The following is a 72,089-nucleotide window of genomic DNA, read 5'->3' on the forward strand; positions in this document are numbered from 1 at the left end:
GATTTCTTTTTTATGTATTTTTAAATTTTTATTAATTTCAATTTATTCACTTTGTATCTCCCCAGTAGCTTCCTCCTCCTTCTCCTCTCAATCCCACCCTCCCTCCCCTTCTCTAACCTTATCCCTTCCCCAGTCCAATGATAGGGGAGATATTCCTCCCCTTCATTCTGATCCTAGTCTACCAGGTCTCATCTGGAGTGGCTGCGTTGTCTCCTCTGTGTCTTAGTAGGGCTGCTCTCCCCTCAGGAGGAGGTGATCAAAGAGCAGGCCAATCAGTTCTTGTCAGAGACAGCCCCTGTACCCATTACTATGGAATCCACTTGGACATTGAACTGCCATGGGCAGGGGTTCTAGGTTATCTCCATGAATGGTCGTTGTTCGGAGTATCAGTCTCAGAAAAGATCCCTGTGGTCAGGTTTCTTGGTTCTGTTGCTCTCCTTGTGGAGCTCTGTTCTCTTCAGGTCTTACTTTTGCCTACTTCTTTCATAAGATTCCCTGCTCTCTGTCCAAATGTTGGCCATAAGTCTCAGCATCTCCTTTGATACCCTGCAGAGCAGAGCCTATCAGAGGCCCTCTGTGGGAGGGTCCTTTCCTGTTCCCTGTTTTCTTCCTTTTCTGATGTCTCTCCTCTGATGAGGAATATAGAATGGCAGAGATACACTTAAAGAAATGTTCAACATCCTTAGTCATAAGGGAAATGTAAATCAAAAGGACCCTGAGATTTCACCTTATAGCCATCAGAATAGCTCAGATCAAAAACTCCAGTGACAGCATATGCTGGAGAGGATGTGAACAAAGGGGAACCCTCCTCCATTGCTGGTGGGAATGTAAACTTGTACATCCATTTTGGAAATCAATCTGGCACTTTCTCAGACAATTAAGAACAGTGCTTCCTCAAGATCCAGCTATACCACTACCTGGCATATATCTAAAAGATGCTCAAGTATACCACTAGGACATCTGCTCAACTATGTTTGTAGTAGCTTTGTATGTAATAGCCAGAAGCTAGAAACAACCCAGATGTCCCTCAACTGAGGAATGGATACAGAAATTTGAATATTACTCAGCAAAAAAAAAAAAATCATGAAATTTGCAGGCAAATGGTGGGTACTCAAAAGTTCATCCTGAGTGAGGTATCCCAGAAGCAGGAAGACACACAGGGTATATACTCACTCATAAGGGGAGATTAGACATATAATATAGGATAAATATACTAAAATCTGTACACTGGAAGAAACTAATCAAGAAAGAAGACTTTGGGTAAGATGCTCAATCCTCATTCAGAAAGGCAGGGTTGTTTGGATTTGTATTTCCCTAATGGCTAATGAGGTTGAGCATTTCTTTAAATGCTTCTCTGCCATTCAATATTTCCCTACAGAGAGTTCTCTGTTTAGCCCTGTTCCCCATTTTTCAAGTGGATTACTTGGTTTGCTGCTTTTCAGCTTCTTTAGTTCTTTATATATACTGGATATGAGTTCTCTGTCAGATAAAGGATTGGTGAAGATTCTTTCCCAATCTGTAGGTAGTCGCTTTGTTTTGATGACGGTGTCCTTTGCTTTACAGAAGCTCTTCAGTTTCATGAGGTCCCATTTATTGATTTTTGCTCTTAGAGCCTGTGCTGTAGGTGTTCTGTTCATGAAGTTGTCCTGTGCCAATGAGTTCTAGGGTATTCCCCATTTTTTTTTCTAGCTGATTTAATGTGTCTGGTTTTATGTTGAGGTCTTTGATCCACTTGGACTTCAGTTTTGTGCAGGATGATAAATATGGATCTATTTTCATTTTTCTACATGTAGACATCCAGTTAGACCAGCACCATTTGTTGTAGATGCTATCTTTTTTCCATTGTATGGTTTTGGCATCTTTGTCAAAAATCAGGTGTCCATAATGTGTGGGTTTATTTCTGGGTCCTCTGTTCAGTTCCATTGATCCACCATTCTGTTTTTATGCCAGTACCATGCAGTTTTGATAACTGTTGCTCTATAGTACAGCTTGAGATCAGGGATGGAGTTACCTCCAGAAGTTCTTCTATTGTAGAGGATTGTTTTAGCAATTCTGGATTTCTTGTTATTCCATATAAAGGTGAGAATTTTTCTTTGCAGGTCTGTAAAGAATGGTGTTGGCAATTTGATGGGAATTGCATTAAATCTGTAGATTGCTTTTGGTAAGATGACCATTTATACTATGCTAATCCTGCCAAGCCATGAGCATGGGAGATCTTTCCATCTTCTGATATCTTCTAATAACTCTTTCTTCAGAGACTTGAAATTTTTTTCATACGTGTCTTTGACTTACTTGGTTAGGGTTACACCAAGGTACTTTATGTCATTTGTGGCTATTGTAAAGGGGGGTGTTTCCCTAATTTATTTCTCAGTCCTTTTGCCTTTTGTATACAGGAGGGGTACTGATTTTTTTGAGTTAATTTTGTATCTGGCCACTTTGCTGAAGGTGTTATTAATTACAGTTTATTCACTTTGTATTCCACCTGTAGCTCTCTCCTTCTTCCCCTCCCAGTCCACCCTCTCTGTCTTTCCTCCACCCATGCCCCTCCCTCAGTCCACTGTTAGGGGTGGTTCTCCTGTCCATCCATCCGATCCTAGACTATCAGGTCACATAAGAAGTGATTGCATTGTCTTCCTCTGTGGCCTGGCGAGGCTGAAAGCCCGGAGGTGATCAAAGATCAGGCCAGTAAGTTATATCAGAGACAGTCCCTGTTCCCATTTCTAGGGCACCCACTTGGACACTGAGTCCTAGGTTATATCCATGCATGGTCCTTGGTCGAAATATCAGTCCCAGAAAACACCCCTTTATCCAGGACAGTTGGTTCTGTTGCTCTCCTTGTGGAGCTCCTGTGCCCTCCAAGTAATTCTATATCCCCCTACTTTCATAAGCTTCCCTGCACTCTGCCCAAAGTTCAGTTATGAGTCTCAGCATCTGCTTTGATACACTGTTGTGTAAAGTCTTTTAGAGTCCCTCTGTGGTAGGCTCCTGTCCTGTTTTCTGTTTTCTCCCTTTTCTGATGTCCATCCTCTTTGCTTTTCTGAATGAGGATTGAGCATCTTACCCAAAGTCTTCTTTCTTGATTAGTTTCTTCCAGTGTACAGATTTTAGTATGTTTATCCTATATTATTTGTCTAATCTCCACTTATGAGTGAATATATACTCTGTGTGTCTTCCTGCTTCTGAGATACCTCACTCAGGATGACCTTTCCTAGTTCCCACTAATTGCCTACAAATTTCATGATTTCCTTGTTTTTAATTTCTGAGTCCTCTACTATTGTGTAATTGCACCACAAGTTTTGTATCCATCCCTCAACTGAGGATCATCTGGGTTGTTTCTAGTTTCTGGCTATTACACATAAAGCTGCTACAAACATGGTTGAGCAAATGTCCTTGTTGTATACTTGAGTAACTTGGATATATGACTAGTAGTGGTATAGCTGGATCTTGAGGAAGCACTATTCCTAATGTCTGAGAAGCACCAGATTGATTTCCAGAGTGGTTTAAAAGTTCACATTCCCACCAGCAATGGAGGAGGGTTCTCCTTTGTCTAATCCTCTCCTACATGTGTTGTCACTTGAGTTTTCAATCTTGGCCATTCTGATGGGTGTAAGGTGAAATCTCAGGATTGTTTTGATTTGCATCTCCCTGATGACTAAGGACGTCGTTGCACATTTCTTTAAGCGTATCTCTGCCAATTGATAATCCTCTATGGAAAATTCTCTGTTTAGCTCTGTACCCCATTTGCAAATTTGGTTTACTTGGTTTTTTGCTGTCTGCATATTAGCCCTCTGTCAGGTATAGGGTTGGTGAAGATCCTTTCCAAATCTGTAGGCAGTCGTTTTGCTCTGATGACAGTGTCCTCTGCTTGACAGAAGCTTTTTTCTTTTCATGAGGTCCCATTTATTGATTGTTGATCTTAGAGCCTGTATTGTTGGAGTTCTGTTCAGGAAGTTGTCCCCTGTTCCAGTGAGTTCAAAGCTCTTCCCTGCTTTTTCTTCTAACAGCTTTGGTGTGTCTGGTTTTATATTGAAGTCTTTGATCCTCTTGGATTTTAGTTCTCTGCAGGGTGATAAGCATCGATCTATTTGCATTTTTCTACATGTCTACATCCAGTTAGACCAGCACCATTGGTTGAAGATGCTATCATTTTTCCATTGTAAGGTTTTGGCATCTTTTAAAAAATGAGCTATCCATAAGTATGTGGGTTTATTTCAGGGTCTTTGACTGGCTTGGTTAGGGCCACACCAAGGTACTTTATGTCATTTGTGGCTCTTTTGAAGGAGACTGTTTCCCTAATTTCTTTCTCAGCCCTTTTATCTTTTTTATACAGAAGTGCTACTGATCTTTTTTTGAGTTAATTTTGTATTTAGTCATTTGCTGAAGGTGTTTATCAGCTGTAGAAGTTTCCTGGTAGAAATTTTGGGGTCACTCATGTATAGTATCCTATCATCTGCAAATAGTGATACTTTGACTTCTTCCTTTCCAGTTTAGATTCCCTTGATCTCCTTTAATTTTCTTATTGATATAGCTAGGGCTTCAAGACCTATGTTGAAGAGCTATGGAGAGAGTGGGCAGCCTTGCCCTGATTTCAGTGTGATTGATATAGGTTCCTCTCCACTTAGTTTGATGTTGACTATAGGCTTGCTGTATATTGCCTTTACTTTAGGTAAGTGCCTTTTATTCCCTGATCTCTCCAAGACTTTAAACATGTATAGATGTTAGAATTTATCAAATGCTTTTTCAGCATCTAAGGAGATTACTGTGTGTGTGTGTGTGTTTTTCCTTCTTTCAGTTTGTTTATGTGCTGGGTTACATTGATGGATTTCCATATATTGAACCACCCCTGTATACCTGGGATGAAGTCTACTTGGTCATAGTGGATGATATCTTTGATATGTTCTTGTATTCGGTTAGCAAGTATTTTGTTGTGTGTTTTTGCATCAATGTTCATTAGGGAGTTTGGCCTGAAATTCTCTTTCTTTGATGGATCTTTGTGAGGTTTAGGTTACAAGGTGATTGTGGCTTCATAGAATGACTTTGGTAGTGTTTCTTCAGTTTTTATTTTGTGGAGTACTTTGAAGAGTAATGGAGTTAGCTCTTCTTTGAAGGTCTGGTAGAATTCTGGGCTGAAACCATCTGGCCCTGGGCAGTTTTTGGATGGGAGAATTTTGTTGACAGCTTCTATTTACTTAGGGGATATTGAGCTATTTGATTTACCTGGTCTTGATTCAGCTTTAGTAAGTGGAACCAATCAAGAAAATTGTCTATTTCATTTAGATTTTCAAATTTTGTGGCATATAGGCTTTTGAAGTAAGACCTAATCATTGTTTAGATTTCCTCACTGTCTGTCGTTATGTAACCTCTTTTGATTTCTGATTTTGTTGATTTGGATAGTGTCTGCCTTTTAGTTAGTTTGTTTAAGGGCTTGACTATCTTCTGTATTTTCTCAAAGAACCAGCTCTTGGTTTCATTGGTTCTTTGAATTGTTTTATTTGATTGATTGCAGCCATGAGTTTGATTATTTCCAGCCATCCCTTCCTCTTGGGTATGTCTACTTCTTTTTTTTTTTTCTAGGGATTTTAGGTGAGCCATTAAGTTGTTTGAATGAGATGTTTCGAATTGCTTCTTGAAGGCACTTAGCGCTATGAAATTTCCTCTTAGTACTGCTTTCATTGTGTCCAATAAGTTTGGGTATGTTTTGTTTTCATTTTCATTGGAACTAGAAAGACTTTAATTTCTTTCGGCCACAGACCAGCCCAGTCAGCTATGTTGATTCCCTGGGAATGAGGCTTTGAATATCAGGAAGGCACAGTTTGGGCGAATTGACAGACAGAGACCAGTGAGGCTTTAAAATCTGCTGCACTTTACTGAATTCAAGTTAATATTTTTATGATGATTTTACAAACAGGCACCTTAAATTTGGCACACTTCCCAGAACATTTAGACTTTTACCAAGAATACAAAGTTTACAGTTTAACAGAGGGGAGTGCCCACAAAAAAATCTTGGCCTGAAAACTTTTGATCAAAGCAGACAAAGGGAAAGAAACTTCAAATGCAGTTTTATTATTGCTAACCAATGAAGAGGAAAGTCAGGAGCTAAGTCAGATGTCTGCCAAAATCTTTCTCTGTATCAAAATCTAATTACACCTTTGTTAACCATCCTCCCGTATGTCCTGCTAAAGATTTACGATCTTCCCTAGGAACAAGGTGCTAAAGGGAGGGGAAACTCCCACCAGCTGTACTTCTTATGCTATTTTTTTCTTAAGAAGGAGCCCATTATTTTTTTTCACTATTCTTATAATGCTTATTGATACTGAATCTGTTTTATTACTTTTTTAAAGCTTATTCTTTTTACATTTTATTCTTGTTAAAGCCTTTAATAATTTACTAATGATAAATTTCTTTGTAAAATTAGGTGTGCTATATCAGGAGTCACAGAGAAAAACCAAAACGCTCAAAGTTCCAATACCAAAACCGTGACCGAAAAGCACAGAAATCTCAGAACATGTCTTTTTGCCAGGCGGGGGTGGGGCATCTGCTAGGGACCTCCAGCGAGCATAATCTGAAAGACACATATCTCTTAGTCTGAGTAGCACTATCTACTGATATGCTACACCAGACACTGGAGTGGGTGTAGCATCTTTTTTTATTTCGTCGCTAATCCAGTCATTATTGAGTAGTGAGTTGTTCAGTTTCCATGAGTTTGTAGGCTTTTTTTTTTTTTTCTATTTCTGTTGTTGTTGAGGTCCAGCTTCAGGGCATGGTGGTCAGATATGATACGAGAAATTATTTCATTATTTTTGTATCTGTTATCTGTTGAGGCTTGCTTTGCCACCAACTATATGGTGTATTTTGGAGAATACAAAAGTTCCATGAGGTGCTGAAAAGCAGGTAAATTCTCTCTCTTTTGTGTGGAACTTTCTGTCAATATCTTTTAGGTCCATTTGATTCATGACCTCTGTTAGAGTCATTGTTTCTATGTTTAATTTCTGTTTTGTTGACCTGTCCTTTGTTGAGAGATGGGTGTTGAAGTCTCCCACTATTAATGTGTAGGGATCTATGTGTGATTTAAGTTTTATTAATGTTTCTTTTACAAATGTGTTTGCCCTTGTACTTGGGGCATAGATATTCAGGATTGTGATGTCATCCTGCTTGAATTTTTCTTCTATGAGTATGATGTGTCCTTCCTCATCTCTTTTGATTAATTTTTGTTAAAAGTCTATTTTTTAAAAAAAATATTAGAATGGATATTCCTGCTTGCTTCTTGGTTCCATTTGCTCGGGAAACTGTCTTCCAGCCCTTTACTCTCAGGTAATGTCTATCTTTGTGACTTAGGTGTGTTTCTTGTATACAATAGATTGTTGGGTCTTGTTTATGCATTCATTCTGTTAGTCTTTGTCTTTTTATTATTATTTAAATACATTGATTTTGACAGAGATTAATGACCAGTGGCAGTTAGATCCTTTGATTTTGATGTTGGCTATGGTTGTGTGTTTGTGTGCTTGAATACTTTTAGTTTTGCTGTATTGTTTTTTTTTTCCTGTGTTTTCCTGTTAAGAGTTTCTTGGGTTGTATTTTTCCTTCTAGTATCTTCTGTCACACTGCATTTGTGTGTAGGTATTTTGGAATTTTGTTGTTCTTGTTATTGAATATCTTGTTTTCTTTTCTATGAGGACTGGGAGTTTTGCTGTGTATAGTAGCCTGGTCTGACATCTGTGTTCTCTTAGGGTCTGCATTGTATCTGTCCAGACTCTTCTTACTTTATAGTCTCTGTTGAGTAGTCAGGAATGATTCTGATGGGTTTGCCATTATATATTACTTGTCCATTATACCTTGCAGCTTTCAGTATTTTTTCTTCTGTATACTTACTGTTTTGATCATTATGAGGAAGGAGGATATATTTTTTTTCTGGTCTAATTTATTAGGTGTTCTGTACGCCTCTCCTATGCTTAAAGGCCTCTCCTTTAAGCTTGGGAAATTTTCTTCAATGATTTTGTTGAAAATATTTTCTGGGCCTTGGAGGAGGGAATCTTCTTTTTCTTCTATTCCTATTATTCTTAGGTGTTGTCTTGGATTTGTTGGATGTTTTGTGTCAGATTTTTTTTGGATTTATTATTTTCTTTGATGGATACATCTATTTCTTCTATTCTGTCTTCCACAGCTGAGATTCTTTCTTCCATCTCTTGTAGTATGATGATTAAGCTTACCTCTGTAGTTTCTGTGTTCTTTCCTAAGTTCTTTCTCTCCATGGTTTCCTCCGTTTGTGATTTGTTTAATTTTTTCCAATTTTATCTTTAGATCCTGAACCATTCTTTTTATTTCCTTCACTTGTCTGACTGTATTTTCCTGTTTTTCCTTCAATTCGTTCACCTTTTGTTTAAACATTCCTCTGTTTCATTTATTTCTTTCAGTGATCATTTCCTGTCTGAAAGCCACAAACTGTTTAGCTGCATCCTTCTGTATTTCTTTGACCATGGCCATAATTTGACTATCTCCTTCCATTTCTTTACACATTTTATTTGTTTCGTCCATCATCCTCTTCACAACATAGATGTAAGGTCATCTTCCTAAATTTCACTTATGTTAGGATGCCCAGAGTAACTGGATAACTGGGTTATGGGGATGCCATATTGCTTTGCCTTTTGTTGGTTGTGCTTTAATACTGGCCTCTACCCATGTTGGTGTCTCAGGTGTGGGCTGTTAATTTGTGGTACCTGCTGGAATCCTGAGGTAGAGAGAATCTCCTTGGCAGGATTCTGAAGAAGGCATCCTCAGCTCTTTCAGTATAGTCAACTTAATGGTGGTGCTTCTCAGAAATTGCTAGAGCTCACTTCAGGCGTAAGGACCTGTGTGGTAACTATGGTCCTTGGTAGTCAGGAAGGCTCTCCTCTCCCCAGGAGAAGTTCTGGAGAGAGCTACCCTACCTTTGTCTTTCTTGCTCAGAACTTATTGAGCTGTTGCTGTTGCTCCTTTATTGTGTTTTCTAACTATAGCCCACTTGAAGAACCAGGGAGCCCAGTGGTTTCTTCAGTTTAGCTAGAGATAACTGGTTGCAACTTGTAGCAGTCTCTAGGGGCTGATACAATGACTCTCAGGTTTATGTAGGTCTGAGGTTGGAGCTGTGTGCCACAGTACCCTAGTGGTAATACGTGGCAGTTGAACCCAGTGCTCATGTGTGCAACCAGAGACCAGATCCTGGAGCCTGCAGGAACCCAGTGGGAACTCAGCAGGACCCCAGAAACTCTTCTGGAGCTAGGTGTCCTGAGGTCAGTCCTGATATATCCCCCACTGTGGGGTTTCCTCCCAACAGGAAGATCTAGTCTATGGTGTTTTTGGCATCCACAGTTCCATCTGGGATGGACAGTAGAGCATGCAGGCAGTTTGACTCTGCCTTGCTATTGACTGGACTTCTGCAGGAACCTTGCTGGCTTGGGGGTGGGAGGGTTGGAGTTGTGGTTCTCTGAGTTAGGACCTACTGTTTCCCACACTGTGGATTTTCCTCCTTACAGACGAAGACAGTCTCTGGTGTCCTGGGGCACACAATTCTGTCTGGGTAGGTGAGTCAGGTACACAGCATGTCTCTGGGCTGGCAACTGAGTGTCTGCAGGACCCTGGTACCTCTTGCAGGGGTTGTCTGCATGTCCTGGGGTTGGTTCCCAATCACTTTCTTCACCGTGGGGTTTTCTCCAGACTTGAAATCCCGGTCTCAGGTGTTGTGGGGCCCACAGTTCAGTCTAGGGTGGTGATCAGAGCATGCAGGTGTGTGGCTCTGGGCTGGCAACCAAGTGCCAGCTGGGACTAACTGCACTTCCAGGAGTTTAGCTGGGTGACCTGAACCCAACTGATTCCCACAACATGGGCTTTCCTCTCACCTGGGACGCACAATCATTGGTGTTTTAGGGCCAAGAGTTCTGTGTGTTGGTCACTCTCTGTCCCTGCTGTGCTGGTGGTCAGGAACAGTGTCCTCCAGGCGCTGCCATCTTAGATCCGCATTATGTATATTTTAATAATTCTCATTAAAATCTTTGCCAATATTAATTTTACTGTGTTTATTAAAATATTTTAAGCTAATTTCCTACTGCTCTACATGTATTCTTTCCTCCTATTCTTGTAACTAAATAATGAAAATACTTTTATAATAATGGGCTAATCAATCCTAAGAATGAATGTGTAGAAAGGAAATTTGCGTATGTCAGGTTCTTTGTCATGGTTACCAAACCATTTAGTAAATAATTAAGCTTTTAAAGCTCAAGATTTATTCATCTAGTGGTATGGATTAGAATCATGGTCAACCTTGCAACACTGAGTTACATACTCAACCTCAATAAAATACTTTTTAGTATGATTAATACTACATAGTTTCTGTCTTCATGTTTTTTTATATTCGTATACATGTTTACTGAAGGAAATCTACTGTTGGTACAGTAATAGAGTCCTTGTCTTGGAGCTTATCATACAGCTTGCCAACAGGAACAAGATGGCTGAGGAGGAGAAGGGAAAATGGACAAATAGAAATTGAAAATTTGTTTGTATGACTTGCTTTATAACAACGTCCTTGGATACACTATTAGTTCCTTGTTTCACTGATGTGAAAAAATAACTGACAAGAGAAACTTCATGTGAGGACAGTTAATTCTGATTGACAGTTTGAAGGGAGCTAATGCATCATGGCCAAGAGAAGGTTGTGTGAAAAGCATGCTCAGCTTGTTTTTGACTTTTAATATATCTAGAACCTCACCCATATAATGGAGCCAACCATCGCTACAGCGCTACACTATTTTAGAAGTTTTTCCACCTCAGTTGATCTAATCAGGGCTTATCCCACAGGCATCTGACCAGGTTTATCTTTTGGTGATTCTAGATCATGTCAAGTGGGCAGACAATATAAACCATCTCACAGGGTAAGCACTGCAACCTCATGAATGCAGTCACTCATTCTCAAGAGAAGATAGTGAGTTTCTCCTAAGAACACAAATACTTGTTTAAGTGTTGCTTACAAGTTGTCACGATTTCACTCTTCAAAGTGAGTTAGAAGAGGACAAACCATAATCTACCAGTGCAATTTATATCTGTTTAAATTATCTTATCAGAACCTTCTCTAAGTCTCAATGTCTTTGTGTCTTTTTACAATTTAAAAAAAATGTTCATCAACAATCTAAGTGACAAATGGATTTCTCTGTTTTCTTTTTATTCTTAGACTAGATTTTTCTTCTAGTCTTTAATCTCTAGATGTTAGAATAATGTATTGCTTTTTAACAATTTTATTTGACGGTACTCATTTATTTTTATCTATTCCTTATGTTTCTTTTTATACAATAACAATTATATGTATAGTCTACTTTGTATTCTGTCTCTCTAAATTTACCCTGATTCCTTGAACATATTTTATTTAATGCAATTTTTAAACTTGCATATGTGTTTTACATAAATTAGAAATATCTATATAATCATTCTCCTGTCAGAAATTTATTTTCTCTGCCTGGTAGAGTCTTTTAGAGGCCCTGTATGGTAGGCTCCTGCCTGTTTCTTGTTTTCTCCTACTTCCAAAGTCTATCCCATTTGTCTAAGTGAGGCTTGATCATCTTACCCCGGATCCTGCTTCTTGTTTAGCTTCTTTAGGTGTACAGGTTTTAGTATGTTTATCCTATCTTTTAGGTCTAGTATCCAAGTATAAGTGAGTACATACCGTGTGTCTCTTTCTGCTTCTGGGATACCTCACTCAGGATGATCTTTTCTAGATCCCACTATTTGCCTGCAGCTTTCATGATTTCCTTGTTTTTAATTGCTGAGTAGTATTCCATTGTGTATATGTACCACAATTTTTGTATCCATTTAGGGACATCTGGGTTGTTTCCAGGTTCTGGCTATTACAAGTATCAAAGCAGATGGTGAGAGTCATACCCAAACCTTGGGCAGAGTGCAGGGAATCTTATGAAAGAAGGTAGTTAGTAAGACCTGGAGAGAACAGGAGCTCCACAAGGACCAAATATATCTGGGCACAGGAGTCTTTTCTGAAAAGGATTCTCTAACCAGGGACCATGCATGGATCTAACCTAGAATCCCTGCTCAGACATAGCCCATGGCAGCTTAGTATCCAAGTGGGGTACCCCAGTAAGGTGAACAAGGACTGACTCTGATATGAACTCAGTGGCTTTCCCTTTGACCCCCTCCCTTGAGGGAGGAGCAGCCTTGCTAGGCCACAGAGGAGGCCATTGCAGCCAGTCCTGATGAGACCTGATAAGCTAGGGTCAGAGGAAGGGAAGAAGGACCTCCTATCAGTTGACTTAGAGAAGGGCAGAGAGGAGATGAGGGAGAGAGGGTAGGATAGGGAGGTCATGAGGGAGGGGGCTACAGTTGGGATACAAGTAAATAAACTGTAATTAATATAAAAAACAAAAAATAAAAACTTTTATTTTCTTTTTTTAACTAATTAGTAAAAATGATCTACTTTAAATTGAGTTCATGTTTCTAATGAACATACTTAATTCCTGTATGAAATCGCATTGAATTTTAAATTGTTGCAAATTATTTATGCTTATTTAGCAATGTGTAACTTTATGATTCTGAATTATTTTTAGATATTTCATATATTTCAGAGAGTTAAATTATATTTATGTGATTTTTATATTATAATTTTCCTGCTGTTTTTGTTTTTGAGAATATTTTTTCTCCCAAAGTGATTCTTAAGTATTTTGCAATTTGCTCCTTTTTTGTTTTGTTTTTACCAAAATATCGAGGAATACACAGGTCAAAATTATCCACTGGAAGAAGCTCCAGGTGTTTTGAAGGGTTCTATGATACCACTGTCACATCCAGACAGCCTCTTGTTGAATAAAAGCTCGCAGAAGTATGTCCTTGGAGAGAATGTGATTTTAACTCCTAACTGGCAACTACTGCTATCTCTTCATGGGCTAAATACTATATGACTGTGCTATGCAGGTCTCCTTCATGTTTATGGTATAACCTAACCATGGTGCCTATGCCCTTTGTCTTGTTTTCCTGAAGGGAAACTGATTGCCATTTTATGATTTCTGAGTATCACTGTAATTTAACTTTTTACTTCTTGAAGGACTCCCTGTTCTAAAAGTCTTCTATCCTCATTTGTCACCTTGGTAGAATTTATTGACTTGTCTCATGCTGTAAACTAAACATTCACTTTGGTTTATGTAAAGTATATTAATCTCAAACCATGTGTTTTATCCTTTCTCATTTACATTTGCAATGAACCAAGTGAACGAAGAAATTACATAAATGAAACACTCAGAATTCTAATTTCTGTTCTGTTTTCACTGCATCACTACAACCATGATCATGCCTTCTATTTCTAACTGGTGTGCATGTATACAGTGTTCCCTTGGAATAACCTCTTATAAAGGTCTATCTTTGTTAAGGGGTTCATGATCTCCAGTATTTCAAGAGGCACACGTGAGAACACAGACAATGAAAAAATCTTCTATGGTATGTGTAGGACACCTCTTATTTCAAATTTGAACTGAGGGGTTTGTGGTTGGGGTCATGATCTCCAGTACTTCAACAAATACATGAGAGAACACAGAGAATAAAATATCTTATAGGTATGTGTAGGACATCCCAATTTCCAATATTTATTCCTGCTATTCACATATAATAATTAAGATACAATATGTCATGCACACTCTTTTTTTCTGAAGCTTTATTTTAAATTAAATTTTTATTTTTTTAAAAACAAATTTTTATTTTTTATATTAATTCAGGTTTATTCACTTTGTATTCCAGCGGTAGCCACCAATTTTTTATTTTATATTAATTACAGTCTTGATCAGGACTCATGTCAGTTACAAAGTTTGTATCTCAGTTGCTTTAAATATTGAACCACCTTTTCAGGCCATTGTGCACTTTCTTACAATTGGAATCTACTTCCAACTTCATGATGTGTGATGCTTAATTTTGATTGTTAATGGTATTTTATCTGGAGCCATCTATGATACAGGACACTAAGCACAATTCTGCAGGATTATTTCAATTACATTACCTTCTTTCCATGCTTCTGAGCAATTATCTAGATTAAGTTATCACAGTGAGAAAACTATAACAACTATTATTGGACTGTGAAATTACAAGCATGATTTCTGGAATGCATAAACAGGAAAAAGCTCAGTGAGTATGAGCCGTCATTTTCCTCTGCTTTTTAACTAAGTCAGCCACTTCACTTGCTGTGACATCCTGACATCAGACCTGCCCTATAGCAATGGCATGAGCCCACAAACACTGAGCCAAATGTATTTCTAACACAAATAATATTCTAAAGCAACTTTTCAAACCAAGATGAAAATAACTTAAAAACAAAAATGTTGCTCTAATGCCCAGAATGAGTCAGGTTTTGTGGAAAACTGGTAGTTGATTCTTTGACTTTGGGACACTTTGGTGGCTAGAGTCTGAAAGAATTCGGTCAGAGAATCCCCTGTCTTCATTTATTAAGCAGAACTTACTATGCCATTCTGATTGGAGTTTGGAATAATAATAAATTGTTTCTTGTGGATCTATCACATGAACGCCACTTCCTGAGTAACTGAGATGGAGGAGAAGACTGCCAAATGGCATTTTCCAAATCTAACATTTATTACCACAATAAAAGTACTGAATACACAGCATAAATGAAATGGAAGTGAAACATTGTAAACAATAATAAAGTGAAATAGAGAACATTACGAATGTATTACAATGAGGGATAAGAGGAAGGGAAGGATGTAGACAAATGAAATTGTGGGGATTCCAAGTATTTAGTTTGGTAAGAAACTGAAGGGAAGTAAGGTTGCTTGGACAATCCAAAAGTTTCTTCAGTTATCATCCTCCACAGGATGATCAATTGTACTGGAGAAGAAAGTTGTTCCAATATCCACTGTCAAATAAAACAAACAAATATCATGATTCAAAACATTCTCAGAAGACAGATTCCCCTCGATTCAGATGAAATGAGTCTTTCAGTCTATTTACACAACTCCACACAGAAAATTTCTTGTGTTTACAACATATCTGATTTTGAGAGGTGCTAATTGATGATTCCGGTATGTTTTAGCCTATTTATTATTCTTCACATATTTGTTGTAGTGGATCCTGTGAATCCAATAGTTACATAATGCTGAGCATTTGATAAGATTTATCTCTCATAAGAAATCAAAATAACGTTAGTGTTTTTGCAAGACGATTGCACAGTTTGGTGACAGTGGCACAAGGCTTTATCTCCCAGAATGTTTGAGGGGTTTTTGAATCAAATCATTGTCTCTAGTGCTCTTTCCAAAAGTAATAATTTCAGTATCCAAGATATCCTACACTGACTCAGGGACCAGGAGAAGGAAAGGTGAGAAACACAGCAGGAATATTCTGGGATCCTTTCAGGGGCTAAATTAGGACGGTATCTGTCATACATACATGCATGCATATATGTGAGTATAAACATGCATGTGGATAAATGTGCTTAACAGTATATGTATGTATGTATGCTTATATTTATATTTTAAAATTACACTGTTGTTTAAAGAGACTTCTCATGCTCTAATATCATGATGTGTGACAATACTGCTGTGATGCTATTTACAGTTTTGTGAAATCAAGAGAGGATGTTGTCTTTCCATTCATCTGATTACTTCTTTAAAGCTTCCTGTTACCTGTAGGAATGTCCTCCTTAGAAGGAACAGATGTAAGCTTTAATTCTTCAGTATTATCATTAGGGAAGTCATACTCACTTTGGTTATCCGCATCAGCCTTATCAGGAGACTTATCACCAGAGGAGTTCTTGATGTCCTCCACACTCCTTTGGACATCTTTATACAATTTACTAGTATCCTCTTTAAAAATCTTGGGGAAATAATCAATTAGAAGTTTTATAAGGGAAACCTGTAAATCAACAGTGTAGAAACAAGATCCTTTCATTTCACATTGCTTATAAATTTGATATTAGATTCTTGAAATGACAAAAAAAAATAGTAGTTACTATACGCAGCTATGAACCCATGAAATGAGTAAGAATAGTATGGGCACCTATTTAATATTTTCTCAGTAAAATAACGAAAAGTTTTAGTATCCTCACAGCAATGACTGTTTCTGTTTAACTTTTGTGTTTCTTCCCATGATGCACCTATTTTTATATTTGACCAGTCTTTTGAAAATTTATTCATTTATTACTATTTATTCAAAATTTTCCCTACTGCAGCCCACTCCCTGGTCTCCTCTTAGAACTACACACCCTCCCTCTTCTCCTTCTGTGCCCCTTCCCTAGTTCCCTGACAGGGGAGAACCCCCTCCAAGCTCAGCAGTTAAAGTCTGGGCTCACAACCAAAAAATTTGACCAGTCTTAAACAGGGTAGCAAAGAAATAATTTTCAGGAATATCATACTTAGATGATTTTCTTATTTCCTACACAAATAGTTCAGAATAGTGATCCTTCTTGGCTTTCATATCTGACCACATACAGGAATATATTTGAATAGAACTGTTTAGAAAAGAGAATCATTAATAATAGTTAAGAGTGAAAAATATATCTCATTGTTCTTTTTGTACTGAACATGAATTTTAATAAAACTTGGATTTTAGGTTGCCAGTAGCTTGATAGATGAATAGAGCCAAGTAGAGTCCTGGATGCGAAAGTTATTCTCTGTGCTGTACTACTCCACTGTACCATGATTTCTGTCCTGTGCAGCTGATTCCTGAAAGGTACTAGTTAAATATACCCCTTGCTTTCTTCTTATTTCTTTTCTTTCTTGGTAAACAAATGACTTTATTGATTCTTTGTGAATTTTCCATCATGTACCCCAAACCCGCAAATTTCCCATTGCTTCCATTACTGCTCTCCACCCTTTAAATCCCACAAAAAGAAATAATAAAAAATATATGTATCTGTATATAAATCACTAAATTATTCCATGTAAGCTGTGTTGTGCCACTGTGTGTCAAACTAATATCCTTTTGCTCAAACAGCTCAATTTGCAAATATTCACTAAAATGAGGCAATGCTCTGGGTCAGGGCCTATGGTTTTGTGCTACAACATCAATAATAGATCCTCTCAGAGACTCTCTCAGATATTCCGGATATTCTCCTGTTGCCCCTGACCATGGATTTCCAGCAGCTTTGGGTGTTCAGGACCAGCCTCTTCACACGTTCCAAAAGTTCATAGATGGAGATGTTGGACTGGGCCAGCTCAAAGTCTTGGATCTCGTTAGTAACATAGCTTGCCAACTCTCCTTGCAAACCATGCCACCAGGGCCAGCTCTCCTGCACCTTCTTAACAAGAAGGCACACCCATACTTTCTTAAAACATTTTGTCTCTCATTTTGACACAAAACACGAAAAGGATCTTATCAGTCTGCATCTGCACATTAGGGCATTACACTTTGAAATTTTATTCAGTTTTAAAATTTAGTCTTAATCCTACTGAACTTTGTACCCTTTCTGTTTTCAAATCTATCATATCCAACTTCTTAGTGACTGCTCTGCTCAGGAGACATATGCGCTAATCATTAAATCTATAAGGCTTTTTTTCCTGGGAATTATGCTTTAAGAAGGAAGCCCCACTGTGAGGCAAATGGTATGCAGTTCTGGCATTAGAGCGAATGCAGGAGTCCTATCTTTCTCTCTGCCTTTCTCTCAGTCAGCTTTCTTCTTAACAGGTGAGCATATATTTTCTTCTCAGGAATTTTCTCCCACCACATGAAATATTCCTCTCAGGCTTGTAATAAAAAATAACCTTATCAATAAAAATTTGAGACAATCAGTAAAGTAATTTAAAGTAAATTCCTTGATGAAACAAGCTTAAGGTAAACTATTATGTGAAGTGATGTGTCAGAAGTTATGTTCATTGGCAGCTATCTCAAAAGACTCAGCATCTGTAATTTCACAAGCATCTGTAATTCAGTTTTATGAGAGCCAATGCCATCCTCTTGTTTCCAAGGGCACCACAATGCAAGCAGTGCACAACTTCCATGCAGACCACATAAAAAAGAAAAAAAAAACATTTCATTCCTGCTTTACATAAATTAAAATAAATATTTTGGTTCCAGAATTATGGCTCACTATTAAGTGCACTATTTGCTATTTGAGAGCATCAGGTTGGGTTCTCAGCACCTCACGGTTGTTTAGAGTATTATGTAATTCTAATTCCATGGATTTCAAAGGTTTCTTTGAGCATGCAGGGCACTAAGAAAAGTTGATACATGCAAAATCACATGAAAGCAGAAGGTTAGCACACAGGGTATTTTACTAAAATAAATGTTTCCTTTTTATAAGTGTAGTTCTACAGGTCTGTTGTTGTAGAAATGAAAAGCTGCCTAACATATCAGCTGCATTGTTTCTTCTGTGCTCTATTCAAACACAAAGGGGGACTAAGTGCAGAGAAGCTGGGGACAAGTGCTACTCCCAGGGATGAGAAAACTACTTTGGAAATTTATGTCCAATTCTATTCATCAGTGTTTATCCATGATGGTCCACAGTCCTCAGTTTTAGTGTGATGAGCCTCCTCATCTCTTTCTATCATCCTCAGTGTCTGTGCTTCAAGTTGATTTGGTTTTCAAAGCCAGTTAAATAAGGATGATTCACAACTTGTAACCACATTAACAAGGTCCCTTTCCCAACCTCCCCGAAATAGATCAATACCTCTTCAACTCCAAAAGAATGCAATCCTAGGGTGTTCTTTAACAGCAATGACTTTTCCAACTCCTAGATCACAAGAAGGACTTTGTTCACAAAGGTAGAAACCAAGAGATCCACTTACCCTTTTTGAGAAATCTGTTTCTGATATTGAGTAGTCAGCAGTATCCTTCCATAGAAGACTATCAGCAATGCGAAATGATAAAATATAAGCGTTCACAAACCAAATGGAAGAATGACTTTTAATCTCGTGTAACAAATGCATCAAGTGCCTCAAAAGAATCAGATTTGGTCGTGGCATCTTCAATAAAAGTCTAAATATAGAAAAATAAGGATTTTATGCTTGTTTGACTTTACAGGGAAAGTTACTTATCAATCTCTAAATTCAGTGAAAATGCAGGGTAAATGTTTCATAGACCAGATCATATGATAATCAAAAATCAAAAATTAAAAAGAGGCTAAAATATTGTCTAGAATAGTTTCTTCCAAACAAGTCTCTGTAAAGAATCATAGGAAATAAAAAAAAAATAGGTAATAATATCTGTGCACCACCTGTTTGACTATTGCCCATGAGCCCCGAGGATGGTGTCAGAAACCCTGGAAATGGAACCTGGGTTGTTGCAAGCCATCGTGTGGGTTCTGACAATGGAAATATCCAGAGTTATTAAGCACTGTGATATCTGTATAAGCACCATGAGGACACATTTAATTTACAATTTAATGTAAACCCAAGTAACACTTTTAGGCATTTTTGATCTGATGACTAGGATGAGCTGAAAACACACTAATGAAACATAGCAATGCAGTATGAAAGATGATGCTTTAGATAAAACAGACATGCTGGGGTTCTGGATTGTCATGGAGCTGAAAAGTCCTCCGTTACCTGAGAAATCGTTCTATAGAGTATTGTACAGGAAAATGTTTCCATGAAGTCTAAGCTGACCTTGATCTAGACTACTCTATATTGCTATAGTTGAGAAAGTTGAACTCACTAGTAGCTTTATGTACCAAGCAGTGTCATCTATTTAGTGTGTGAGGTATCTTTAACTCTTCCATGGTAATACTATTTGGACAGAAATAACACACAGGTATTGCATACACATACTTCTTTTAATTTCTCTCACACAGGAACTGAAACCCACATTTTAGGCTGGACTGAACTCAGCTATGTAACCACGGCTATCCTGCAATCCATAACAATTAAAATGTGGCAGCCTCCCAAGTGGTGGGATTATAAGCACGAGGCAATGCTGTTGCCTGAGCAATGCATCTGTTCATGAAGTGACTACACATGTGCAAGCAAAAGAACCCTCTTGGCATGGGTCGTCATTTCAAGTGGGTAATCTCTTAAAAACAATCTAATAATACCTTCAAGAAATGTATTGCTCCTAGCTTTGTGTTGTTTTCTGAGTGTTTAATGCAACTTTACCTTTGAATTGTAGAAATCTTTTGATCCAAATCACCTTCATCAAGAACATTAAGCCAGTCTTCATATAATTCACAACAAAGGAGGCTTCCTTGTAACTTTCTGATGAAATCCTTATTTATTTATTATTTTTTTATTTTTTAGGAAATAAACAAGAATTGTAAAGGTCAATGTATACTGGAGAAATGATAGATAAGATTCTTATTGAAAAATAGCAGTTTAGACCAGCGATTCTCTACCTGTGGGTTGTGAAGCTTTGAGGATCACATACCAGATAGCCTGTATATCTGATGTTTACATTACAATCCACAACAATAGCAAATTTACAGTGATGAAGCAGCAGTAAATTAATTTTGTGGTTGGGGGTTCACAACGTGAGTAACATTATTATTTTATTTTATTATTTGTATTTTTAATTCTTTACTAATTACACTTTATTCACTTTGTATCCCCCCTGTGATTCTCTCCCTCCTCTTGTCCCAATCCCTCCCTTCACCCTCTGCATGCGTGCTCCTCCCAAAGTCCACTGATAGGGGAGGTCTTCTTTTCCTTCCTTCTGATCCTGGTCAATTAGGTCTCATCAGGAGTGGCTACATTGTCTTCTTCTGTGACCAGGTAATGTTGCTTCCCCCTCAGGGAGAGGTAATTAAACAGCAGGCTAATCAGCTCATGTCAGAGGCAGTCCCTGTTCCTATTACAATGGAACCCACATCTACACAATGGAATATTAACAATAAAAAACAAGAAATCATGAATTTGCAGGGAAATGGTGGGAACTGGAAAAGATCATCCTGAGTGAGCTATTCCAGAAGCATAAAATGAACATGGTATAGACCTATAATATAAAATAAGCCTACTAAAATCTGCACACCTAAAGAAACAAATCAAGAGAGGGGACTCTTACTAAAATGCTCAATTCCTATCCAGAAAGACAAAGAGTGTGGACATCAGAAGAAGGAGAAACGAGGGAACAAGTCAGGGCCTGACACAGAGGACCTCTGAAAGGCTCTGCCCTGCAGACTATCAATGCAGGTGGTGAGACTTATGGGCAACCTTTGGGCAGAGTGCAGGGAATCTTAGGAAAGAAGTGGGAAACAGTAAGATCTGGAGAGGACAGGAACTCCACAAGGAGAGCAACAGAAACAAAAAAATCTGCACACAGGTGTCTTTCTTGAGACTGATACTCCAACCAAGGATTAGGCATGGGGATGACCTAAGACCCCTGCACAGACATAGCCCATGGCAGTGAGTAACATTATTAAAGGGCCACAGGATTAGGAAGGCTGAGAACCCAGGTTTAGAGTCTACTCTCTTAAGAGAGTCCCACCCTGTCACCTACCCAGACTCTTGGCTCAACTGTAAATCCCAGGAGGAGGAGCTTGTGTTTTCTCATCTAAGGTTGTAATCACAGATGCACAGTTCTGGAATAAGTAGCAATGAAATAAACCTATTGTGTGTTCAAAGTGTTCTTCCTCGGAATAAGCAAGCGTCCCAAACAGGCAGAGCAAGAGAATGTCTTGTCCTGATTCAATAACTTGATGAATCAGTGCTTATACTTCATAGAATGAAGGTTCTAATGTGCTTACAGGCACACTTGGAGTAGGGAAGAACATTCTTCTTTCTTGAGCTTCCTGTGTCTCATGAGACAAGCTTTCACACTTTCACATCCATTCCCTTAAATGTATAAAGATTCAAATCTTTAAATAAAGAGTGACTAACAGCTTGTTTGATGGGCAGAAAAGTCTCTTTCTTTAATTCCTTCTAACTCTGGTGCTGGGTCACACATACACTGCAGTTTTAAAAGCCTAGGTATATTGAAATGTGTGAGGCCTAGGCAAGCATTGGTGGTGTACAGTTAGAAACTCAGAACTCGTAATGATGCAGTTGGGCCTTAGGTTAGAGATTAGAGTGAGTGTCAAACACAGACAAGGCTCAAAGTAGATGAATAAATAAACAGATATGTAAACAAACAAGCAAACAGTAAATAGATAAAAAATAAAGAGAGAAAACAAGAAAAATTGGAGAAATCCCTAATTACTGGGGTAAGAAAAAGAAGTATCAAATTACCTTACATAGCTTAAAACTAGCATATCTTCTCTTCTTACTAAATAGCCCAAAACTGTTCAGGACTAACTAGTTCAGTAAATCCACAACCAACTTTCATGTTCATAATTCAGTAAAGGTTGATTCATTTTAAAGATTTCTGAGCTGTGAAGGATCAGCCATATTTTGAGGTTCCAAGGATAGAGAAATGAGAACAATAGGAAAAGTCCAGGTGTTCCTGTACCTTTAAAGTACCCTGAATGAACAGCCCTGACTTGTGATCACTGATCTTCACTTTCTTTCCCAGGATGTGGTCCCAGCTTTCTGGCAATGAGAGCAAACCATACTTGCTAAGCTCCAGAACAAGGAGGGATCCAGTGGTACTTTTGTCTGATGTTACTAATCCTGCCTGCTCTCAGAGCAGTACCTTCTCTCTTTATGTCTGAGGCTACAGCTCCAGAGTAAGCTGAGTGGTGAATTCAGAGCATGGCCCAATTAAAATCAAGCAATGGTGTTTCTCTAGAGCCACTGGTTGCTCCAGTGTAAGTTCAGTGTGTGAAAGAGTATTTTAAGTAGGTTAAGAAAATTGTTGATTATCTGACAAGGGTTAAGGATCTAACAAATATAAAAGTACTTGATTAATTTTTTGGTAGAGAAGGACAACAATTTCATGTATGTACTGGACGGGGCATTATCCACCTCTCTGTGAACTTGTTACAAGTCAGTGATGGACTAGCCATTTTGAACTGTTTTTATTTATGAAGGATATATTTTTGGTATGTATGATTTAAGACTTGAATTTTGTCAATCTCACTTTTACCACTATTATTACTTGTTTTGTTATGACTTCAAATATTGTGTTCAGAGGTGAAATCAGCAGGGTGTTTTGCAATGCAAAACCAAAGCACATCTGACCTATGAGCAAGTTAACTTCCTACAGAAGGTTTTCATTCGTATGTTTCTGATGAATCCCTTAGCTTGTCAGACCTTTATCTACCATCCTCTTGTCCTCAGATCATCAGTTTCCACAGCTGAAATAATCTATCATCAGAAATTTGTCTCAAGGAAAGAAAGTATTTAGGCATGTCTAGAGGGATGCTAAGTATGAAGGAGGCTAAAAACATTACCTTTAAGACCGCTCCTATGACATTCACAGATTCCTGATTTAAATTTACAGCCTGTTGAGTGTCAATCCTTTCACGTAGGTCCCAGAATGCTTTGGTCCCCAAATACCTGAATAAACGGTATTCATCTAGTCCCTTTTCATGAATAATTGAAATCATCTCCTGTATGAGATAAACACATGCTTCTATGATTACACATCTAATAGTTTGAAGAACAAATGTGTCTCTTACTGTGAACTAGAGCAATGGCAATTATAGGTCAGTAACTACAACCGGGAGGAATGAAGAAGATAATGTATTTTGTAATTTTTCTTAACTTCTGAATACATTTTCTCTCCTAATCCTTTTATATCAATTTTAAACATTGGGGTTTGTTGGAATCAGATTCTCCTTGGCATTGAATCGCAATTAGGTTCCCTAAATAACTTTGGTGATGGGTCCTCCCTTATTTTTTCCCTCTTCTATAGGAATATTCTTCCCAAGCATGCCATTCTCAGTTTCTACTGGAATATTTCCCTTTCAGCATGCAAATGTGTCCTGCCTGTGCTGCTTTCTGTTGGAAATCTAAATATCTCTCTTGTCAGGAAAGATTTTTGCCTTTCAGGAAAGTTTCTTTCATAAAGACTTTCATTTCTTTTTCCTGGGACTTTTAGTTTCAGCTATCAATATAGAAAAATGTCCCAGTCAAGAACTCAAGGAGATTTCGATTCCTCTTCCATGGTTTCACCATGTAACATTGACTACCATACACATCTTTACTCAATATTTTCATGGTTGGGTTATGATTATAGTTATGGTTAGCAGAAGAGTTTGCTGTAAAATACTCAAGGTATGTGCAATAATTATGTGTCTGACTTAATCCTATTGACATGCTGCCATGTAGCTTTAAAATGCTTGCTGCACAGTAAATACATTCATTCTCTATGGCAATTTAATAACTTCTTTAAAATAGATCAAGCCATATTAGATGACTTTGAAATATATTTTTCTAGGATGAAAGGATTAATATAAAGCAAAGAAAAATGTTTACACCTAATTCCTTGATAAAGTAAAACAAAGCACTTTAGATATATTGAATTATAAGACTGAATGATCTCAGAGGCAACACTATTACAGGAGACTCCAGAATAATATGGAGGTTAAAAGAAGCTGGAAGATTTGACAGTTTGGGACTCAGAGGAGACTCCCATCCATAGAATTATTTCCTCCAACTAGATGGGGGTTTTGGATTCCTGTGGAAATCAGGGGGAACCTTGGGAATGTTATACATTTGTTTTCAATTTTTTTGAATTACACGACTCCAATTTCACTGGGATTTATTTCTTGGAGGCACTATTTTAAAAGGATCTCACCCTCATGGATAGGTTATGTTTGTAAGATAATGAATTGAGAGAACAGGCTCCCCAGCAAGTATGTTGGACAGGACAGCTACAGAGACCAAAACTTAACTTACAAGTATAACAGCGGGCAAGTTTCCATTGTTACATATACTTTTGAGAGATCTTCCAAATAGGTGTCCTGGTGGAGACACAAATGGCCCTGGTGGAGAGGGCGAAAACACCGTAGTATCTTCCTCTGGGGGAGTGATGTTCAGAGATTCTTCCTTCGTTTCCGGTCTTGATGTTGGTGTTCTACCCTCAGATGTCACAGAATCTAAGAAAAATGATCAATCATTGTACATCGCAATTGAACTCACTTAAGCTTGAATGCTCTTTTCTTTTCATAGCATGTATAGCTTGTGCCTCACCACAAAAACACAGAAAATAATCAATATTTTAACATGTATTAAAAAGAGATTGCATCATGAGGCACTCGATAGCTAGTTGCATATGGCTCATCCTTTTAGGTTTAATCTGTAAATGCTACTTTTTGCTTTGAAAGCAATGCATAAATGCATTAGAATCAAGCTGTGATGTTGTGAAGAACCTGGAGGCCAAGGAAGTTTGGAGGATGCACGGGCCATATAGGAGGCTGTGGAAGAGTAAGAATAGACTTCACCCTGAAATGGATCCCAGGGCTCAAGAGGGAAACCCCCTCTGGAAGAAGATTAGTCCAGCCCAGAGCTGGAGAGTGGCAGTATCTCAGTATGTGCTCTGGAAACCAGAACTTTGCTGGGGAATACAATGCAATCTGTATAAGACCCCTAACACCAAGGACTTCCTTCTGCCACCCTTCCCACCTCCAGATGGTCACTTTGGGACTGCTGCCATGTGAGGTTGAGGAGAAGGACTGATGGACCCTGGTGGACCTGCAGGACTGTTCTTATCTTGAGATAGATGATACTTCTGAGGTTGCCCTTTCTTGGACCGAGGTGGCTTTGGTGGAGAAAGAGGCTCTGATTGTGGGGGATCTCCTGGACCTTCCATCAGAGGAAGATCAGGCAGATATGAAAGCCCTGGGATAGGGACAAAAGGGAACACCCTCAGGAATATAGAGACCCACCTTACTAGAGATCTGTTGTGCTTTACTGATGACCAGATTTATTTTTAAACCAGAAAATGTTTTAAATGTGTAATTCCATATTATAATGTTGGCAGTAACATTTTGATTATTCCTTGTCTCTACTTTAGTATTGTCACCATTTGTGAAGAAACATTAAAACAAATGGTGAAAAAAATAACAATAATGGAACTTCTATACTTACCTAGAATCTCCTTATTTTCAAGAGAAGCCCTTGTACTTCCAGGCACTGTGTCACTTTCTGTGGGGCATGTCATCCCACTGTGGGAGCGGTTTTCTTGCTCTATTTCTTTTTGCAGGACACTTGAAGATTTATTACCGTAAGAATTAAAAAACGATGCTTCATAGAATATGATGTTTTCTCCAAATATATATGGTGAATTTTTAATAAGGAAAGATACTAAAGAAACCTGTGACAAAAACATGGCAAAAACAGAGGGTCTTGAAATCACATTTGATATATAAGTCTTGTAGGCTAAAAATATGCAGTCCAAAATTCTGAGAAAGAGTCAGCTGTTATAAGATAAAGGGGGGATAGTCTGTTACAAATTTGAAAGTTGATTTTTGAGATCAGATTTTAAAATATGATCATCATAGTTCAAGACTACATAACAGGATGGTTTCCAGTTTTCCCATTGTGATGGCTAGTATCTACTGTCAATCTGAGTAATTTTAATTCCACTTGTCACCCGCATGGCTGAGCATGTTGGAAAAGGATGCTCATAGAAACATACTGCTCAGAAGGGAATGTAGCACTTCTGAATGCAGACACCGTCTTATTGAAAGATCCTGTTTGGGGATTTAAAGGAAGACAGAGGCAAAATAAAACTAAGCAGCAGCCTTCATGAGTCTCTGATTGTTCAGTGCAGACTCAATGGTCAAAGCCTCATCCACAGGCTCGTTGTATTGAGAGGCATTTGAAATAAGGCTTTTTTGGAGAGAACTGGATAATCATGTTCCTGTAATGCCAATTCTTAGGTACCCTAACTTTTTCTCCTGTCCTTTCATTTTGCACACTATGAGGAAAATAATTTCTGAGTTATGCTTTCCTCTAATGTACTCCTTACAGGTCCAAAAGCAATAATAACTCAGAAACTCAAATACTGGTAATCAAAATAACCACTTGATGAATATATATATATATATCCTATAAATTTAGTCATTAAATAATAGTATATGAAATGTATGTACCATAAAAATGTGTTCACCAGAATTTCTCCAAACCAACCATAATTAGCATCTTACTAATGACACGCTCTTAGTATAATAACAACCATATCTGTTAAAAGGAACCCATATTGCCTGTTTTATGAGGAAACTAGCTCAGAATCAAATAGAGTTCACTCATTCTTCTGTAAAGATATGATGATTCAGTTTTGATTGCTGGACCCAGCACCCATGAGTTTGCATCATTTTACAACATTTGCTCTCTGTGGGTTAGCTTAAGTATAGGATATTTTATTGCCATTTAATGTCATTTAATTGACAAATGACAGAATGTGTTTAAACAGCCACTTTCAGTCTAATTACTTAAAAGAAACCAATGATTCTTCCTCCCCAGAGGAAAATAATTCAAGGGTACATTTATTTAAAACAAAACCAAACCAAAACAGACTTCCAGGATAATCCTCTGTTCCTTTCTCTTTGTAGATGTGTTAATCTTATAGCTAAATATATGCATCATTACCTTTCTGGAAAATTTCTCCCCGAATCCTGAACCAGGTCTCCAGAGCAGAATTGGGGCTAGGCATAAAGCTAACCGGTCACTGCACATCATATTCTTTTCTGAATTTTTAGAAATTGTGTGAAGTATTCTGAAGAGATGTATGATGAGAAGGGCATTCACAGGTGGCACTTTTTCTAGAAGACTGAACCCAATGACAAGTTACTTTCAACAAGTAAATTTTACTCATTGATTTGCAAAAATAAAGAATGGGCACAAGGTAATTCTATCTTATTAATGGTTTTATGAGAACAAAATGAAAGTAGGAATGTTATTGGAATATTTCTCCAAATTTAAACGTCTACATTAGAAAAATGCAAATGGATCGATATTTATCACCCTGCAAAAAAAAAAAAAAAGTCCAAGTGGATACAAGACTTAAATATGAACCCAGAACCACTCAACCTGTTAGCAGAAAAAGTGGGGAGGAGCCTTGAACTCATTGACACAGGAGGCAACTTCCTGAACAGAACACCAACAAAACAGGCTCTAAGATCAACATTCAATAAATGGGGCTTCATGAAACTGAAAAGCTCTGTAAAGCAAAGGACACTGTCATCAGAACAAAACGACATCCTACAGACTAGGAAAGGATCTTCACCAAACCTATACCTGACAGAGGGCTAATAACCAGAATATATAAAAAAAACTCAAGAAGTTAAAAAGCAACAAATCAAGTAATTCAATTAAAAAAGGGAGTAGAGTGCTAAACAGAGAATTCTCAATAGAGGAATATTGAACAGCAGGGAAACCCTTAAAGAAATGCTCAATATCTTTAGTCATTGGGGAAATGCAAATCAAAAGGACCCTGAGATTTCACCTTATACACATTAGGATAGGAAAGAATAAAAATCACATGACAATACATGCTGGAGAGGATGTGGAGAAAGGGGAAACCCTCTTCCATTACTGGTGGAAATTTAAACTTGTACAACCACTTTGGAAATCAATCTGGTGTTTTCTGAGACTATTAGGAATAGTGCTAACTAAAGATCCAGCTATACCACTCCTAGACATATACCCAAAATATGCTCAAGTATACAACAAGGACTTTTGCTCAACCATGTTTTTATCAGCTTTATTTGTAATAGCCAGAACCTGGAAATAACCAAGATGTCCCTCAATTGAGGCATGGATACAGAAATTGTGGTACATTTACACAATGCAATAGTACTCAACAAAAACATAAGGAAATCATGAAATTTTCAGGCAAATAGTGGTAACTAGAAAAGATCATCCCAAGTGAGGTATCCCAGAAGAATAAAGGCACACATGGTATATACTCACATATAAGTGGATATTAGAGATATAATATAGGATACACATACTAAAATGATGAAAGAAGAGGGAGATAGAAAGACCTGGATGGGACTGGACCTCTACAAGGAGAGCAACAGAAACAAAAAAGCTGGATGGATACAGGGGTCTTTTTCTAAGATTGATTTTCCAACCAAGGTCCATTCAAGGAGCTAAACTTGAACTGTTGCACAGATTTTCCCATGGCAGCTCAGTCTCCAAATGGGCTTCCTAGTAAGGAGAACAGGGGCTGTCTCTGACATGAACTCAATGGCTTGCTCTTTGATCATCTTCTCATGAAGCAGGGCAGTCTTATTGGGCCACAGAGGAAAACAATGCAGACAGTCCTGATGAGATCTGATAAGCTAAGGTCAGGCAGAAGGGTAGGAGGACCTTCCCAATCAGTGGACTGAGGAAGGGGTAATGGAGAAAAAGAGAAAGTATGCACAGCATATTTAGGGGAGTAGGGAGGGGCCTACAACTGGGATACAAAGTGAATAAATTGTACTATACAAATAAAGCAAACTAAAACATCAGTCCTCCATTAACAGCAGGGAAAAAGCTTCCTGCCTGGGCCACAAGTTTATCTAAGAATATCTTTGCACCCAGACAGCCTTTCCAAAGAAGTTGCTATTCACTCTTGCTTCCTCTCTTGGAATGTTTGACAGTGCAGTGTGGCCCCAAGTTTAAGCATGGATTTTGAAAACACTACCTTAAGATTATAAATCTGTCTCCCTGCTTACAACCATGCTCTCAAGTGTTATTCCTTTTGCAAATAAAGATTTTGGAAACACACAAACAATAAAAAAGACAAATTTAACTTCTGTATGAATCCTGAGATTATGAGCATGGGACACTGTGACTCACCATATGACTCTTCTTAACATTTCTTTCTGGTGTGTGAACAATTGTCAATTTTAGTGTCAGTAATTAATTTTACTAAGCAATTCTCTGATATGTACTCTAATGTGTCTAAGCAAACATTATGTCTGCTTTTGTTGATGTTGTTTAAGAAATTAGGAAGGCATTACCTTTTTGCAGCAGCCAATTGCTCCTGTTCTGTGAGGCAGTCTAGCACACTCAGCCACTCCTCATAGAGTCCAGCTGTCATCAGACTATTTTCAAGGTTTTGTAAGAACTCCTTATATACATAGAAAGGAAATATTTTGTGAAAAAAGATATTAATCAAAGAAATTACATAAACTACTTTAAAGTATAAATTAAATCAAAACTTTTGTCATAGCTCTCAACCTGTGCCCAAGGTAGAACCTTCATTGACATGGAAGTCTGCTAAGTTTGGCCCATCAAAACTAGAAATGTAAAAGCAGATCTTTCAGTAGTGCTGCTACTGCAGAGAGATATTCCCTGGGCTCAAAGGGCCTCTATTGGACAGCTGAGCCAACTAGCACACACTGAAGGGACCAATATCCCAGCTCAACTCTTATTTTTAAATGACATCAAGAGACACATTATGGTAAACTCTGCAAGTCAAAGGTTTTTGCTTTTAACCTTAATGGTTTCTCATCAAGAGATCTAACTGCATGTGTCCCCATACTTTAAAGCCAAGGCTGAGTAAGCCTGGACTTACTTGTGTAATTTATACTTTGAGAGGAAATGTTTCTAGTGACATCCTGTAAGTGGTGGAGGAAATGGAATGTGTATTTTTTTTTTTTGTAATGACTGTAAATAAAAATCAGAAACCTGGGAATGTGACACTTTGTGATCCATAGTGGAATGAGTGTGTGAACTCAGAGCTCAGGACAGGAAAACAGCAATCTAAAGTTATAGCTCAACCCTGGAGATACAGCAACAATCTGGATAATTCTTTGTTAGAGAAAACTCAGTGGAACCTTCCTGCTGAGTCATTCAAAAACAGGGAGAAGAATTCAAATCACCTTGATAGTTTCCAGACACATGCCTTTTGTATAGGTCTCACAGATTTAACTTTCAGGAAAAGTACCACTCTATTCTTATGATTTCAGTTCAGAAATTTCTAGAGTAGCCCAACATTTTTAGAGCTGGCCTATATACCAGGCATGGTTTGAAGTACTTGGGATAGACCAGTGAAGAAACTCTCAGTTACCATCTCCTTATATCATAAGTATATAATAGATGCTTCAAACCTTCTTTGGCAATCTGCATTGTTCAACATGGCTAGTTCTATGTGGTGCTGACACCATATTTATTAATAAGGTAAGGTAACTTTTTGAGAATGTGACAAGGTATTATGAGGAAAAATTTGGAAAGTGTAGTGTTTGTTAATATATGCTGTTGCTATATTATCAAATCACTCAGTGTGTACCTCATATAGGCAATACCGGAGTCCTTTATATACCTATAAGATAGATGACTTGATCTGCTGTAAAGTATTTCTGAAATATTGCCATTTATCATGTAACCATATCATAATGGAGGTCATGGAAATACTGAGTAACAGAAACGGTTACTTTCAGAGATATATGGATTTAGAGAGATGGCTCAGCAGTTAAGAGCACTGGCTGCTCTTCTAGAGGACCCATGTTCAATTAGCAAAACCCACATGGCAACTCCTAACTGTATGAGACTCCTGTTCCAGGGATCTGACACCTTCCCATATGCAGGCAAATGTTAATGGACACAAAATATAAAAAATAATTAAATATTAACATAATTAAAACCTCTTAACATACATCAGTATGAATTATTACTCTATTGTAATGTTTTCTCTTCAAGGTATTTATACAATTTATTTTTATTATTCCATAACTCTTTTTTTGCATAAATCAATTTAATTTTCAGAAATCAAAATTCAAATTAGTCTTTCTCAATGAGATTATAAAGCAGACCTATCCAAAATGACTACATGCAGAAAACGTTTCTCATGTGGCATGATAAATAACTAAACTGCATTAATAGCATAACAGTGAAGGGCACACAGATCGAGTCATCCTTTCAGACAAACCCCAAAGTAAACGTGTTTGAAGATGGGAAGGGTTATGGCCAGTAAATGAATAGAGTACTTCATAAGCCCTCCGGTTTGTTTTGATTATAGAATAATTGAAAGAATAATTCTTGCTTATTGTTTAAAAATCTATGTATTATAAACTTGGGTAGGCAGAGTTTTAATTCAGGAGGAAAGAGAAACAAATACAGAAGGAAAGAAAGGGAACAGCAAAAGTCACTCAGGTTGTTTGAAAAATCTATAAAAAAAATCACAGTATTGTTTTATTTAGCAAACTTGCATATAACTCACATAAGTTTATTTGTATTAAGTATACATAAAAATTAAAATTAAGGATAACAATGCTCCACACAATGGACGAAGACTAATAAACATCCCAGAACCAGGCTTGAAAAATCACATTCGACATGGTTCAGAGTCTAAGAGATTCTTCTAAGTATACATGCTATTGTTCCTACCCTTGGGTAGATCACAGAAGTTGACAATAAGTCTCCATTGCTGAACACACCATGCACTTCAGACTTAGGGGATGAAAGATTTAAGCTGGGGCTGACATGTAAAGCTCCTCCTTGAGGACTAGGTTTAACAGTATTCAAAGGTGTTATGCAAGCTACAGTAGAGCCTTGGGGCCAGGAAAAAGTAATCCTACATAACTGCACCTATGAACCACAAAATTGACAAGTGTGTTAAGTAATTGTGTGGTTTCTCAGCTTCAGAAAACCATGCCCGGTACTGGAATCCTTGCAACTAAGGTCATGCCTATTAGAGGAGAAGGACTTGTCTTAAAGGCATTCTAAATATATAAGCTAATACTCTCAGATAATGTAGCTCTTACCCCCTTCATCAAAGGTTCTCTTTGCAATGGAATGAGATTATTACAGAAAACTATAGCTGTTCAAAATACAGAGATCTAATGTTCCCGTGGTTCACAGCCCAGTGGACACATATGCGAGGTAACTCTTGAACAGTGGGCTCAAGGAACTTCAGTTAAAAGACTCAGAAAGACTCTAAAGCAGAGAATCAGATAATCTGTCTTAAATCTGGGTCTCCTAAAAATGAGGGGCAGGCTTCAGTCATGATAGTCCAACAATATGGTTGCTTTAACAATACCTGACGAAAAACATCCTCCAAGTTAGTTGTATGAGGAAATGTCATGAAGCCAAACTCTAGACAAAGAACTATATGCACATAAATACTACTGAGTGTGAGAAAATTAGTCTTTCCCCAATATAAATCCATAATTGGTAATCTAATACTGAATGGTTAGCTCAGAAATAATACATATACCACCAACCATAAGGGGACTCATCAGGATGTTTGAACATATTATGGATTTATATGTATTTATATAATAACAAAGAAATGGGCCATGTATTTGACAGGAAGTGTGAGGGTGTTGGGAAAGAATCTTAGAACAAAGAAATGGAAGAAATGAAATGTTGTAATTGAATTTTAATTTTAATAATAAAATACAAATATCATTTTATGGAGCTGAAGGGATATGTCAGTGATTAAGAACACTTACTTCCCTGTCATGAAGATTTGTATTTGAGTACAGTTGTGTGTGTGTCTGTGTGTGTGTGTGTGAAAGAGAGAGAGAGAGATCCTGAGATCTTAAAGGGATCTGTAATGAAGATATATGTGAAGGAGACACATGCTGTATATTGAAAAAGAAAAACTTGCCTCTCAGAAATAAACTAGTGACACTAATTGAAGAACACTGGTACCAAAGGCATGTGACTAGGCATGCATACCAGGTGACACATGTGTATATGAAATGACCCCCGCCACACACACGCACACACTATTATTATTTTGAAATAATATGTCTCATGGGTCCTCATTTGTCCCATGAGGAGGATGGAATATTCTTCATTACATTACAGTTTATGATGGCTGCTTTATGCTGGATTCCTTATTCCTTCTGTTGTAAAAATCAGGGGAACCTTTGAGGTTACCACATTTCTACCAGTGGTATCTACTGTCCGTCGGGAAATGCATTATGAAGAAACTACTGACATAGCCCTAGAGGAATCTGAGGGTAGATGACACAAGTAATCACCCTACCTTTAGGACTGCAGCAACGACATGAACATCTTCCATGTATAAATTTACATACTGCCCATGGTCAAGTTTTTCCTTCAAAATTTGGCCTGAAGTGACATTAGCTGGTAACATAAAAATACCCTCAGTGTTCGGCCCTTTGTTCTTCATGACTGACAGCATGTCCTGAGAGGAAGAAAGGGAAGTACCTGTCATTTCATCGACAGCACAGGGCACTCTTTGCTTCTTATGAACCAGACCAACCATGCTCACTGGTGCAATGCAAAAGCTGGCATGTATGAAGAGGACCTTGAACTGCTTGGGTGCCTCCATCTCTTTTTGTTCTCATACCACCTTAATGAGAACTCTGAAGCCCCAGGCAACATTTTCTTATCAGGCTGTCCACCATTGTAAAGAGATTAAACCCAACTTTCCCAATACCTGTTTCAGGTGAATAGCCCTCTTTTTCCTCCCTATTCTGAAGCCAACCCTTAGAATCACAATAGTTTCTCAACTTGAGGACAGAATTGAAGGCTAGGGAGGGGTATTTAAGAAGCAGATCTTATCCTTAAGACAGCCAGAAAAGAACCTTATAAGACCCACCAATAATGAATAGCGCAGATTTCTGTCCTTACAAATAGCCACTAGACTATTTCTAAACAATTTTGCTTGCTTTTTCACCAGTTTGTCAGGTTGGGGCACAGAGCCCTTGTGAAAGAGCGAACTCATGTGGGGCCATCTTTTCTTCAGTTTTTTTTCCTCCACATCTAAAGACAGAATGAGATTATTACATGGAGTAGTATAATTTATACAACCTCAAAAATACAAAACAATTACAATTGCATGAAGTGCTGCTGTAATGAACAAACACATTATTTGTAATAGAACATTCCCCACATACTAATATTGCTTAGTCATCTTGTATTGTGTGGATATTCTTTTTCCTTATACTCTATACTGTCTGTAATGTTAGAGACATGAAATGAGTTTGCCTGTTGGAATTCTCACAAGACAATATTGGATAACTCCTACATTGCATCATGAGGCACTTGATACACATTTGAATCAACTTCCTGAGATATATGTACAGTCAGTTGCTTCAGTGGTCATGTCCTTTTCCACAGCTACCTTCACTGGTTTTCATATTAGAAAGTTTTCTATTGTCCTCAATGTCTCAGTTCATCTCTTCCCATTCTTAGTTTTCTTACTGAGTCAAATTTTGTTAATCATCAGCATGTGCCCTTCATGAGGAAATATGCATGATTACTTTTGTCTGCCAGACTCTGGACTCCTGTTCCCATAGTTTCAGCTCAAATCTGAGATCAGTTTCTTTGTGGGGCCTGGAGAGACGGTTCATCAGTAAAGAACACTAGCTCTTCTTCCAGAGGTCCTGAGTTCAATTCTCTGCAACATCAAGGTGGCTAGCAACGATCTATAGTGTGATCTATTTCCTTCTTTTGGCATGTAGGCATACTTTCAGATGGAGCATGCAGGGGGCCAAAGAGGATGGACATCAGAAGAAGAAGTAAACAGGAATCAACCTAGGAACCTGCTACAGAGGGCCTCTGAAAGCCAGAAGAAGAAAACAGGAAACAACCTAGGAACCTGCCTCTGAAAGCCTCTGCCCTTGCAGACTATCAAAGCAGTTGCTGAGCCTGATGGCAAACTGTCAGGCAGAGTGAATGGAATTTTATGTAAGAAGTGGGAAATAGCAATAGCTGGAGAGGACAGGAACTCCACAAGGAGAGCAACAGAACAAGAAAATTTGAACACAGGGAACTTCCCAGAGACTCATACTCCAACCAAGGACTATTCATGGAGATAACCTGGAACCCCTGTACAGATGTAGCCCATGACAGTTCAGTGTCCAAGAGGGTTACATAGTAATGGGAAGAGGGACTGCCTCTGACAGAATCTCACTGGCCTGCTCTTTGATCACCTCCCCCTGAGGAGGGAACAGCCTTAACAGGCCACAGTAGAGGACAATGCAGCCAGTTTTGATGTGAACTGATAGACTAATATCAGAAAAAAGGAGAGGAAGACCTCCCCTATCAGTGGACTTGGGGAGTGGCATGCATGCAGAAAGGGGAGGGAGGATGGGATCGGGAGGGTAGGAGGGAGGGGCTTATAGGGGGATACAAAATGAATAAAGTGTAATTAATAAAAATAAATAAATAAATAAATAAACAGATCATTTAAAATTTTTCTTTGTTCATCTAAGATTTATTTTAGAATAGGAGACCAAATTGAAATCTTAAATAAGTTACTTAGAACAAATGCAATAAGAGTAAAAAAAAAATAGTCATAAAACATAATATAGGTTTCTTCAGAGTAGAAAATACTGGTGACTGTCTAACACAAAATAGTCAGGCCTAAACACACAAGTATTATTGGATAGATGAGTAATATATGTGAGTGTGTTTGCATATTTGTGTGTGTATATGCATGAGTGCTAAAACATACATACTCAACTATCTTTGTAAAGAAGACAAGAAATTGGAAGCCATCAAGGGAAGTGCATGAGAGGATTGGAGAAAGTTCAGCAAAGGAGGTTATAGAACAGAAGCATATTATATTTTGGAAAAACAGGAAAAATAAATTCAAATGTTCCAGTGTATAAATATTAGTACAATTTCTACTCCAGAGCCAGGTTTAAAAGACACATGTAGAACATCCTTGATGTGGGAACTGAAATGAGCTTAAAGCCTGGCCTTGGAGCCTAAGGCCATTTTCACACAAGCCCAGAAATAAATTATCTTCCATTCCATACATTTAACTTTTCTGTATAACATTCCTTATAGGTTTGTCTACCTGCAGTTATTAGGGAATTTTCTGCTCTGTTCATGAAACCCACAGAATAAGGAACATATGAGGATCCAGCTCTTAGAAAGCATATTCTCATGGGACAAAAGATGTGTGCACACAATTTCATGTACACAGTGCCTTGGCATTCTTCCCTGTGTTGACTATCTACCTGAAAGTTGGAAATGAAAAATTATCCCTAAATCTTATGAAAGAAGGGGTAGATGAAAGACTTGGAGGGGACAGGAGCTACACAAGGTAAACAGTAGAAACAAAAAAATCTGGGCACAGGGGTCTTTTCTGAAAGTGATAGTCCAACCATGGACCATGCCAAGAGATAACCTAGAATCCCTGCTCAGATGTAGCCTATGGCAGCTCAGTGTCCAAGCGGGTATCCTAGTAAGGTGAATAGGGACTGTTTCTGACATGAACTCAGTGGCTGGCTCTTTGATCACCTCCCCTGATGTGGGGGGGTACAATGCAGCCAAGTCCTGATAAGACCTGATAGGCTATGGTCACAGAGAAATGGAGGAGGATGGCCCCTCTCAATGGACTGGGGCAGGAGCATGGGAGAAGAAGAGGAAGGAAGGATGGGATTGGGAGTGAAGGAGGGAAGGGGCTACATTTTGGATACAAAATGAATAAATTGTGATTAATATGTAAATTACTTTTAAAAAGTTCTCCCTAAAAACTAGCTGAATCTGGACATTACAATTTAGTGTGCTCATGAACCTGAGCTGAGCTGTAATGCTGTATGTTTTTGTTTTCTATGGTGCCCCTTTTCTCATGCAAGAAAATGACACTGGACGTTGACATATTATGCAGAATAGAAGTGGGAACTGATTAGGGCACTCCAAGGAAGCATCAACTCACTGCTCTGCTCTTGGTTTTTTGCCGGGTCTCTGATCTTTAAGACAAAGCGTCCATAATCCTCCAAGTTGTCATGATTCCCGTACACTCCAGGTAGGGATGGAAATGCTTTGATGTTCCTCTCCCGTTGTTTGAAATTATTTTCTATGTTCTTCAAAAGTATGACCTGTGGGATCTCATGTCCTATGGGAAGACAATGTGAATATAAAACTAATGGTAAAAAGTGTGAGCAAACCTGCCAATAGGATTTAGCATGCACTGCTGTATATTATTTCACTTGTACTTATGGACACAGTACAATGGACACCCTAGAGCATTAGCACTTTCTCTGGGATACTCTGACAAAGTAAGCCTGTATAACTGCGAACTCATAAAAATGGGAAGGAAAATGAAAACTTTTCGCTTTGTTTGGAGAACATAAGGCCCATCATTAAACTGTGTGTTTGTGGATTTGGGCTTTTGCTGTTCTCCCCTTTGACAATTTTAAAGCCTTCCAGCTTCAACCTTGATGTCATTAAGATTCTTACATCATTAGAAGCTTACTTCATTTGTCCTTATTTGTATTAATCAGGTTGAATATTTACCACCCTTTGTATATAATAAAATGAAAGATGTTTATATGGTTTGGGGGCCTGCACTCTTTAAGTAATTCTATTCGCCATGGGAAACACTGCTTTGTACATATTTTTCTCTCTCTTGATGTCTGCCACATTTATAAAGAATCCATTTCCATTCCCTGTATGAGGACAGTGTTCTCAGGAGCAGTATAGTAGAATGGCTTCTCCTTCCTCCAGCTGCTGTTCTTTCTGCCAATGGTCAGGTTGATGCTGTTTGCTGTACAAAACACATTTAGCATCCTGGACACACAGTACTTGTGTAACTTTCTAGTTGGGGGCATGGCTCCTAGAAAGTTCATCCTAAAAATGAGGCAGATGAAAGTTTCATGTGATAGCCAATTTCATTCAGAGAATCGGAGTCACCTGGGTAGAGTCTACAACCACAAGGATAAGCAGCATGTGGCAAAAATTTGTTTTTCCATAGAGGCATGTGAATAACAAAAGTTGAAACAAATCTAGTCCTGTCTGCTTCACCTGGGAGGGACTTGAAAACACATTTAAGAAAAGTTCAGTGCTTTCAAGGAAACTGAGGTTTCAACACCTTAGTCTGTTTTTCCTGATGCTTTTTCAAAATCTTTCAGAATTTCCTTTGAACAACTATGTTCTTGAACTGTGTTCCAACGATAGTGAATGAGGACTGGAACTTGAGTTCCCTGGATGTTTCATATCACTTAGGGTCCCTCCTTTAAGAAAAATGAGAGGGGAGAATACAAAAGAGGAGGAATGAGGGGAGGAACAGGACGAAGGGGGTTGGGGGTCAGGCTGAAATGGGATGTAATAAATAAATTAAAACAAAACAAAAAACAAAGACCAGAATTTTTTTTTTGGCATGTGTTTGCATTTTCAGGACTGATTATAGTGACAGTGAGAATTATACTGACAGTGAGGATTTTAGTGACAGAGATTAAGAGACAGACCCTTACCTTCCTATACATAACTGCAGTACACTTTGCCATTAAAACAAAACAACAAGAAAAGATCCAAAGTGTGGATATATTATACCCCATGTGTATATCCAATACACTAAAACTCTAAAAATAAGTATTGTAGAAAGTCATAGTAGTTTAGTTTTACTTTACACTTTGAATAGTCAAGAATGTTCCACAGATTGTGTTTAGGATACCAGAGGAGCCTGGGTATTGGGGTAAGAGTCTCCCAGTTCCTCAGAAGTGGGGGAGTGTGTCTGAAGGAGGGAGGGTGGGACTGGGAAGAAAGATTGGAGTCGACTACAACATACATGTAAATTGAATAAACTAATGAATTAATTAAAGAGAATGTCCTTGGTTAGACGGTCATTCTCAGAAAAGACCTTTGGGCCCAGAATTGTCAGTTCAGTTGTTCTCCTTGTGGAGTTCTTGTCCTGCCCAGGTCTTTCTATCTCCCCGTTTTTCACCAACGACCATTCATGGAGATAACCTAGGAGCACTGCACAGATTTAGCCCATGGCAGCTCAGTGTCCAGGTGGGTGCCCTAATAAGGGGAGAGGGGGCTGTCTCTGACATGAGCACAGTGTCTGCCACTTTGATCATCTCCCTCTGAGGGAGGTAGACAACCTTACCAGTCCTGAGAGGAAAACAATGCAGCCAGTCCTGGTGAGACATGATAGAATAGGATCAGATGGAAGGGGAGGAGGACCTCCCCTAACAGTGGACTGGGAGAGGGGCATGATTGGAGAAGAGGGAATGAACTTGGGATTGGAAGGGGATGAGGGAGCGTGCCACAGGTGGAATACAAAGTGGAATACTGTAATTAATTTAAAAATTTAGAAAATAAACTAAAATTAGAAAGTCAGGCTTGTTCGATCATTGGCGTTTTCATATTCATAATTCTTACATTAATGCATTCTTTGATTTTATTAATATTACATATTTGCCAATTATCTGGTGAAAAATTCTAGAGAATCACAGCATATGGAATAGGAGGTGATTCAGTCGGGAAGGCTCCAGGAATATGAACATGGTTTCTCATGCAATGGGAGAAAATTAGTGGAAAGACTGTGAACTGAATATTTTTAATTAGATTCACAGAAATGACTATATTTCAGATTTGCTGTCCAAAACGCAATTCACATTTTATGGAGCATGCAGAGTATTTTTAAAAGTGTTACATTTTAATTTTAGACATATTTTTGTATGTGAGTGTTTTGCTAACAAGTATATCTGTGTACAATGTTGTGCCTTGTACCTGAGCTGGTTGAAAGAGAGCATCAAATCCTTGTGAAGCTTTGAATGCCTGTGAGCTACCTACCATGTGGATGCTGGGAGCCACTGACACACCTCCCTAGCTGGTTAGATTTTTATTAATGTTCAACAAATGATTTTTTTTTCACCAGAAACAAGACAACCAATGTTTTGTTTTGTTTGTCTTTTTAGAACACTTGTTTCTCAAATGGAAAAAGCACAGGAAAATTCCAGTTAATTTTTCACCAGACCTCAAAATGTTACATAAAGAGAAATTATCATGTGTCTGTAGGTTATATTAAATTATTGTCAATTATGACTTAAATGAATACAGTGATTTCCAAGTTTCTTTGTTTTTAATGTGTATTTAAATTTAAGAATAAAAATGTAAGCATTGGGAATTCAAGATTAGTACACTGAACTCAAGATATTTCTGCCACTCACCTTGCAGTGGTCTGGGAGTTTTTTTATGGCCACAACAGAACCACAGTTCGTAATCTTGAACATTCTAGGGGGTTAAAAAAAATCACAAATCATCTGACAGTGGACTCTGGAAAAGTCTTGTCATTTCTTTCCTAACCAGTTTCATCTCTTTAGCAGAAATGTTTATAAGAGCAGTATTAATGATTTGTTTTATAACCACAGGTTTGAGTAAATAGGGTTGATTTCAGGAGAAAATCCTGAGTACTTCATCTCTGATGGAGCCCAGATCTACTGATTGTAATTGGATCTGAATTATTATGGGCTAAGAATTTCCATTCAGCCATACACATTAACCAAGAATGTGGTCAACTAAGATTTCTTACATCTGTCTGTCCAGCCTGTAAGTGGAACATTGAACTATAATTTGATGCCTTTACATAATGTATTATCCAGAGTGCCTTACACCCACAGTGGCTATGATGACTTGGGCAAATCCAGCAACAATAAACAATATAGGAAAAAGCAAACAAACAAAGAAACAAAGAGAAAAGGAAATACAGAAGAAGAAAACAAAACAACAACAAATAAACAAAAAATAAAAACAGAGAAGCTTTCAGAGTGCCTAGGAATGAAAAACAAACAAAACAAAACAGTAAACTTTTGGCTTTCATTAGACATGGTCAATCTGTGGAGAAGGAGGATATGTGTCCAACCTGGAATATAGGCCAGATGTTGAAAACAAGTTCCACAACATAGCTACTGCTTACAGTGCCATGAATCCATTTGACATAATCATTTAAATAGAATATGCTCTTGAAATATTTAGCACCTTAAAAACTGGCTAAAGTGAAAATATGCTCTAATTGGACTAATCAATAATTTTACTTATTGTTGATTGCTGATTACAAGCCATTGTCATGCCCTATACGATTCTTAAGTGGTAAAACTAGCAGACATACACACTCAGGTAGAAACCCACATCAAAACCGTCCACAAAAACACACACACATGCAGAAAGAAAGAGGGGCAGAGATAGAAGCAGAGAAACACAGAGAGACAGAGAGACAGCCTGACAAAGATCTACAAACTCATATAAGGTGATGGAGAAGGACATATACACATACGGAGAAGCATACCCAGATAGAGAGACGTAATTACATGTGGCAGCCTTTTTGGAGTTAAGGGCAAATTTGGAGTTATTGGCATCTGAGCAGTGAAATTCGGCCTCTTGGCTTTGGCTATTTTCCAAAGTCCAGTTTCTCATAAACTGACCTTGATGGTCCTAAAGCAGACTGCTCTGACCCCGAGAAACTCTGTGCAACCATAGTAACCAGACAGCAGGCTCTGTGTAACCTTGAGTGAGCTCTCCTATGTTTTGACCAAGTAAAGCTCCTACTTGAGAAACTGCTTGTACTTTTTTGCCTACTTAAGTGTTAACTTGACGTCCATTAAATCGACACCTTGAAAAAAGCATAGACTTGGTGTCCTCTGTGTCACCCTGTCTCTTTCTCTCCCAGCCCTCTCTAAGGTGGTATTCAGGTGTCACTGTTGGCTGGTGACAATTACACAGAGATATACATGCACATTTAAAACAGAAAGAAAAGGTTATACACTTTTTGATATGAATGCAGAAAGAACAGAGACATATTTATTAAAGATTTACTAAAGGTTCAAAGAAAAAAAAAAGAAAAAGAAAAACCATTCAAATCTTATACACCGGTACCTGAACACAGACAAGAATGAAAATAGAAGGAATAGGATAAGAGAAGAAATTATACCAAAGAGGAAGTACGATGTAATTTAAATGAAAAGAAAAACCTACTTTCCTCTAAGATTGGCATCCTTTAAACCAGATATGTGCATATGGCCAACAAATCTCAATTATTTATTACAATCAATGTCCATTAGCTAGTGAAACTAAAAGTGTAGCTCAATGCCATTGGGGTATGAGTTTTATTTCACATGAACCTTAGACAACAGTTCAGAAAACAAAGTCTCTCTCTAAAGACTATTATTATACCTTAGATGATTTAATATACTGAAGCATATTGTAATATAAGATTGGCAAATTAGTCATGATCAAGTATCTTCTGCATCCATTTATATGCACATCTGCACATATGCAGAACTCAAAAACAAAATTGAATATTAACTTGAAGTAGTTTGAAAGTAACTTACAGGCATTCCTATCATTGTCACCACCTTCTCCATAATATCATTCACTGTTTCAGTGTTTGTTGCTGTTAAATATAATGGCTATAAAATACAGAGAAAAAATATTATGACATAACTTAAGTCACGTGATTATACAATTATTTATTATTAATCACTACTTATAATGTACAACCTGTAATAACAAACCTAATGTAGCCTAAATACCTTGATTTTTTATAATTGCTATAACTCAATGCTAGAAGACTGTCAGTTTCACAAATCTAAATTAAGTACTTGGGTAATGGGTCCTCAAACATAACAGGTAACATGTGTGTATGATGAAGGCAGGCTGAGGAGCCATGGGTGTTGGAACTCTTCTTTCAGCATAGCAGCAGGGGTTGGGGGCAGTAGAGAGAGAGCAGAACCATTTGCTGCCTCCCCGACTGTACTTCCACCATTTTACTAATTTATTTTCATGCACTGCATGTGCACAGTTGTAGGACAATCAGGATAAGAAGTGGACATTCAACTATGAACTTTCAGCCAATGTGAATGTGTATGTTCTCTATATCAGTCTTTGTAATGAGTTGATGTACAATGTTGAAAATCTGTCGCAGTGATAGATGTAGGAATACAAAATAAATATTTTAGTTATGAAACCCCATCACTTCATATTCTCGAGAATAAACAAGGGCTTATAATATTAGCTTTCTACTGCCTTCATATTTAAATGTGCTTCCAGAGACCTAAGAAGACAGCTTGAAGAAAATGGAATAAATTCAAATGGTAGGGATTGATCTGAATTGATACCACTGATATACTGGAATTATAAACTGTCGCCATAGAATATAACAATGAGTAGATAGGTACATTTTATGCAGATAGTTGCGATAGTATCAGATTATCTTCACTAAAGTTTCTAAGAATCTAGGAATCTGTCCCTTTAAAAAGAAAATCAGAACAAATGCCTTCTCGGCAGCCACAATTAAAAAATAAAGATAAAATAAACAAGGCCAAAAGACACTAATGGATAACCTGTATCATTCAATGTGTTTATATTCATTATCTTTTAAACACTAGGCATAAAATATTCCCTTGAAAATGGTGTGTGTGTCTGTATGTGTGTGTGTGTATTGTTGTTGTTGCTGACGATTTACCCCAGATCCTACCATAACATACCAGGTTAATTGAATTTTATGAGCAAGGATAAATTACACTTAGTGATTTTACAACTTACTAACTATAGGCTAGGAAGTATGGAAGAGCACCCCTGAAAGAAGAGCTCTACTCTTGTAGTACTAATGCAAGCATGAAGGAACAATGTGTACTTCTGCTCAGAATGTGGATTTAATCATCTCTGGAAACAAAGATAGTTCAGGGCTCACGTGGGAGAAGTAACTAGACAATCTCCAGCAAGTTTCGTTCTTACCTCAAAATTGGCACTTTGACCTACGTGTGCACACTTAAAACTACTCACACACATAAAAACATACACACACAAAATATGGTAAGAGTCATAATTTTAAAGATTAAAGCTTCTGACAATTTGTTGAATATTTAAAAACTCTTCCCTATCATTTTAACCAGTGAAATATTTTATAGAAAAAACACACATGTGATAGGGTAGTAGTCTTTCATTCTCATCACGTAAAGTCGTGTTTTCAGAGAATTTAGAACAGATTACCTACATTTGGACCATATTAAGACCTAAATTAAGATTGCAATGATGTGTATATTTCCTCGTGATAAGATTTTATGTTTTAAAACAAACACAGTTCAAGAGAAAGAGTCTTTTTAAACCAAAAATTTCTAAAAATACTGCTTATTAAAGCATTAAAAGGAAATATAATCTAAAATTTGGTATATATGTTAAAATAAACTTGATATATAATGAACCAGGGACATACAAATAATTATTGAGTGACGATAATTGGAAGCTGGAGAAGAAATGGAACAGGACAGGAGCCTACCAAGATGGCCTCTGAAAGGCTACCCAGCAGAGTGTCCAAGCAGATGTGAAGAGTCCATAACAAAACTTTGGGCAGAGTTCAGGGAATCTTATTGAAGAAGGTGGAGCTAGAAAGACCAGTATGGGACAGGAACTACACAAGGAGATCAATAGAGCAAAAAACCTTGGGATCAGAGTGGCCTGAAGAGACATAATCTCCAACCAAGGACCATTCATGGAGAGGACTTAGACCCCCTGTTCAGATGTATTCCTTCGGCAGCTCAGTTTTCAAGTGAGTTTCCTTAGTAATGGGAGCAGGGGCTGTCTCTGACATGAGCTCAGTGGCCAGCTCTTTGATCACGTTGCCCTAGGAGTGTGCAGGTTTGACAGGCCACAGAGGAGGAAGATACAGCAAGACATAATGTCAGATAGAAGGGGAGGAGCACCTTCCCCATCAGGGGAACAGGGTAGGGGCATAGCCGGAGAAGAGGGAGGAAGGGTGGAACTGGCAGGAGATAAGGGAGGGGTCTAGAGCAGGGATACAAAGTGAATAAACTATAATGAATAATACATAAAAAGAGAGAACTAAAAGAAGAGTAATGAGCAACTTCACAATTGCTCACATGTTCAAAATATGAATAATAATAGCTTTTTGTAATAATGCTCAGTGATGTAAAGGAAATATGTTTAATGCAAAAATTAAGTATATATTCAGATAGAAATAGAAAACCTGTAGTATTGAAATTACACTTTAAAGTAACTTATCACTGTTTCAGTGATAAGTTTAAATATAATTGTTATTACTAAAAAGGCATGAATTTCAAAATACATTAAAGTCATCTACGCATGCAGTAAAATTCTCTCTTCCAGCCATAGCATAACCAATGACTCATACTGAGAGTGCAGATATTTGTTATCTGCAAAATATTGAGTCAGAATTTCAGAATTTCGTATACTTCTAATTGAAGTCAGAAGGAGATCCAGAGAGAAGAGTGCAGGGACACAAGAAGATGTGAAGTGTTGGGGGATATTTTAGGAGTGATGCTGTGAGTTGGCAGTGAATTTGTACACATGTATAAAATTATCAAATGAAGATGATTTTAAAAATCATCTTCATCGATGTGTTCAAAATATAAGCAGTATATGAAGGGTCTATGTTGAATTCCAAGAATTTTAATAAGAACAACAGAAAATTTTGGAGGTAAAAAGTCCTAGAGTAAGAATAGCTTAAAAATATTTAAGCTGTGGGCGGGATTTCCCCAGGGTCAGATGATTGTTCAAGGTTCCTGAATAAACTGCATTGAAAAAAAATAATAAAAATAAAAAAATATTTTTCTAATTTTTCCATAGAAAAGTACACACACATTCATATACCTACATATATATATATATATATATATATATATATATATACACACAACTATATACATATATGTATATGTATTTGAAAGATCATTGCTGACAACTCGCAGGAGAATATGGAGAATGAGGTATGAAGAACACATCACTTTGTGAATTAAAATTTCTTCATATTTAACACCTTATTTACTCTAGTGCAATTCCAACAGTGACACTTTAGAAAATTGACTCTAAATGTGTTTTAATAGCCATTAGCACTTATGAAGTTCAGAAACGCGGTGATCCTTTTAGCTATACTATCCTGGTATGAAAGTAGGAAAGGTCTTCCGTGCTCTGCATTCTACATAATAGTTAAATTGCTGATCGACACTGACACCAGTAGTGGAAAATATAGCAAGAAAATGAAAATTGAAAGAATAGTTATTTTAATAGTATGTCTCTGAGTATTTAATACTCAAAGACAGAACATCTCTGTAGTATATGTGAGGTCATGGTTTCTATCCTAAGCACTATCCCCAGAAAAAAAATCTCTCTCTCCTTCACTCACTGTCTCTCTCACTCTTACAAATTTTATAAAGGTGATTTGTGAACAGAAGTTACATGAAAAGATATCTTTTTACCTAGGAGATTCACTTGTATCTGAGGATAAGGAGCCATGACTATGTAGTACCTGAGCTTCAAATACGGTGGGACAATGAAGAGTGAGAGAAAGGAAGAGCAGAGTTGAATAGGTAAAATCTCACCAAACACATCAATATGAAGAGTGAATATAATTATTGATAACACTTTGCTTAAAAATTGTTTAAACATTTATGAATAGACAAATATATTTTAAAATATAAGCAATCATGCAAACAATACATGAGTAAGTCTGTAAAGTCTGTAAGCTATAAAGACTGGGGAAAACAGTTGAATTCTAGGAGGAATACTTGGATTGAAAAATGTATGTTGTTGGATCTAGCTGACTCAGTTTTCAGGCATTTAACAACAACAACAAATTCTAATTTTTGGCGTACCGCTGCCTAAATTCTCACTTTCTCTCCTCAACCCTCTTTTCATGTCTTCCTATTTCATTACTCTACAGACAGTCTCTCTTCTAGTCATGAATCTGGAATGTTAGTTTTCATTTTATATTCACATACATTGTCACAGCTTGGGATGTCCTCCATGAATATTTTCAGGGGAAGAGCTTTCTTGTTGCCTTTTTTGGCATCTTCGATGGAGCTGCTCAAATGCAATCAAGACACACAATAGAGTCAGATGAATTCTCTAGTAGAATATTTCAAGGTAATCACTGTTAATATTTTACCAATATCATCTTGGCTTTAAATACAAGACTATCAGTTCAGTGGTATGCATTATTGGATTAGGAAGTATTCAGAAATGTTTCAGAAAGAGAGACATGGTTGGGTAACAGCACATTGACCCAGCAAGCAAAGACAGTCTTCAAAATGTTTTGTCTGCAAGAGAATGTCAGAAACCTGCTTGATTTCAAACTAGGAAGCAGCAGATAGTTAGAGAATACATGGTACAGTAACCTCAACTGATAGCAGAAGAGAGTTCACTACAATAAAGAGCACAGCATGCAGAATTTCCTCAAAATTAAACAAAATATTCACTTTAACAAGAGACTTTAAACTAGTAGCCAGAAAACCTGTAATCAACAGCACGTTTGGTGAAAACTACCAAATACAATTTTAATAAAAGATATGGTACTCAGAATGTCATTCATACATCACTAAAAAATTAAGGTACTAAACAAGTGAAATACCTGTGGAGAACACGATACCATTGTTCTTTCTGCTCCACCGAGCTGTAATGTAAAAAGTGAAAAAAAAAATTACACTCTTGAGAAATGACAAAAATTTTTCACACTTTTAAAAGTTATTACTATTTATCACAGTTTATTCACTTCGTATCCAGGCTCTGCCCCATTTCTCATCTCCTCTCTGTGCAACCCTCCCTCCTCCTCCCCCTATGCCCCACCCCTAGTCCTCTGATAGGACAGGTCTTCCTCCCCTACTATCTGACCCTAGTCCATCAGGTCTCATCAGTCCGGGCTACCACTTTCTTCCTTTGAGGCCTGTCAAGCCTGTCCCATCCCCAACCAGGTGGATGTGACCAAAGAACCAGTCTTCCTCATACATATATTATAAGACAATTGCCATGCGTGAGCATGCTGGTGTAGGTAGCATTCTCCACAGGATTGGGTAGCTGTTAGTTCTGTTATTTCCCTGGAAACCTACAGGGTAGAAAGTGAACTATTGTTTGGATGCTTGTGGGGAAATACAAGCCTTGACTATAACCATGGAACAAGAACTCTGTGACCATGGCTGTGCCAAAAATTTCTCCAAACTTTATTTCATATGTCTAAAAGGATAATTAAGGCTTACAGTGTTCCCTTAACTCTTGAGATAGTGTTCACATTGAAAGGTGCCATTACCCTTTTCAAATGTATCCCATAGATTCAGTGTCTAAGTGGTTTCCTTAGTAAGGGGAGCAGGGACTTTCTCTGGCATGAACTCCATGGCAGGATCTCTGATTACCTTCCTCTGGGGATACATCCTTGTAAGGTCACAGAGGAAGACAATGGAACCTGTCTTGATGAAACATGACAAGCTAGGTCAAATAGAAGGAGAGGTGACCCTCCTGTAACAGTGGAATAGGGGAGGGGCATAGAGGGAGTAAGAGGGAGCTAGGGTGAGATTAGGTGGGGATGGCTGAGGGGCCACAGCCAGGATACATAATAAAAAATTAATAATTAAAAAAAAAAAAAACGAAAGGTGCCACTACACAAACCTCCTGTAAATCACGTGAACTTTGGTTAGAATACACTTAAACCAGGGAAAGTACCTTTTATGAGAAAAAAAATTGTTTGTTTTTGTCTTCACATGAATTACATAATTGACATATAAGACATTAGGTTCCTAGAAAACTAGTGCTTCATTTTTGTGAGCCATAACATCAAATCTCCTGGTGCTAAATAGTAATAAACTCACCTCTATTTTACTGCAGCACGTACTACTCAAATGTAAATGGATTAAAGATGAATGAACCACACTAATATTCGAGAGAATGCAAATTATAGGTTGAATAGGTTGGACCTCAGTGATATTGGATATATTTAGAGTGTCTTATAATGGTCAACATTATTTTTTTATGAACATCTTTTTCTCTTTTGTTCTTATTTTTTATTTTAATTTTCTTTATTAATTACACTTTACTCACTTTGTATCCCCCCCGTGGTTTCCTCCCTCCTCCCGTCCCAATCCCTTCCTTCCTCCACCCTCTACATGCATGCCTCTCCCCAAGTCCACTGATAGGGAAGGACTTCTTTTCCTTCCTTCTGATCCTAGTCAATTAGGTCTCATCAAGAGTGGCTGCCATGTACTCTTCTGTGGCCTGGTAATGCTGCTTCCCCTCTCAGGGGGAGGTAATTAAAGAGCAGGCCAATCAGTTCATGTCACAGACACTCCTTGTTCCTATCACAATGGAACCCACTTGGATACTGAACTGCCATGGGCTACATCTGTGCAGGGGTCTTAGGTTATCTCCATGCATAGTCCTTGGTTGGCATATCAGTCTCAGGAAAGACCCCTGTGATCAGAAATTTTTGGTTCTGTTGCTCTCCTTATGGAGTTCCTGTCCTCTCCAGATCTTACTCTTTCCCACTTCTTTCCTAAGATTCCCTGCACTCTGCCCAAAGGTTGCCCATAATTCTCAGTATCTACATTGATAGTCTGCAGGGCAGAGCTTTTCAGAGGTCCTCTGTGTCAGGCTCCTGACTTGTTCCCTCTTATCTCCTTCTTCTGATGTCCAGCCTCTTTGCCTTTCTGGATAGGAATTGAGCATTTTAGCAAGAGTCCTCCCTCTTGATTATTTTCTTTAGGTGTGCAGATTTTAGTAGGTTTATCCAATATTATATGTCTCTATGAGTGAATATATACCCTGTGCATCCCACTGCTGCTGGGATAGCTCACTCAGGATGATCTTTTCCAGATCCCACCATTTACCTGCAAATTTCATGATTTCCTTGCTTTTTATTGCTGAGTAATAAAAAACTGTGTAGATATACACAATTGTGTATATTGTGTATATTGCTGTGTAGATATATCACAATTTGTGCATCCATTCCTCCACTGAGGGGCATCTGGGCTGTTTCCAGCTTCTGGCTATTACAAATAAGGCTGATACAAACATGGTTGAGCAAATGTCCTTATTGTGTACTTGACAATCTTTTGGATATATGCCTAGGAGTGGTATAGCTCTATCTTGAGGAAGCGCTATTCCTAGTTGTCTGACACCTGAAGTGAACTGTGACAATTCCTGAGAAGCACCATTATTCAGTTGACCATACCCAAAAAGCAGAGGAGAACTTCAGAACCCCACCAAATGGATTCTCCCCACCCCAGGACTCAGCAGGCACCACAAATTAACAGACAACCTGAGACAGAGAGATGGTAGAGACCAGCGAAAAAGCGCAACCAACAAAAGGCAAAACAACATGTCATCCCCAGAACCCAGTTATCTAGGAGCAAGTAGCCCTGGACACCCTAACATAAGTGAAATTCAGGAAGATGACCTTACAGCTATGCTAATGAAGTGGTTAATGGAGGAAGTAAATAAAATACATAAAGAATTAGGGGAAGATATAATAAAACAGATTATGGTCATCCATAAAGAACTACAAGAAGATGCAGCCAAACAGTCTGTGTCACTGAAAGAAATACAAGAAACAGAGGAACGTTCAAACAAATAGCTGAAGGAATTGAAGGAAAAAACGGGAAAATACAGTCAGACAGGTGAAGGAAATCAACAAAACGGTTCAAGATCTGAAGATAGAATTGGAAGAATTAAAGAAAATAGAAACGGAGGAAATCACAGAGAGCGAGAATCTAGGAAAGAAAACAGGAATTACAGAGGTAAGCATAATCGACAGAATAGAAGAGATGGAAGAAAAAAATGTGTGGAAGATACAATGGAAGAAATCAATGTATCCATCAAAGAAAATAATAAATCTAAAAAATTCCTGACACAAACCATCTAAGAAATCCAAGACAACATAGAAAGAGCATCTTTTTATCTGGAGGATAGTCCTTTTTAGTTCACTATTCTTAATTCTCCTTGCTCACAACCTATACCAGGTACTGTTGTTCCATTCTTAAGTTTAATATGCGAGTTATTTCTCCTTGATGAAAATTGTGATTTATGTGGTTAGGAACATTCCTTTCCTTTTCTCCATGTTACTACACTCATAATTCGAGTGCCATATTCATACTGAAATTCTCTGTAACATCCTGTGTAGCTATGGACTGATTCTTGACAAAAGACTAGCACACTTCATTTTTCTACTATTAACTGCTCACCCACTTTATATCTGTGCCTGAAACCATTCTGATCAGAAGGGTAGATTAAACCCATGGCCCCAACCTCATGTGTACATAGACAACACATCAGCTATCACCAAATTAAAAGGTGACAGAGTAGGAAACATCAAAGGAACTTACAGAGGAACAAGAAAACTCTAAAGTGAGTATTTCATGTGATGAACTATTCATGTAGAAAAGAAATAAAAATTCAGGTATAAACTTGTGTAGAGCAGAAGGTTTATGCTACACAATCCCTGTGATTCCAGCTGTTGTAAGGAAGATATTCTCAGTATACCATGATCACATTTTCTCATAAAAGATCAGAATGTGAATTTGAAATTTACCTGCAGTGCACTAATCAACTGTGACTCTGATGGTCTAATGACACTGGACCTCATCTGTTGACTATAGACACAAGTGATATTCTACTGAACAGACATTCAAGACCTTGAACAATCCAAGGGTTACTATTCTTATCTGTAGAATTATATACTGTATTTTTAGGAAATAATCATGGCACTGTAGCATGATTTTTTTTAAATTTAATTATACTACACAAAATCATTGGAGAGAGATCAATTTGTTTATTTTCAAAACCCAGATAATACCTGGTCATTTTGGAGTAAAAAATGTGGGGCATGCCCTGCTCCTGTCACATCCCTCATAGAGAACAATGTCCTTGATTTCTACCGCAGGGATCTTGGGACATCGTGATGAGCAACACTGATCAAAAGCTAAGGAACCTCCTTCCATATAGGAATGTGCGTGGTGAAAAGTACACAAAGTTGTTCTTAGGAGCTGAAAACTTGAGTTGGGAGACTGAATACAATGAGACTAAAATAAATTCTTATTTTGTAAATATTCTGATTAACTGATTTCTATATTGCCTGTAAGTAAGCATTAAACTGACCCAGAATTTCTACAGTCAGCCTTTTTTGAACACTGGTCCAAGCTGTAGGTCTTACCGAAAAGTGGCCATAAAATTTCCCATAGGACACAATAGAGTAATCGACTTGGAAGCAGAGCTGTTTTCTGTCTCAACAATATCTGCATATTCATCAATCCAAAGATAAGTCAGGGAGAAGATATTTTTTATTTTAAATTTTTTCTTGCACCTAGAAAAAGAATCAAGTATCTCTGTTAGTTTGCTTTTCATTGCAGTTGGTATTGCTTGTCATAAGACCCAGTTCTGCCTGCCCCAGAACAGAGGACTCATCCATCTCTAGGATCCAATCACACATAGCTCATGTCATGGTAGACAGATCTCAGCAAAACCTCTGTTGAAAGAAGTGAGTAGGTACCCAGGTTTCAATGCTCATACACTACTCTTTCTCTGAATGATGAGTGTTAAGGGAAAATTGTACCATGGGTTTTAAAGGCTTAGCATTTTTAGAAACCCATCTTTCAATATTTCTATCCTCTATTTAGTGGAACACTAACATTTTTCCTTTGTTTATTTCCATAAATTGCTTACATAGAAAATTAGTTAATTTTTTAAATTATAATTAGATAATATAGTTTAATAATATCTTCAAAATAAATACTGTAGAAATCCTGTCTGATGCAAAAATTTTCCCTTTCTGTGGTCCTTCACCCTGATCTAAGAACTCATGTCTGCTCATTACTGTTGCAACTTCAGTGAAAACACGGTGTGCTTCTCATACAAGGAACACAAAGAGGATTCAGGTTTCCCAGAACTTTCTCAAGTGATTATAAATATGTCTTCCTTTCAAGCATTCTGATGTTATCAATATCCTCTTGTAAAACAATACCTGGGAATGTAAGTTCCATTCTTTCACTCTTTTTATATGAAGTTAGTTCTTTGAGAATTTTACATATGTATACAAGGTGCTCTGTTTTCTTTTGTCACTCTCTCAGATCTCCTAACAGCCCTCCTTCTCTGATTTGTAAATATTTTAAGCTATTTTTATGATGCACTGAGTAGTATCTGAGTCATTTGTTATGTGAATCTGGATATAAAACTCTCCATTGGATATTAGTGAGCTAAAATGTAGATATACAACTAAAGATCATGACTCCCCCTCTCTCACATTCAGGAGACTGTGTGTAACAAATATAAACCTTGGTTCAAAATCAGAGATGTAAGCTGGGCATGGTGGCAAGTGCCTGTAACCCCATACCTTGGGGGTTGGGGAGAGGCAAGGGAATCTCTGTGAGTTAGTGACTATTCTGCTCTCTGAAGAAAGTCCAGGATAACCAAGGCTACACAGAGGTCTTAAAAAAGCAACAACAATAAGAAAATCCTATGTGTAAAAATTTCTAAAGTCAGTACACGTGAAGACTAACACGATACTATGGAGAAAGTCCCCCCCCATCTTATAAGACATACTATAATCAAAATACAAACATATCATACACCATTTCCTTCAGGATACACACACAATCACAGAGACACCCACAGGTGTCACAGAAATACAAAACATTAATTTTATATTTGCATTCTACTGTCAAGACATCTAATTGTGTATATATTTTTGTAAATGTATATAAATATACATATGTGCATATATATGAAACAAAATTTTAAAAAATGCTTAAACCTGTAACTATTAATTTCAATATTTCTCCTAAGAGACAATCTCCCTTGAAAAGGAAAATAATTTCAATTATACCTTAAGTGTTTGATGATACTCTTTCCATAATATAAATTACAATTTCAAAATAGTATTAAATACAACTCTAACAACTGAAGAAATACAAATGTGCAGTCTTTTAGAAAACTAACCAATTTAGTTTCCTTTATTCTCAAAAAACAAAATGTAGTTCACTTAATTCTCAATTACTCTGTGTGGAATATGATCAGTATATTTTTTACATTTGAAGTGAGTTGATTACTATCTTTTATATATAAAATCTGAGGAATTCCAACTGTAGACTGAAAGGGAGCTGAGAAGAAATCACAAGAAAGATGGACAGATTATCAGACAGCTGGGTCATTCACTTATTTTAGCCGGCATCGGTCATACCCTAAGTTACCATTTTCTAGGTTTGTAGCTTAGAGTGACTGACCAGGGCTGAGAGGAAAATGTTCACAGTTGGTTGTGTCTTTTTTATAAAAGAATGCTCTCCTGGATTTTCGTTTTCCTCATGATCTTTGAAGTAGAACTTGGGGAGTATTATTCTCTGATGACCAGAAAGTTTGCCCCCCAAAACTGAATAGAATTGTATTGATGTCTGTCCTATAATCCATTCATTGATGGACTTATTAGAATACCCTTAAGTTATTTACTTGAGATTGGTACCATTTTCATACCTTTCCAAATAGGATGAAGGCTATAGTCATGGCACCTGGAGATTATATGTGATGTGCTCCGAGAAAACACCTCTAAGTGCATATGTGACAATGCAACCATGTAAAAGGTGCAATCACAGCAGACTTGTGTAGCATCTGCCGGGTCACCAAGAATCACCTGCTTTGTTCCATCAGTTTTCCCTAATGAATGTAGGGATAGTATATGCTTCTCATCTCTTCACACTAACTTGGAAGTTATGAGCTCAGAGGAGCATACATATGTGGACCCTGCTGAGCAACTGTTATAATCAGGGACTTCCCCCCCCACCACTTCAATGATCTATCTTTACAACAGGAAATGTTTTTAATATGTTGTTTTGAGAAAATTACTTAGCATAGTTTACAAACTTGCAACTCTCATAAATCAGCTTCAAAATTGCTAGAATTGTTGGCATGTGCTACCACACTTGCCTCCATTTCAAATTTGTTGCTATACTTTTTCCAGATTCAAACTGCAGAACAGCACCTTAAATAATTCATTATTTTCAGTATGACTGAAAGTTTGTGAAAAGAGAGTGAAAAATGTGTACAGATGAAAATCCACTAAGCCTCTAGCCTGCTCAAAGCAGTATGGGACCCTGAGTAATTTCGAGGGTAAGAGAAATACTCCTCCGTAGAAAGTAGAATAATTGGATATCAGGTACCAAATGCACAATCCTGAAAACATATATACAATTTAATATTATGCTGACTGAGAAGATTATAGTCTATGTAAAATAAATATTTTAAAAGAAGAGCTATGTATCTCAATATACATATGTATATAACAACAATTATTAAATAAAGATATCATGAGTTTTTCTTTTAAAAGAACAAGGAAGGGAACATGGCAGGATGTGGAATATTTTTGAAAGGGGGTTTAACAAGAACCATGTATGGGATATAACCTAGAACCTCTGCTCGGATGAAGCTGGTGGTAGCTCACTAACCAATTGTTTTCCCATAGTAAGGGGAACAGGCTCTATTTCTGACAGGAACCCAATGGCAATCTCTTTGACATCCCCATCCCCCAAGGGAGGAGCAGTCCTGCTAGGCCACAGAGGAGGACTTTGCAGCCAGTCCTGAAGATACCTGATAAAACAGGGTCAGATGAAAGGGGAGGAGGTCCTCCCCAATTGGAAAGGGGCAGAGAGGAGATGAGGGAGGGAGGGAGGATGTGGGAGGGTACGAGGGAGCAGGATACAGCTGTGGTACAGAGTTAAGAAAATGTAACTAATAAAAAAATAAAAAAAGTAAAAATAAAAAGAAAAGTCAAAAAGGGGGTTTAAATAATGAATTCTAACATCAAAATACACAAAATATGAAAAAGTTATTTTTGCATACTAAAACCTAATCAATTGTGTCCTTGCATAGTTAGGCTGGCATGACACACATACTCACAGGTTAGTAGATATAACCAGAAGGTCATCAAATAAAGAAAGATATCGTTTCTTCTTTGACCATCCCCTTCTGATTTCTACAGGGCCCTGGCATAACAAGGTACGGTGTGTTGCTTCGGTGTTGAATTCCTTCCGGGTTCCCATGTGGGAAAAATCAGGATTGTCTTCATACAGGTCGCCACCTAGAAGATTCATGTAGTTCATAAGTTATAAGACTAGTTATTACTTCTCTTCAGAGGTGCATAGTTTTAAAACACAGGCTCCAAAGCACGATTCTTTTGAAGTAGAGGCAGATTTTAAATAAAACATAAAAACAACAACGACAGAACATCTGGGCCCCGGGGGTTTGCAGAGACTGATAGACCAACAAGGATCATGAATGGAGAGTACTTAGAACTCCTGCTCAGATGTAGCTGAAAGGCAGCACAATCTCCTTGTGGGTGCCTTGTCATGAACTCAGTGGCCTGCTCTTTGATCACTGTAGGCTGGCAATGCAGCCTTGTCAGGCCAAAGAGGAAGAGGATCTAGGCATTCCTGATGAAACTTGGTAAGTAAAGGTCAGATGGAAGGGATAGAGAACTCCCCCTTTTAGTGGTCTAGAGGAAGAAGATAGGGAGGAGAGATATGGAGGATAAGACTAGGAGAAGTTGAGAGAGGAGCCTACCATCAGGTTAAAAAATGAATAAATTTATAAAAATAATTTAAAAAATCCTTTTGATTATCTGGAAAAAAATAACAGAAAAGAAGAGGTACTTAGGAAAAGATGTATTGGGAACACATTGAAGGAGTGGGCTTTTTTCAGAAGTTATTGACATGTGGGTGGTGGGGAAAGTTTGAAGAAAGGCAGTCGGTGTGGTCTAGATCAATGGTTCTCAACCTTCCACATGATTTAACACTTTAATATAGATCCGTCATGCTGTGGTGACAAAAAAACAAAATAACTATTTCATTGCTACTTCAAAACTATAATTTTGTTACTCTTATGAATCCTAATGTAAATATCTGATACGTAGATATCTGATATGCCAAACCCAAAGCAGTCAGGACCCATAAGTTCAGAACCACTAGTCAAAGGTTAGGAAAGGGTGGGGAATGTAATTTTATTTCAATTAAAATCATTTTTTTAAATAAGTGAGTAAAAACAATATTCTTTTAAAATTGGGTTTACCAACATTTTTCATGTTTTAAAAAGTAAAGCAGGAAACATTGCAAGGTATCTTACTGCAGAGAAGAAGAAATATTCACATAATTGAGTGATTCACAAAAAAAAAAAAGATGGATTGATGTCAAACACCCAATGAAGGTCAAAATAGTCAACTCCTAAACATTGGCCATTAGAGTAGTAACATGGATATCATAGTTCACTCTAACTGAAATATTATGTGTACAATAAAAGGAGGATACTTTTGACAAACATGGTGAAATATATATTTCTCCCCATATATTACTCCCTAATATTTTTGACCTATCAAAGTTCAAATTGAAAAATGCAGGATGCAGATATCATTAACCCTGTTAAACTTAGACTCTAACAGATGTATAAAGGATGGGGGATTTTATAGAGAAATGTGCTTTACTGAGATAGTCAGACAGGTCCATGCATAGAGACATTAGACAACTTTGAAGAGTATAGAGAAGGACACATGATTATTAGTGGAAAGTTTATATACTAAATCCTAGAGACACTTAAAAATGTGACTGAAAGAATGTGTGAGGTACTCTGTAAATCTCATAATTAAATATGTAGGATTCATTGGAAACTTTACAATCACAGGCATATCATATAAAATTAGAAAGAAATTTATGTACTGGAATGCCTAAACTAAACTCAATTCTTAGTAAGCAAATATAAATAAACATGAAAAAACTCAGGTCTTCCTAATGATTTAAACTATTTAGACCTTAGGGAGCACATCTATCCAGAAATAAAAGACTTGGTTCACATCAAGATAGAGGACAGAAGGATTTATGGTGTTTAGAAACAAACAAACAAAAGAGAACAAAAAATAGCCAACATTATTCATTAAGAATTTTTGAGATAGAACTTGTCAATAAATAGAAGTCATTTCCCATGCCTCTGCCAGAAAGGACATATGGCTCTTCAAAAACCTGTGACCTATCAGAATATTTAACCTGCTGTCTGGCTTCCAGGTTAACTGAAGGGGAAGCAAAAGTAGTTGTTAAATGTTTTGAAAACCCACCTGTGTAAGATGATCATTCCTCCCTCAGAAAGACCAACAGGACAGACATCAGGAAGAGGGAGTATACAGGGGAACAGGACAGGAGTCACCATAGAGGGCCTCTGAAAGCCACTACCCAGCAGGATATCAAAGCAGATGCTGTGACTGATAGCCAAACTTTGGGCAGAGTGCACGGAATCTTCTAAGAGAAGGGAGAGAGAGAAAGACCTTGAGGGGACAGGAGCCACATAAGGAGAGCAACAGAACCAAAGTATCTGGGCCCAGGGACCTTTACTGAGACTGAACCAAGGACCAGTCATGGATATAACCTAGAAACCCTGCTCAGATGTAGCCCATGGCAGTTCAGTATCCAAGTGGGTTCCCTAGTAAGGGGAACAGGGACTGTCTCTGACCTGAAGTCAGTGGGTAGCTCTTTGATGGACACCCCTGGATGGCAGAGTAGCCTTGCCAGACCAAAAAGGAGGAAAATGCACCCAGTTCAGATGAGACCTGATAAGCTAGGGTCAGATGGAAGGGAAAGAGGACCTCACCTATCTGTGGGCTTGGAGAACTGCATAGGAGGAGATGGGAGAGGAGTAGCAGGATTGGGAGGGAATGAGGAAGGGGGCTACAGCTAGGATACAAAGTGAATAAACTGTAATTAATAAAAAAATAATTAAAAAAGAATTGTACCAAATCAGTTTCATAATTAAAAAAAATTGAAAGTGCATGAGCAGATTGTGAAATATATTCCCGTTTGTTGTGAATCTATGTCAAATAATGAGAATTATGTTTCAAAGAACACTATATATGTTGGAAAAAGTAGAAATTTTTTGAAAACCACAGAGTTCTTAGATTTTGGGGGTTGAAATTTGACCAGTTTCTAATTAAGCTTTGTGATCATAGCAGGGAAAACAACTGGATGGAGCAGAAAATACTCCTCTCTCATATTGTGGACATACAAATTTTGAAGATATCCAGACAACATTCTTACATACAGCTCAGAGACATGATAACTTTGTGTCTTTGGGGGGATGCTACTGAATATGGCTAGCATGCATAGCTTCCCATGAAGCCACACTTGAGTTAAGAATTAGTTCACATGATCTGGAGGAATCAACACACAATACTTCCTGAAACCATTAGAGAATCGTAATAGTCATGTAAAAAATACCTTTACGGTGGAGCCTGGAATGAAGAAACTCTCAATGAGCGTGAAATTCGGCTTTTCACTCTGGCACGAAACACAAGTAGCTGCAGGCACTACAGTAGCTTGTAGACCAACTACTGAAGTCTGAAGGTTCTGGAGTAGTCATAGTGTCACACCATTGTGATGTCAACACTGTAAAGCTCATGAAGTAACTGACAAAATGACACATGCATTTCATTTTCTTTCATACTTTTGCCTTCAAAATTATTATAGAACTATTTTTGACCACAAGTTCCTCAGGAATAACAGTCTCTTACTGCCATATATTCATATATGTATAATGTATGTTATATATGCTAGATGATATATAAATAGATGATAGATACAGATAGAATGTTGAAGTATAGACAGAAAACTGTAATGGTATGGGAGCAAAAGGAAGAGGGATAATTGTGTAAAACATTGTGAAATTTCTATTCATGCTCAAAAAGTCTCAATTCTCAGTTCTTTAACCAAGTGAAAGTCTACTTGACCAAAGTAGCATGTAGAAATCATGAACACTGTGAACCTCAGAGTCTAGCTGATGTGAAAAATTTCACAGCAAACTGTAAAGATGAATTTGCTTATCTGAGTCAGAATGCTTCATGCATAGAGAAATAAGACAATTTGAAGACCACAGAGGACTCTACATGTTTATAAATATATGCTAAATCCTAGAGCCAAATAATTGTGACTTAAACAATTTATGAGATGCTCCGTAAATATTTATACTAAATATCTAGTAATTCTTTTCCACATAATAATCATGGGCAGTTATTTTACAATTAGAACACCTGTTTTTAAAATGAGTGAATTTTGTTAATAGTACACCTGCCACAGACTTAACCAGTCGGGTGCCACTAACAGCCGGAAAATCAGGGCTTTGGATGTCAGGTCAGACCCAGGTTCAGTGTATTGACAGACAGAGGCCACACCTAAGAGTGATTCTGCTGCAATTTTACTGAAGTCAAGCTAATAATTTTATAGTGATTTCATAAGGAATCACCTTAAAATTGGCATGCTTCCCAAAACGTTTAGACTCTTACCAAGGATACAAAGTTTATGTTTTAACTCAAAAGTGCAGCTAAGCATAAAGCAATGTCCACAAGAAATCTTCACCTAGAAACTTTCTGATCAACGCAAACAAGAAACAAAAACCTCAAACTGTGGTTTCATTATCACGGACTAGTGAAGGGGAAAGTCATGAGCTGTAATAGTCTTCCGAGCCAAGTCGAATACCTGCTAAAGCCTTTTTCTACATTAAAGTCTAATTACACCTTGGTCAACTATCCTCCCACATGTCTTGCTAAAGATTTATAATCTTCCTTAGAAACAAGAAGACGCCAAAGAGAGGCATGCTAGAGCCAGCTGTCCTTTCTTATGCCATCTTTTCCTAAAAAGGAGCCCATTATTTATTTATTTATTTTTTCAATGCAGTTTATTCAGGAACCTTGAACAATCCTCGGACCCTGGGGAAAGCCAGCCCACAGCTTAAATAGCCTCTGGGTAGCCAACCCAGGCGTGCCACGTGGGCAATTTATGACTCTCTTCAGAGAGAAAAGGGATCTTGGAACTACAGCCACCATTGTTACTACCATCTCATTGCCGGCTGTTGGAGCTACCACCGGGGCATTAGCCATGAGTCATACTGGGCAGACTGCTCAGACCCTGAATAACTATTTTTTTTTTTTTACTATTTTGTAATGCTTTTTAAGACTAAATTTGATTCATTACTTCTTTTAAAATTATTTTTCTACCATTTTATTTTTGTTAAAGCTTTTAATAATCTACCAAAAATATATTTCCTTGAATAGTTAGTAGTGCTGTACAAGGAATCATAGAGAAAAATCAAAAGGCTCATTAATTCAATCCTCCATCTGAGAAAGCAGGATTTTCAGAGTACATCTTTTTGGCATAGATGGCCAAGGGGAACATCGAGGGCCTTCCAGGGAGTTGATTCCTGTAGGAAATGTGTCTCCTCGTCTTAGCAACATAATTTTATGCTTATATAGCACATTTTTATGCTCACGTAGACTCTGGAGTTAGTGTGGCAGTAATCATTTTTGCCTCCTGCACACTGCTTAGTTTGTTTAATGTATGTATTTTTACGGTGCTAATTAATATAACAAAACTGTACCAAATTGTAAAGTTCTTCATAACTATCTTTGCTGCATAATGTTGACTTCCTATGACTGATACCTAGCACTGTGGTAAATAAAAACAAATCAGAATTAGAATACTATAACTATTACTTTATATGTGAACATAAATAGATGTAAAGAAAATAATCAGGATTTTCTAAAAATTTTAGGTCCCAGGGAAAGCAGATATGCTGAAATGTCAGTCTTGGTCTCCATCAAAGGAGGAATGGATACAGAAATTATGGTACTTTTACACAATGGAATACTACTCAGCAATTAAAAACAAGGAAGTCATGAAAGTTGCTGGCAAATGGTGGGATCTAGAAAAGATCATCTTGAGGGAGGTATCCCAAGAGCAGACAGCCACACATGGTATATACTCACTTATAAGTGGGTACTAGACTTATAAGATAAGATAAGCATATTAAAATGTGTACACCTAAGGAAGATAAACAAGAAAGAGGACCTGGGGTAAGATGATCAATCCTCACTTAGAAAGACAAATGGGATGGACATTGGAAGTAGGAGAAAACTAGTAACAGGACAGGAGCCTACCACAGAGAGCCTCTGAAAGACTATCTAGCAGTGTATCAAAACAAATACTGAGACTCATAACCAAACCTTTGGCAAAGTACAGGAAATCATATGAAAGACGGGGGAGTTAGTATGACCTGGCAAGGACAGAAGCTCCACAACGACCAAATATATCGGGGCACAGGGATCTATTTTGAAACTGTTTCTCCAACCAAGGACCATGTAGGGAACCCCTGCTTGGATGTAGCCCATGGTAGCTCAGTATCCGAGTGGGTACCCTATTAAGGGGAACAGGGTCTATTTCTGACATGAACTCAATGGCTGCTCATTGACTCTCCCAAACCCCAGAGAGAGGAACAGCCTTGCTAGGCCACAGAAGGGGACATTGCCTCTAGTCCTAAAGATACCTGATAAGATAGGTTTAGATGGAAGGGGAGAACTATCAGTGCACTTGGAAAGGGGCAGGGAGGAGATGATGGAGGGAGGGTGGAAATGGGAGGGATGAAGGAGGGGGCTACAGCTGGGATACAAAGTAAATAACCTGTGATTAATATAAAAATAAAAATTATAAAAAAAGAAAAAGTTTAGAAGGATTTCTGGTGATTAGAAGAAAACAAAAAAAAACAAAAAACAAAAACCGGTTTCATCACAAACTTGGGAGGTAGTTCTTGTCCAGCAAAAGAAGTCAGTTCCATTTTTTTTTTTCTGACAAAAGAGGCCCATGTTCCTCCATTGACCTATGGCTCCTATCAGGATATCAACATCCCTGCTTGGCTTTCAGGTTCCTTCAAGGGGAAGTTAATTTTCTTTTATACATTTTATTTGTGAAACTCTGAACTCCCACCTAGATTTCAGTTCCTTACCAAGAATCCTCATGTGCTTCTATACTATGCTAACTCCAAAATATTTTAGAAATGCCAGCCCCAACTTTTCTTAGGTGAGGTTACAGCCTGAATTGCAGTGGGGACAGCAGTGTATTGGAGAAACCATGGTCGTTAGAAGAACACCAAGTAAAGCTGTAGCTGTGGATAGAGCTTCCTAATTCTGGGAGTTAAACTCTGTGAATGCAGAACAGGAGACATGGAGCTGCCTGGGAATTCTGGAGCCCAGAAGATCTGCAGTTACAGATGTTAGATACTAAGCTCTTTACACTGTTGAATTCAGTTTTAGTATTATTCTGACAGCGCCATTTCTCTAGCTTTTGAAGTGAGAGAGAAGGACTTATGTTTTGTATGAGTTTGCAGCTGAGAGACTCTGAACTTGTAAAGCAACATTGAACTTTTAAACATAAGTTAAACATATAAGTTGGAATTTAAATTTCTGAAATTATAGAGAATGTGGAACTCCCTGCACTATTGTTTATATTGTGCCATTAAGATACTAATATGAAATTTGGGGATAAACAAGAAAAGAAAGTCATGGTTTACTAAAAGATATTTGTGTGTCAATTTGACACCAGATCAATTGCGTTGGTTTTTGTTTGTATGTTTGTTTCTTTGTCAGTGAAACAAACTTGAAGATGTCTGGTGAAAGGGAATTTTAAATGGGACAATCATTAGACTGGCCTTTAGGCAACTCTGGAGGGCACTTATTTTGATTGACAGTTGACATGGAGGGTCCAGATATGTGTAGTAGTGCCACACCCCTGCAGTTGGTCCTGGAATTTGTAAAATGGGGTTGAACAATCCATCAGCTGCATTCCAGTAAGCAGTACTCTCCACAGTATCTGCGTCAGTTCCTGCCTCCAGTTTCTTGCTCTTGATTTCTGGCCCTGACTTCCCTTCCAGGCAGGACTGTAAATGTCAGCTGAAATAAAGCCTTGAACCCCCACATAGGTTTTAACCATAATGACTTATCACAATAGACACATAGTAAGACAAAGGAAGCTGCAGTGATTGTTTTATGATTTGAATTTTTCTAATGCTCAAATGTGTAAGTACTGTAAATAAAACAAGAATTTTAGATGCAAGACAGCTATAAGCTGTCTTTTATTCTATTTTATTCTAATTTATATATACATATTATTCTAATTCATATATATATATATATATATATATATATATCTGGCTTAAAATTCTACTTTACTTTGGGTGCTTTTCACTGTAACTCCCTTAAACCATCAACCACCAACCTTAAATAGGAGAGAGAAAAATTAGTGGGTAGAGGGGGCTCAGACCTCTCTATTTCCCCAGGCTAGTTAGGGCCAAAGGTTCTTTTAGGGCTTTATATAAATCTCTGTCAACTGCAGAGACAACTAGCAGGCTCCTCTACATCTCTGTGCACCTAATTGTTTCTCTATGTCTATTCCAAATTACCGCAAAGTCTCTGGTCTCTCTAAAATACTATGAGTCACAAAGTCTCTTTCTCAGCCTCATATTTAGACTCACAGAGGACTAGAACACAGCCCTCTTTATTCTGCACTCAGAAAGCCATTACCTGCTGACATACCCCAAACTAGACAATTAACTGCTCTGAACAAACTGTAGTCCAACTAACATCCCACACTTGGGATGCCAAAAGCACACACACACACAAACACACACACACACACACACACACACACACACACACACATGATAACATCTTCAAAAGTTGTGCTGGTCTAACTGAGTATCTACATGTAGGAAAATGCAAATAGAACCACACTGATCACTCTGTTCTAAACTGAAGTCTAAGTGGATATAAGACCTCAATATAAAACCAGACACATCATCCCCTTTAATAGGAAAAATGGGGAAGAGCCTTTGATTCATTGGCACAGGAGACAACTTCCTGAACAGAACACCAACAGCACAGGCTCTAAAATCAACAATCAATAAACCCCACGAAACTGAAAATTTCTGTAAAGCAAAGGACACTGTCCTCACAACAAAACCACAACCTACAGATTGGGGAAGGATCTTCACCAACTCTATATTTGATAAAGGGCTAATATCCAGATTATATAAAGAACTAAAGAAGATAAGCAGCAACAAATCAATTAATCCAATTAAAAAATCGAGTCCAGAGCTAAACAGAGAATTCTCAATAGAGTAATATTGAATGGCAGAGAAACACTTCAAAAAATGCTCAACATCCTTAGCTTTCAGGGAAATGCTAATCAGCATGACCCTGAGATTTCACTTCATACCCACGAGATTGGCTAAGGTCAAAAACCCAATTGACAACACATGCTGGTGAGGATGTGGAGAAAGGGGAACGCTCCTTCATTCCTGGTGGGAAGGTAAAATTGTACATCCACTTTGGAAATCAATTTGGTGTTTTCTCACACAATTAGGAGTACTGCTAGCTCAAGATCCAGCTCTATACCTCTTAGGCATATATCCAAAAGATGCTCAAGTATACACCAAGGTCATTTGTTCAACCATGTACGTAGCATGGTTTACATGTAATAGCCAGAAGCTGGAAATAATCCAGATGTCTCTAGTTGAGGCATGGATACAGAAATTGTGGAACATTTACAAAATGTAATACTTCTTAGCAATTAAAAGCAAGGAAAATATGAAATTTGCATGCAGATGATGGCAACTAGAAAAGATCATCCTGAGTGAGGTGTCCCAGCAGCCAAAAGTCACACATGATATATACTCACTTATCAGTATATCTTAGACATATAATATAGTATAATCATACTAAAATCTGCACACCTAAAAAAGTTAATCAAGGAGGACCATGGGTGAGATGAACAATCCTCATTCAGAAAGGCAAATGGGATGGACATAGGAAGAAAACATGAAACAGGACCAGAACCTACCACAGAGAGACTCTGAAAGACACCACCCTCCAGGGTTTTAAAGCAGAGGCTGATACTCATAAACAAACTTTGGGCAAGGTGCAGGCAATCTTGTGAAAGAAGGAGAAAAGAGAAAAATTCAAAGATTCAGGGGTCAGGGAGAGACAGGAGCTTCACAAGGAGAGAGAGAGAGAAAAAATCTGGGAACAGTCAACTTTTCTGAGATGATACTCCAAACAAGGACCACTTATGGAGATAACCTAGAACCCCTGCACAAGTGTAGCCAATGGCAGCTCGGTGACCAAGTGGGTTCCCTTCTAAGGGGAATAGAGACTGTCTCTGACAAGAACTCAGTGGCCTTTTTTTTTTGATCATCTTCCCCTGAGGAGGGTGCAGCCTTACCAGGCCACAAAGGAAGACAATGCAGCTACTCCTGATGAGACCTGATAGACTAAGATCATATGGAAGGGGAAGAGGACGTCCCCTATCAGCACACTGATTTTAGAAGAAGGAGAAGATGAACAAGTATAGCAAGAGATGGTGGAATTGGGAGAATAACAGGGAGGGGGCTACAGTTGGGATACAATGTGAATTAACTGTAATTAATAATAAAAAAGTAAAAAAAAAATTAGAAAACGTACAAAGAAACCAGATTTCTATTACAATTCTTGTTTTTAATTGATGAAATTTTAATTGGTTGATGGAAGTTCAGCAAACAGGACAATACTCATTATTTCATAAACAGAAATTTTGTAGATTTTATTAAATCATTAGAGTTGGCCTTTTCTTTCTTTTTCTTTTTTATTATTATTTATTACACTTTATTCAATCTGTAACCCGGCTGTAGCCTGTAACCCTTCAGTTGTGTCCTCCCAAACCCACCCTCCTTCCATCTTCTTTTGCAATGCCACTCTTGAATCCACTGATAGAGAAGGTACTCCTCCCCTTCTCTATGACCCAAGTTTATCAGGTGTCTTCAAAACTGGTTGCATTGTCTTCCTCTGTGTCCTGGCAAGGTTGCACCCATCAGGGGGAAGTGATCATAGAGCCTGCAACAGAGTTAACGTCAGAGACAGGCTCCTGATCCCTTTACTAAGGAACCCACTTGAACACTGAGCTGCCATGGGATATATCTGAGCAGGGGGTCTGGGCAATCTCCATGGATGGTCCTTGGTTGGAGTATCAATCTTTGCAGGACCCCTGGGCCCAGATTGTTTTGGCTCTGTTGTTCTTTTTGTGGAGCTCCCATTCCCTTTGTATCTTTCTATCTCAAAAAAGAATATGCTGGTATCATTTCTAGAGGGTTTTAAAGTGGTTTTGAGAAGTGGTCTATAAGTATTAGGTCATCTGTAAAAAGACTGCATTTTCCTTGTTTGTTTCTCTTATCTGGCTCAGCCTGTTGATGCCAACGTATGGACATATTACTATTCTATTATTGTGAAAGAAAGAAAGAAAGAAAAAGAAAGAAAGAAAGAAAGAAAGAAAGAAAGAAAAGAAGAAAAGAAAGAAAAAAGAAAGGAAAAAAGAAAGAAAAATAAGAAAAAAGAAAGGATCTTCTTTAGTTAAAAACCATTTATATTGACTTATTTTTTCTTTTCTTTATTTTTTCTCTTTTCATTATTCTTTCATTATTAGTTACATTTTATTAACTCTGTATTCCAGCTGTACATTTTATTAACCCTGTATCCCAGTTGTATTCTTCTCCCTCATTCCCTACAACATCCACCCTCCCTCCCTCATCTCCTTTCTTTCCAAGTCCACTGATATGGAAGGACCTCCTCCCCTTTCATCTGACTCTGTTTTTTCAGGTATCTTCAGTACTGGCTGCAAAGTCCTCCTCTGTGGCCCAGAAGGGCTGCTCCTCCCTTTGGGGGAGGGGTAGGTCAAAGAGGCTGCCATTGAGTTCATGTCAGAAACAGTCCCTGTTCCCGTTATCAGGGTACTCAGTTGGATACTGAGCTACCAAGGGCTACATCTGAGCAGAGGTTCTAGGTTATATCCATACATTGTCCTTGCTTGGAAAAACAGTCTTATAAAAGACCCCTGTGCCCAGATATATTTGGTCCTTGTGGAGCTCCTATCCTCTCCAGGGCACACTAACGCCCCCTTATTTTGTATGATTCCCTGCACTCTGCCCAAGTTTTGGTTTGATTATGAATCTTAGTATCTGCTTTGATACACTGCTAGGTAGAGTCTTTCAGAGACCCTCTGTGGTAGGCTCCTGTCCTGTTACTTGTTTGCTCCTTCATCCAATGCACCTCCCATTTGTCTTTCTTAGTGAGGATTGATTATTGTAACTTGGGTCCTCTTTCTTGTTTATCTTCTTTAAGTGTATAGATTTCAGTATACTTATCCTATCTTATAGGTCTACATAAGCGAGTATATACCATGTATGTCTTTTTCTGCTCCTGGGATACCTCACTCAGGATGATCTTTTCTAGGTCCCACCATTTACCTGCAAAGTTCATGATTTCCTCATTTTTAATTGCTGAGTAGTATTCCATTGTGTAAAAGTACCACAATTTCTGTATCCATTCCTCACCTGAGGGACATCTGGATTGTTTCCAGGTTCTGACTATTACGAATGAAGTTTCTATAGATAGGATTTTAAAATTATAATTATTTTGATTTTTGAGAATATTATACATGCAGGTAATGAGTTTTTGGGGAAAAAAACACTCACCCTTCCCTATGCCAAATTTCTTTGTTCCTAATTTAATGTGCTCCATTGAATATAGATTTTTTTTTATAAAATATATTCTGATCTTTTCGCCTATCCCAGTTCCTGCCTCATCTTCATTTTTAAAAATGTGATAACATTCTTTTCCACAGAAAATGTAGCTTTGCAGCCTTAAATTTATATGAGCCATTGATGAACAACAACAACAAAATAGTCTCACATATTGTATCTGGTATATGATATATATTACAAATTAAATTTTCTGAAGCACTTTAGGAATGCAGTAGTGTAATACTAACTATAGTTTACAATTTCTACTCCTACCCCCCCTTTTTTTCAGTATATAGAGACAGAGATTCTTGGTATAGCCTAGGTTGTCCCGGACATATTTTGTAGAACAGGCTGGCCTCAAATTCAGAGATTTACTTTCCTCTCCCTCCCAGAACTGGGATTGAAGGCATGTATCACCATGCCTAGCTTTTCCCACCCTTTTCACACAAACATCAGTGTTTTTCTAACAGAGTTCTTATGAAGACTATGCAGTGTTTGTTGTTGTTTTTCCCTTCCTTTCTATTGCCTTTTGAAAATTCATCTAATTAGGAAAATCACACATCACAATGGGTCTTCTCTAGAGGTACCTGCAGATCAGTGCTGTGAAGCTGTTTCTGGCAGTCTGAGCAAAGGAACCTTTTGAAGGAGGGGATTGGTGTTGTCCTCTGTGTTGGAGTTCAGCTGTCTACTCTGAGGGAAAGTTAATTAATTTTGAATGTTTTCACTGATGAAGGACAAAAGGTAGTTGAAGAGGAAGGATCCAATGTTAGGATGAGAAGTAAACAGTTTTAGCCAGAGTCCTTCCTCTTGATTAGTTTCTCTAGGTGTACAGATTTTAGTAGGTTTATCCTCTATTATATGTCTAATATCCACTTATGAGTGAATATACACCCTGTGTGTCTTTTTGCTTCTGGAATACCTCACTCAAGATGCTCTTTTCCAGTTTCTACCATTTACCTGAGAATTTCATGATTTCCTTGTTTTTATTGCTGAGTAATATTGCATTGTGTAGATGTACGACAATTTCTGTGTCCATTCCTCAGTTGAGGGTCATCTGGGCTTTTTCCAGCTTCTTTTTTATTATAAAAAAGGCTGCCAAAAATATGGTTGAGCAAATATCCTCGTTGTATTCTTGAGAGTCTTTTGGATATATAGCTAGGAGTTGTATAGCTGGATCTTAAGGAGGTGCTATTCCTAATTGTATGAGAAAGTCCAGATTGATTTCCAGATTGGTTGTACAAGTTTACATTCCCACCAACAGTGGCAGAGGGTTCCCTTTCCTCCACTTCCTCTCCAGCATGTGTTGTCAGTTGAGATTTTTTTTAAATTTTTTATATGAATTACACTTTATTTAATTTGTATCCCAGCTGTAGCCCCCTCCCTCAATCCCTCCCAATTACACTCTCCCTCCCTCAACTCCTGCCTGCTCCTCTTTAAGTCCACTGATAGGGACATCCTCTTCCCCTTTCATCTGACCCTAGCTTATCAGGTCTCCCCAGGACTGGCTGCAATGTCCTCCTCTGTGGCCTACCTAGGTTGTTCCTCCCACGGGAGGTGGGGAGGTAAAAGAGTTAGCCACTGAGTTCATGTCAGAGACAGTCCCTGTTCCCCTTACTAGCACACCCACTTAGATAGTGAGCTGCCATGGGCTATGTCCAAACAGGGGTTCTAGGTTATATCCATGCATTTACCTTGGTTGGAGAATTGGTCTCAGAGAGGAGCCCTATGTCCTGACATATTTGGTCCTTGTGGAGCCCCTGTTCTCTCCAGGTCTGACTAACTCTCCCTTCTTTCATATGCTTCCCTGCATTCTACCCAAATTTTGGTTATGAGTCAGCATCTGCTTTGGTACACTGCTAGCTCACTTGAGTCTTTGATCTTAGCCATTCTGATGGGTGTAAAGTGAAATTTCAGGGTCTTTTTGATTTAGATTTCCCTGATGACAAAGGACATTGGACATTTCTTTAAGTGTTTCTCTGACATTTGCTATTCCTCTATTCAGAATTCTCTGGCTATTATCGCATTTTTTAATTGAATTGATTTGTTGCTGTTTAACTTCTTGAGTTCTTTATATATTCTCGATATTACCCCTCTGTCAGATATAAGTTTGGTGAAGATCCTTTCTCAATCTGTTTTATTTTGATAACAGTGTACTTTGCTTTACAGGACCTTTTCAATTTCATTAGGTCCCATTTATTGATTGTTACTCTTAGAGCCTGTGCTGTTGGAGTTCTGTTCAGGAAGTTGTCTCCTGTGCCAATGGGTTCAAGGCACATTTTTCTTCTCACAGGTTTAGTGTGTCTGGTTTTATACTAAGGTCTTTGATCCACTTGGACTTTAGTTTCCTTTATGGTGATATTAAGGCATCTATTTGCATTTTTGTACATGTAGACATCCAGTTAGACCAGCACCATTTGTTGGAGATACTATCTTTTTTCCATTGAATTATTTTGGCATCTTTGTCAATATCAGGTGTCCATAAGTGTGTGGGTTTATTTCAGTGTATTCTATTTGATCCCACTAATTCACCAGTCAGTATGTATGCCAGGAACAAGCCATTTTTAGTATTGATGCTCTATAGTACAGCTTGAGATCAGGGGTGGTGATACCTCCAGATGATCTTTTATTGTAGTGAATTGTTTTAGCAATTTTGGGTTTCTTATTATTTCAAATGAAGTTGAGAATTTTTCTCTCAAGATTTATAAAGAATTATGTTAGTAATTGGATGGGAATTGCATTGAATCTGTAGATTGCTTTTGGTAAGATGGTGAATTTTGTTATGTTAAACCTGCCAAGACATGAGCATGGGGGATCTTTCCATGTTCTGATATCTTCTTCTAAATCTTTCTTCAGAAACTGGAATTTTTTTTTTTCATATAAGCTTTTTACTTGCTTGGTTATGTTCACAAAAAGGTACTTCATGTCCTTTGTGGCTATTGTGAAGGGTGTTTTTTCCTTAATTTCTTTCTTACCATTTTTGTCTTTTGTATATAGGAGGGCTACTGAATTTGAGTAAATTTTGTATATAGCCACTTTGCTGAAAGTGTTTATCAGCTGTAGGAGTTCCATGGTAGTATTTTTGGACTCACTCATGTATACTATCATATCATCTGCAAACAGTGATAATTTGACTTCTTCCTTTCTGATTTGTCACCCCCTGATCTCCTTTAATTGTCTTATTGCTCCAGCAAGGACTTCAAGATCTATGATAAATTGATATGGTGAGAGTGGGCAGCCTTGCCTTGTCCCTGATTTCAGTGGTATTGCTTTAAGCTTCTCTTCATTTAGTTTGATGTTAGCTATAGGCTTGCTGTATATTGCCTTTATTATGTTCAGGTATGTGCCTTTTATCCCTGATCTCTCCAAGACTTTAAACCGGAATGGATGTTGGATATTGTCAAATGCTCTTTTAGCATCTAAGGAGATTATCATGCCTTTTCTTTCAGTTTGTTTATATGCTGGATCACAGGGATGGGTTTTCATATGTTGAAC

Source organism: Meriones unguiculatus, chromosome 9 (assembly GCF_030254825.1).
Source record: "Meriones unguiculatus strain TT.TT164.6M chromosome 9, Bangor_MerUng_6.1, whole genome shotgun sequence".
Classification (NCBI taxonomy): Eukaryota; Metazoa; Chordata; class Mammalia; order Rodentia; family Muridae; genus Meriones; species Meriones unguiculatus.